Source organism: Heterodontus francisci, chromosome 17 (genome assembly GCF_036365525.1).
Source record: "Heterodontus francisci isolate sHetFra1 chromosome 17, sHetFra1.hap1, whole genome shotgun sequence".
Taxonomy (NCBI): Eukaryota; Metazoa; Chordata; class Chondrichthyes; order Heterodontiformes; family Heterodontidae; genus Heterodontus; species Heterodontus francisci.
In genome coordinates this window covers 32,012,398-32,065,102 of record NC_090387.1, presented here as the reverse complement: position 1 = coordinate 32,065,102, position 52,705 = coordinate 32,012,398, and the positions used below count along the sequence as shown (strand labels likewise).

Genomic DNA, 52,705 nt, shown 5'->3' with positions numbered 1-52,705 from the left:
TCATTCTCAACGCCGCCAGAACATAGGGCGGCGCAGTGGTTAGCACCGCAGCCTCACAGCTCCAGGGACCCGGGTTCGATTCTGGGTACTGCCTGTGCGGAGTTTGCAAGTTCTCCCTGTGTCTGCGTGGGTTTTCGCCGGGTGCTCCGGTTTCCTCCCACATCCAAAAGACTTGCAGGTTGATAGGTAAATTGGCCATTGTAAATTGCTCCTAGTATAGTAGGTGATAGGGAATATGGGATTACTGTAGGGTTAGTATAAATGGGTGGTTGTTGATCGGCACAGACTCGGTGGGCCGAAGGGCCTGTTTCAGTGCTGTATCTCTAAATAAAAATTTAAAAAATAAAAATACGAATTAGGAGCAGGAGTAGGCCACTTGACCCCTCGAACCTGCTCTGCCATTCAGTAAGTTCATGACTGAACTTATAACTCACATTTCCACCTACCCCCGATAACCTTCCACCCCCTTGCTATCAAGAATCTATCTACCTCTGCCTTAAAAACATTCAAAGACTCTGCTTCCACTGCCTTTTGAGGAAGAGAATTCCAAAGACTCATGATCCTCTGAGAGAGAAAAATTCTCCTCATCTCTGTCTTAAATGGGCGACCCCTTATTTTTAAACAGCGACCCCTAGTTCTAGATTCTCCCACAAGAGGAAACATCCTTTCCACATCCACCCTGTCATGACCCCTCAGGATCTTATATGTTTCAATCAAGTCGCCTCTTACTCTTCTAAATTCCAGCGGATACAAGCCTAGCCTGTTCAATCTTTCCTCGTAAGACAGGCCATCCATTCCAGGTATTAGTCTAGTAAACCTTTTCTGTACTGCCTCCAACGCATTTACATCCTTCCTCAAATAAGAAGACCAGTACTGTACACAGAACTCCAGATGTGGTCTCACCAATGCCCTGTATAGCTGAAGCATAACCTCCCTACTTTTGTATTCAATTCCCCTTGTGATAAATGATAACATTCTATTAGCTTTCCTAATTACGTGCTGTACCTACATACTAACCAAACTGTTCTAAAGATTTCAGTGACCTGTCTGCGTGTGATCTGACATTAGATTGTATGCCAGTTTGGAACAACATATCTCACATGCAGTTTCCTTCAAAAAGGAGCAAGTATTTAATGCAAATGCCTGTAACAGAGGTCTGATCTAAAAATCTTTTTTTTTGGTTAACCGGTGTATATATGTGTGTGTGTGTGAGTTTGAAGGGACTCAGGTAAAAAGGGACATTAAAATTTCATTAAAGTAGAAAGTGGACTTTTAAAAATTTAATGTTGGATTTTTAAAAAATTTGATCTGTGTGATATTGTTTTACTTCATTGCTAGTTAAGACTTGTTTTGTAATAAACTGTTAATTTTGTTGCTCAGTAAAGAAACCTGGTTCATGTGTTCTATTCTGGAGGGAAATAGTGTATCTGATTGACTGTTTCAGCAAGTGGGAAAACTTTAAAGAATATGTTGTGACCTATGGAGAAGTGGGACTGAATTAACAGTGCAGTCCTCCCGACTCAGTCATACAACAGTCTAACTCCAATGGGAATTCCATCACACAAACATAGACTCAAGGAAGGAGCAGTTATGATGTTTCTATGAAAGCTGAATCCTAAACAAGGACTTTGTTATGGAACATGACTGGTGGTTAGGAAGCTCTTTTCTTTGATGAGAGATGCTGAAATAGTAACAAGCAGATTTCAAGGAAATAGAGTGTTTATTCCTCGAATAATATTGAGTTTACCAGATGTAAACCTGCCTTTTCAAATTCAGGAGAAAACAGTTCCCAATTAGACTTTCATATTCTATTACAGACTTGCGACAAAATTTGTATTTATATTCCTAGGCCTGTTTTTACACATGGACAGCATTGCAAAGCTTCTTCCAGAATGAGAAGGTTAAATAACAAAGCTGTCCTGGGACAAAGGCAAAGAAAGTGTTAATGCTTGTGGTGAAAGACAAAGTCCAGAGAGAGTGTTAATGGCAGAGTAATGAATAATGCTGTCCACATGAAAAAACAGGCACATGGGTAAAAAATAAAACAAAATAGTAAAAAATAGAAAAATAAAAAAAGGCCAATCATGCTCTGAAATTGTTGAACTCAAGATTGAGTCTGCGAAGCTGTAGACTGCCTAATCGAAAGACCAAGTGCTGCTCCTCAAGTTTGCGTTGATGTTCACTGGAACATTGCAGTAGGCCAAGGACAGAAATATGGGCATGAAAGCAGGGGGGTGTGTTGAAATAGCAAGCAATCGGAAGCTCAGGGTCATACTTTCGGACTGAGCGGAGGTGTTCCGCAAAGCGGTCTCCCAATCTGCGTTTGGTCTCCCCAGTGTAGAGGCTGCTGCATTGTGAGCAGCGAATACAGTATACTAAATTGAAGGAAATACAAGTAAATCGTTACTTCACCTGGAAGGTTTGGGACCTTGGATGGTGAGGAAAGAGGAGGTAAAAGGGCAGGTATTACACCTCCTGCGATTGCATGGGAAGGTGCTGTGAGAAGGGGACGAGGTGTTGAGGGTGATGGAGGAGTGGACCAGGGTGTCACGGAGGGAACAATCCCTTCGGAATGCTGACAGAGGAGGGGATGGAAAGATGTGTTTAGTGGTGGCATCATGCTGGAGGTGGCGGAAATGGCAGAGGATGATCCTTTGTTGGATGTGTAGGTTGGCGGGGTGGAAAATGAGGACAAGGGGACCCTGTCGCGGTTTTGGGAGGGAGGGGAAGGGGTGAGGGCAGAAGTGCGGCCAATAGGTCGGACACGGTTGAGGGCCCTGTCAACCACAGTGCGGGGGGGAATCCTTGGTTGTTGAACAAGGAAGACATGTCAGAAGTGCTGTTGTGGAAGGTTGCATCATCAGAACAGATGCATCGGAGACGGAGAAATGGAGAGAATGGGATGGAGTCCTTACAGGAAACAGGGTGTGAGGAAGTGTAGTCAAGGTAGCAGTTGGAGTCAGTGGGCTTATAATGAATATTAGTAGACAGCCTATCCTCAGAGATGGAGACAGAGAAGTCAAGGAAAGGAAGGGAAGTTCTGATGAAAGGTCACAGACCTGAAACATTAACTCTGCTTCTCTCTCCACAGATGCTGCCTGACCTGCTGAGTATTTCCAGCGCTGTCTGTTTTTATTTCAGATTTCCAGCATCTGCCGGATTTTGCTTTTATTTCAGCATTAATTCCAGTTGGGCAAAGCCTGCCAAATTGATACTCTTGCTTCTGAGTCAAAGAGCCCCACTTCAGGCCTTGAATTAACGTCTGAATTAATGTTTATTAACGTCTTGAATTAACATTTAGAAATGAACATTGAAGAATTGGTGTTTTGTGAAAAAATGCAAACTGAAACTGCATTCTAAATGTATGGAACATAAATGAATAGATTCATTTTACATACCTAAAAAGCAGGATTGTCAAGTATTTTGTACAGTGTCAGCTATGGTTTTACTAAGCAAGATACATTTGCCAGAAATATATTGGGATGCAAAAAACAAAATGAGGCATTTTTAATGAAATGTAAAGTACTTACGTAGACTGAACTAAAAAGCGAGACAACATTCCATTGTCTGCTGGCTGGATTCCTGGAAGAAATCTTCAGAAATTTGATCATTCTGAAATTTGTTTGGAATAGATGATATCCTATCTACAATTTGACTTTTAAAAAATCAATAACACATGTATAATGAATGGCCAATTATTGCACTTCCCATTTTGTAGCATTTTAATGTTGCCACTATCATAAAGCCTAGTCTTTGCCACTTTGACATACTTGTCCAGCAAATTAGGCATCAAGGATATTATTTATATGGCCTCCCTGAGCTGTAGACAATTTTATATCACTACCTAGTAGGAAGGGAATTGAGGTTCATCAGACTCATTTTACTTAGGACCATACGATTAGAGAGACTTTTATCCAATGATCTGATTGTATTCCAATCTCAGAGGTGAAATTAGAATGTGTCAAGTCATCGCATCATCCGGTTTCCTACCTTTATTTTTATTTTTAAACATTTGTTTTATTCAATTTTCACCTTCGACGCAAATCTTCATTTTTGTATCGATGTAGTCACAACAGCCCCACTATTCATACAGACGGTAACTTGTCATGCCAGCTGATTTCACAAGCGAACAATGAGCCAAGAAAATAGATCTCATGTGTGCATGAAAGCACGGTCCAAAATGGCAGGCTTAAACTGAGCATAACATTGCGGGAAATAGAATGGAAACAAAATTTATCTGCTTAAAGGAAATAACATGACTGCAACAAAAGGATTCGCTGAGCTGAAAAGAAACCCATCACCTTGCATTTGGACAAATAACTGCTGATCTGGTTTTATAACATTGGGTCCAGCTCTATAGTTTTTTAAGTTAGTTATAATGCATTACATTGAAGAGTGTGCACATTCTATTCAACTTGCATCCATGCTGTTGATCCCAGTTGCAAAGTCAAGGCTACTGTGGGGGAGTCGCTCTGGCTATCTGCCTCTTTTCCGTGGCAATGGCCATGCCCGGTTAGCCCTGGAGAAGGAGCATGCACTTTCTGCCGGTACACTTGGGGCCTTCTGCAAATGGTGGGCATCACAGCGTACAGATTACATCCTGGATGTTCACAATAGGATTATGACTGAATTATTGTTACTGATTTTGTTAATTGTATTTATGGAACTCGACGGCACTTGCCTTAATGTGTTTTGTTTACGTGTGGTGACATTGGGACAACTGAATGTCATTCTTACAGATGTACTAAAAAAGACCTAGTGGGAAAGCTATTGAAGGAAACCACACACCGCCCTATGGGAGATGGGTGCTTAATCATACAGTCATAGAGTAAATATGGCACACATGAGGCCATTTGGCCCATTGAATATATGCCAGCTTTCCATACAGCAATCCAGTCAGTCCCATCCCCCCGCTCTATCCCCATAGCCCTGCAAGTTTATTTCCTTCAAGTGCCCATCCAATTTCCTTTTGAAATCATCGATCATCTCCGTTTCCGAACCCTCGTAGGCAATGCATTCCAGTCACTACCACTCACTACATAAAAAACTTATTCCTCATACCACCACCCCCCACCCCGCATCTCTTGCCCAAAACCTTAAATCTGTGCCCTCTATTCCTTGTACTATTAAATAATGGGAACCATTTTTCCTTCTCTACCTTATCTTTTTTTTATTCTTTCATGGAATGTGAGCGTTGCTGATAAGGCCAACATTTATTGTCCATCACAGATTGCTCTTAAGAAGGCAGTGATGAGCGACCTTCTTGAACCACTGCAGTCCATCTGGCATAGGTACTACCACAGTGCTGTTAGGGTTGGAGTTCCAGGTTTTTGACCTAGTGACAGTGAAGGAACAGTGATATCATTCCAAGTCAGGATAGTGTGTGGCTTGGAGGGGAACTTGCAGGTGGTGGTGTTCCCAGGCATCTGCTGCCCTTGTCCTTCTAGGTGGTAAAGATTGCAGGTTTGGAAGATGCTGTCGAAAGAGGCTTGGGGAGTTGATGCAATGCATCTTGTAGATGGTACACACTGCTGCCATTGTGTGTCAGTGGTGGAGGGAGTGAATGTTTAAGGTGGTGGATGGGTTGCCAATCAAGCGGGCTACTTTGTCCTGGATGGTGTCGAGCTTCTTGAGTGTTGTTGGAGCTGCACTCATCCAGGAAAGTGGAGAGAATTTCATCACACTCTTGATTTGTGCCTTGTAGATGGTGGACAGGCTTTGGGGAGTCAGCAAGTGAGTTACTCACCACAGAATTCCCAGCCTCTAACCTGCTCTTGTAGCCACAGTATTTATATGGCTGATCCAGTTAAGTTTCTGGTCAATGGCAACCCCAGGATGTTGAAGGTGGGGAATTCAGCGATGGTAATGCCGCTGAATGTCAAGAGGAGATGTTTAGATTCTCTTCTCTTGGAGATGGTCATTGCCTGGCACTTGGGTCACATAAATGTCACTTGCCACTTATCAGCCCAAGTATGAATATTAACCAGGTCTTGCCGCATCTGAACATGGGCTGCTTCAGTATCTGAGCAGTTACAGAAGTTACTGAACACTGAGCAATCATTAACAAACATCCCCACTGCTGACCTTAACATGGAGGACAGGTCATTGATGAAGCAGCTGAAGATGGTTGGGCCTAGGATACTACCCTGAGGAACTGCTGCACCAATGCCCTGGAGTGTAGATGTTTAGCCTCAACAATCAGAACCTTCTTCCTTTGTACTGGATATGACTCCAACCAGTGGAGAGTTTTCCATCGATTCCCATTGACAAATTTTGCTTGGGTTCCTCGATCTAAACCTGTCATAATCTTGGACACCACTATCAAATTTCCCCTTTGCTCCAGGGAGAACAACCCGAGCTTCCCCAACCTAACCTTGTAACTAAAATCCCTCATCACTGGAAACACTCTGTAAATCTCCTCTGCACCCTCTCAAAGACCCTCACAAATTTCCTAAATGCGGTGACCAGAACTGGACACAATACTCTAGTTGGGGCCTAACCAGAGCTTTATAAAGGTTCAGCATAACTTCCATGCTTTTGCACTCAATACCCGTATTTACGAAACCCAAGATTCCATATGCTTTGCTAACCACTCTGTCAACATATCCTGCCACCTTCAAAGACTATTCACATGAATCTCCAGGTCCCTCTGTCCCTGCACACTCTTTAGAACGGTGCCATTAAGTCTATATTGCCTCACCCTATTCTTTCTGCCAAAATGCATCACCTCACACTTCTCTGTATTAAATTCCATTTGCCATTTGTATGCCCATTCTGCTAGGTTATATATGTCCTTTTGCAGTCAGTTTCCATCAGCCTCACAGTTTGCCATTCCTCCAAGACGGGTATCATCGAAAAATTTTGAAATTTTACTCTGTATTCCAATATCGAAGTCATTTATAGATATCAAAAATGGCACTGATCTTTGGGGAACACAACTGTCTACCATCCTCCAGTCTGAAAAACAACAATTTACCACAACTCGCTGTTTTCTGTCCTTAAGCCAATTTTTTATCCAAGCTGACACAGACGCTTGTATTCCATGAGCCTCAATTTTGTTAATCAACCTTTTATGTGGTATTTTGTCAAATGCTTTCTTAAAATCCATAACATCCACCGCATTCCCTTCATCAACATTCTCTGTTACGTCATCAAAAAATTCAGTTAGATTATTCAAGCATAATCTGCCTTTTATAAATCTGCACTGGCTCTCCTTATTTAACTTAAACTTCTCCAAGTGCCTGTTGATTTTTTTCCAATTATTGTTTCTAAAACCTTACCCACCACTGATGCTAAACTGACCAGCCTGTAGTTATGGGAATGTCCTTACACCCTTGCTTGAATAAGGATGTCACATTTGCCACTCTCCAATCCTTTGCCACCTCCCCCACATCTACGGAAGATTGGAAGATCATGGCAAGCCCTTCCACTACCTCCATCCCCACTTCCTTTAGCAACCTGGGATGCAAGCCATCTGGACTAGGTGACTTATTCACTCTAAGCATAGCCAGCCTTTCCAGTACATCCTGCCTCTCAATTTTCACCCCATCCATTACCTGTACCATCTCCGGTTCTACCGGTACTTTGTCAGCACCCATTCCTTAGTAAACGTCGATACAAAGTACTCTTTAAATATTCTAGCCTTGCCTTGTGCCTCGAAGCATATATTGCCTTCTTTGTCCCAAATAAACCCCACTCCACGTCTTACTATTTACATGCCATTCGAAGATTTTGGGTTCCCTTTTATGTTGACTGCCATTCTATTCTAATATTCTTTCTTTGCCAGTCTCATTTTCCTCTTCATCTCCCTTCTCAACTTATTGTGTTTGACTTGGTTCTCACTTGAAGAACTCACCTGGCATGCATCATACACCGTCTTTTTCTGTTTCATCATAATCTTTATCTCCCTCATCACCCAAGGAGCTCTGTTTTTGGTTCCCCTACTTTTTGCCCTTATCAGAATGCTCCTAGCCTGTACCTGAAGCATCTCTTCCTTAAAGATAATCCATTGTTCCATTACAGTTTTTTCTGTCAGTCTTTGGTTCCATTTTATCCTGGATAGATCCTTTCTCATCCGATTGAAATTATCCCTCTTCCAATCTAGCCATTCTACCTCATATCATTCTTTGCTTTCCTGCATTACGTGTCTAAATTTGATGATACAATGATAACTCTTACCCAAGTGCTCCCAGCACCAGATCCAGCAATGCCTCCTTTCTAGTTGGGCCGAGAACATACTGATCAAGGAAGTTCTCCTGAACACAATCTGAAAATTCCTCCCCCTCCTTTCCCTTTACTCTAAAATTCTACCGTTCGATATTTGGGTAATTGAAGTCCACCAATTTTACCACTCTAAAGTTTTTGCACAGTTCTGTGATTTCCCTGTACATTTGCTCCTCTATTTCTCTCTCACTATTTGGAAGCCTACAGAATACCCCAGCAGTGTGATCATACCCTTTTTGCTTCTTAACTCTTACCAAAAGGGTGCTGTCCTTGCCCCCTAAAGGACATTCCCTCTTTCAAACACTACAATGTCTTCTCTAATCAATACTGCCACCCCACCTCCCTTTTCTGTCTTTTCTGAACACTATATATTCTTGCATATTAAGTGCCCAGTCCTTGCCATTTTTAAGCTACATCTCCATTATTGCCGCGATGTCATATTTCTATACTGCTATTTGTGCTTGTAGATCACCAACCTTATTCACCACACTTTATGCGTTTACACACATGCATTGTAATCCTGTCTTTGTATTCTCAGTCCACTCTAATCTAATAAGGAACTATTTCTTTCTCTAGTACTGTCCAACACTCTCACTCCTTTATACACCTTATTCCTCTTTTCTACTTCTTTGTGCTGGTGCCCATCTCCCTGTCAAGTTAGGTTAAACCCTCCCCAACCACACTAGTGAACCTCCCCGTGGGGACATTAGTCCCAGTCCTGTTGAGCTGTAACCCTTTTGAATAGGTGCCTCCTGCCCCAGAACTGGTCCCAATGCCCCAAGAATCTGAAGCCCTCCCTCCTTCACCATGCTTCAAGCCACACAATGATCCTCCCGAGCTTCCTATTTCTACTCTTGCGAGCGCGTGGCACTGGAGTAATCCAGAGATTACTACCTTTGTGGTCCTCCCTTTTTACTTCCTCCCTAGCTCCTGAAAATCTGACCATAGGACCTCGACACCTGCCCTTGCTATGTCGTTGGTACTAACGTGTACCACAATTTCTTGGTCATTCTCTTCCCCTTGCAGAATATTCTGCAGCCTCTCCATGATGTCCTTCACCCTGGCACCAGGGAGGCAACACACCATGCGAGATTCACAATGGTGGTTACAGAAATACCCGTCTGTCCCCCGACTATAGAATCTCCTATAACAACTGCACTACTACACTTTGCTGCTCCCTCCTGTGCAGTCAATTGCCCACTGGTGCCATGGCCTGGACTGCACTCCTTCAGGGTATCGTCACTCCCAGCAGTCTCTAATGCTGAGTGCCAATTTGAGAGTGGCACACACCTCAAAGACTCCTGCACATCCTGTCTCTTCCTGGTCTTCCAGGTGGCCACTCACCTAGTATCCTGTTGCCTGTGAGGTGACCACCTCCTGGAAAGTACAATCCAGGAAACTTTCCTGCTCCCTCATGCACTGCAGTGACTCCAGCTGCCCCTCAAGCTTGGAAATCCTGAGCTCGAACTGAAGCAACTGGAGACACTTCCCACACACGTAGTCGCCCAAGACACATGAAGTGTCCTGGACTTCCCACATGACACAGGAATTGCAAGCAACAGGTCACAGCTGCCTATTCATGATCGAAAAAAGACCCTATTCCCTCTTTTAGAATCTATTTGGTACTTGCCCTGCGCCTCTAAGCATATATCACCCATACTTTCCCAATAGGACCCACTCCTGCCTTACTGCCCACTTACTATTTACATGCCGATAGAAGATTTTTGGGTTCCCTTTTATGTTAATTCTATTCCATTTGATTCTAATATTCTCTCTTTGACAGTCTTATTTTCCTCTTCACTTTCCCTCTCAACTTACTGCATCTGACCTGGTTCTCGCTTGAAGAATTCACCTGACATGCATCATACACCCTCTTTTTTTGTTTCATCATGTTCTCTATGTCCCTTGTCATCCAAGGAGCCCTGGGTTTCATTCCCCTATCTTTTACCCTTGCTAGAATATACATAGCCTGTGCTGAAGCATCTCCTCCTTAAACATAGAAACATAGAAAATAGGAGCAGGAGTAGGCCATTAGGCCCTTTGGGCCTGCTCCGCCATTCAAAAAAGATCATGGCTGATGTTCAAATTCAGTACCCTGTTCCCACTTTCACCCCATATCCCTTGATCCCTTTGGCATTAAGAAATATATCTATCTCCTTCTTGAATATATTTAATGACTTGACCTTCACTGCCTGCTGCGGTTGAGAATTCCACAGGTTCACCCGCTCTGAGTGAAGAAATTTCTCCTCATCTCGATGGCATACCCCATATCCTGAGACTGTGACCCCTGGTTCTGGACTCCCCAGCCATCGGGAACATCCTCCCTGCATCTAGCCTGTCTAGACCTATTAGAATTTTATAGGTTTCTATGAGATCCACTCTTATTCTCCTAAACTCTAGTGAATATAGGCCTAGTCGACCCAATGTCTGCTCATACGCCAGTTCTGCCATCCCATGAATCAGCCTAGTAGATCTTCTTTGCACTCCCTCCTTGGCAAGAACATCCTTCCTCAGATAAAGAGACCAAAACTGCACACAATACTCCAGATGTGGTCTCACCAAGGCCCTGTATAACTGCAGTAAGACATCCATGCTCCTGTACTCAAATCCTCTTGTAATGAAGGCCAATGTACCATTCGCCTTCCTAACTGCTTGCTGCACCTGAATGCTTGCTTTCAGCGACTGGTGTACAAGGACACCCAGGTCTCGTTGCACCTCCCCTTTTCCCAATCTATCACCATTCAGATAATAATCTGCCTTTCCGTTTTTACAACCAAAGTGCATAACCTCACATTTATCCATGTTATACTGCATCTGCCATGCATTTGCCCACTCACCCAATTTGTCCAAAACAAATTACATTGCATCCTCCTCACAGCTCACATTCCACCCCCGCTCCCCCCCCCCACCCCCCCACCCACTTTGTGTCATCTGCAAACTTGGAAATGTTACATTTAGTTCCCTCACCCAAGTCATTAATATATATTGTGAATAGCTGGGGCCCAAGCACTGATCCCTGCGGTACCCTACTAGTCACTGCCTGCCACCTGGAAAAAGACCCGTTTATTCCTACTCTCTGTTTCCCGTCTGTCAACCAATTCTCAATCCATGCCAGTAGATTACCCCCATTACCATGTGCTTTACTTTTGCACACTAACCTCTTATGTGGGACCTTATCAAAAGCCTTCTGAAAATCCAAATACCACATCCAATGGTTCACCCTTATCTATTCTACTAGTTACATCCTCAAAAAACTCCAGTAGATTTGTTAAGCATGATTTCCCTTTCGTAAACCCATGCTGACTTTGTCCAATCCCGTTTATGCTTTCCAGGTGTTCTGCTATCATATCCTTTGTAATAGACTCTAGCATTTTCCCCACCACTGATGTAAGGCTGACTGGTCTGTAATTCCCTATTTTTTCTCTCACTCCTTTTTTAAATAGTGGAACAAACATTGTTTTGTCACAGTGTTTCCTATCAGTCTTTAGTTCCATTTTACCCTGGCTAGATCCCTTCTCATCCCATTGAAATTAGGCCTCTTCCAATTTAGAAGTTCTACCTTAGATTGTTCCTTGCTCTTCTCCATTGCTAGTCTAAACCTAATAATATAATGATCACTCTTACCCAAGTCTTCCCCCACAGATATTTGCTCCACTTTGCCCACCTCATTCCCCAGCACCAGATCCAGTAATGCCTCCTTCCTAGTTGAACCAAGAACAAACTGGTGAAGGAAATTCTCCTGAACATATTTCAGAAATTCCTCCTCCTCCTTTAGCCTAACATTATCCCAATTGATATTTGGGTAACTAAAGTCCCCCAATATCACCACTCTATTGTTCTTGCACATCTCTGTTATTTCCCTGCAGATTTGCTCATCTACCTCCCTTTCACTATTTGGAGGCCTATAGAATACCTGCAGTAGCGTGACCATACCCTTGAGCTTCTCAACTCTAACCAAATGTATTCTGTCCTTGTCCCCTCAAGGGCATCCTCTCTTTCCAACACTACAATGCCTTCCCTAATCAGTACTGCCACTCGACCTCCCTTTTTTCCCTCCCTATCTTTTGTGTCTAGATTTTATTCCAGTGTAGAGGGTCCTGGCGATGGGCCAAAAGGCGGGGTGAGAATCCGCCTCGGCCCTCCCTCAGACCCCCATCGGAATTCCACAGTGGGCAGGCAATTAACTGCCCACCGTTGAGGATGCTGTTCCTTTAAGGGACGAGCTCCCGCCTCCTAGAGCCGCAGGCCAATCAGAAGGGCAGCAGCTTGGCAGTACTGGCAGGGCCATCGCTGCAGGAGGCCACGCAGTACTGAAGGCTGGAGAGGTAAGTGGGGTCGAAATCGCTGGGGCCAGTTAGACAGGCCCCAGTGATGGATGGAGGAAGTTGGTGAGGGTTGGGTGGGGGGGGAGCATGGCGATTGCTGTGTGGGGGGGGGGCAGCGATCGCATGAGTGGGCCCTCCGGGATCCCTCGATTGCCCTCAAAGGAGGGACCCCATGGACCCCGCTAGGAGGACACCAGGCTTTACCTAGCAGCGCCTTCCTGCGTTGGCGAGCCCTTCCACCTTCAACAAATTCAAGTTGGAGATGGGATGAGGCCCTTAACTGGCCATTAATCTCATAAAGCTCGAGTCGCGCTGAACAGGCTCCAGAAGCTGGCCGAGCGCGTCTACCCTGAGGCACAGTGTGGCTTTCGTGCAGAGAGATCGACCGTTGACATACTGTTCTCCCTTCGTCAGACACAGGAGAAATGCCATGAATAACAGATGCCCCTCTACATTGCTTTCATTGATCTCACCAAAGCCTTTGACCTCGTCAGCAGACGTGGTCTCTTCAGACTACTAGAAAAGATCGGATGCCCACCAAAGCTACTAAGTATCATCACCTCATTCCATGACAATATGAAAGGCACAATTCAACATGGTGGCTCCTCATCAGAGCCCTTTCCTATCCTGAGTGGCGTGAAACAGGGCTGTGTTCTCGCACCCACACTGTTTGGGATTTTCTTCTCCCTGCTGCTTTCACATGTGTTCAAGTCCTCTGAAGAAGGAATTTTCCTCCACACAAGATCAGGGGGCAGGTTGTTCAACCTTGCCCGTCTAAGAGCGAAGTCCAAAGTACGGAAAGTCCTCATCAGGGAACTCCTCTTTGCTGACGATGCTGCTTTAACATCTCACACTGAAGAGTGCCTGCAGAGTCTCATCGACAGGTTTGCGGCTGCCTGCAATGAATTTGGCCTAACCATCAGCCTCAAGAAAACGAAGATCATGGGACAGGACGTCAGAAATGCTCCATCCATCAATTTTGGCGACCACGCTATGGAAGTGGTTCAAGAGTTCACCTACCTAGGCTCAACTATCACCAGTAACCTGTCTCTAGATGCAGAAATCAACAAGTGCATGGGTAAGGCTTCCACTGCTATGTCCAGACTGGCCAAGAGAGTGTGGGAAAATGGCGCACTGACACGGAACACAAAAGTCCGAGTGTATCAGGCCTGCGTCCTCAGTACCTTGCTCTATGGCAGCGAGGCCTGGACAACGTATGCCAGCCAAGAGCGACGTCTCAATTCATTCCATCTTCGCTGCCTCCAGAGAATACTTGGCATCAGGTGGCAGGACCGTATCTCCAACACAGAAGTCCTCGAGGCGGCCAACATCCCCAGCTTGTACACACTACTGAGTCAGCGGCGCTTGAGATGGCTTGGCCATATGAGCCGCATGGAAGATGGCAGGATCCCCAAAGACACATTGTACAGCGCGCTCGCCACTGGTATCAGACCCACCGGCCGTCCACGTCTCCGCTTTAAAGACGTCTGCAAACGCGACATGAAATCCTGTGACATTGATCACAAGTCGTGGGAGTCAGTTGCCAGCGTTCGCCAGAGCTGGCGGGCAGCCATAAAGACAGGGCTAAAATGTGGCGAGTCGAAGAGACTTAGTAGTTGGCAGGAAAAAAGACAGAGGCGCAAGGGGAGAGCCAACTGTGCAACAGCCCCGACAAACAAATTTCTCTGCAGCACCTGTGGAAGAGCCTGTCACTCTAGAATTGGCCTTTATAGCCATTCCAGGCGCTGCTTCACAAACCACTGACCACCTCCAGGCGCGTATCCATTGTCTCTCGAGATAAGGAGGCCCAAAAGAATTGGCCACTTAAAGGCTTCAAATGGCCTGGGGCGGGAAGGCTGTCCTCAGCCTTCCCTGTCCTGGACAAATTGCGGGTGCCCAGGCAATGACGGGAATGGTGTCCCCTGCCATTTTGTTTGCCCCTACTCTGTGCCTGTCTCCAAGGGCAGAACAAAATTCTGCCCTTTATATTCTTGAATATTAAGTGCCCAGTTCTCACCATTTTTAAGCCATATTTCCATTATTGCCACTACATCATATTCCTACACAGCTAGTTGCACTCGTAGCTCACCAAACGTATTCACCACACTTTTTGAGCTTACATCCATACATTCTAAACATTTCTTTGTATTCCTCATAGTCCTTCTTACTCTGCTCCGATCTAATATGGTACTGAATGCTAATGAATATGGAGTGAATTGGATTGGCTGAAGACTGGCATCTGTGATGCTGGGAACCTCGGGAGGAGGCCAAGATGGATCATCCACTTGGCACTTCTGGCTGAAGATGGGTACAAGTGCTTCAGCCTTGTCTTTTGCACTGGTGTGCTGGGCTCCCTCATCATTGAGGATGGGGATATCTGTGGAGCCACCCCCTCCTGTCAGTTGTTTAATTGTCCACCACCATTCATGACTGGATGTGGCAGGACTGCAGAACTTAGATATGATCCGTTGGTTGTGGGATCGCTTATCTCTGTCTATTGCATGCTGCTTATGCTGTTTGGCATGCAAGTAGTCCTGGGTTGTAGCTTCACCACGTTGACACCTTATTTTGAAGTATGCCTGGTGCTGCTCCTGGCATGCCCTCCTGCACTTTTCATTGAACGAGGGTTGATTCTCCAGCTTGATGGTAATGGTAGAGCGGGGGATATGCCGGGCCATGAGGTTACAAATTGTGGTTGAGTACAATTCTGCTGCTGCTGATGGCCCACAGTGCCTCATGGATGCCCAGTTTTGCATTGCTAGATCTGTTCAAAATCTATCCCTTTTTTTATGCATTCATGGGATGTGGGCATCGCTGGCTAGCCAGCATTTATTGCCCATCCTTAATTGCCCCAGAGAAGATGATAGTGAGCTGCCTTCTTGAACCGCTGCAGTCCATGTTTGGTAGGTATACCCATAATGCTGTTAGGGAGTTCCAGGATTTTGATTTAGCACAGTGGTAGTGCCACACAACACATTGGTGTATACCCTCAGTGTGAAGACAGATTTCGTCTCCACAAGGACTGTGTGGTGGTCACTCCTACCAATACTGTCATGGTCAGATGCATCTGCGACAGGTAGATTGGTGAGGACAAAGTCAAGCAGTGTTTTCCCTCTTGTTGGTTCTCTCACCACCAGCTGCTGACCCAGTCTAGCAGCTATGTCTTTTAGGACTCGGCCAAATCGGTCAGTAGTGGTGCTACGGAGCCAATCTTGGTGATGGACATTGAAGTCCCCCACCCAAAGTACATTTTGTGCTCTTGCTACCCTCACTGCTTCTTCCAATTGGTGTTCAACATGGAGAAGCACTGATTCATCAGCCGAGGGGGTGGGGGGGGAGGTGTGGTAGTGGTAATCAGCAGGGGTTTTCCTTGCCCATATTTGACCTGATGTCATGAGACTTTATGGGGTCCGGAGTCAATGTTGAGGACTCCCAGGGCAACTCCCTCCCGACTGTTTACCACTGTGCCGCCATCACTGGTGTGTCTGACCTGCCGCTGGGACAGGACATACCCAGGGATGGTGATGGTAGTTTCTGGGACATTGTCTTCAAGGTATGATTCCCATGAGTATGACTATGTGAGGCTGTTGTTTGACTAGTCTGTGGGACAGCTCTCCCAATTTTGTCACAAGCATCCAGATGTTAGTCAGGAGGATTTTGCAGGGTCGACAAGTCTTTTCAAAGACACAGGCCTGGATGTTTACAGTCATGAATTTTCTGAGGTGTTGTCGATTCCTGGTGGTTAAAACCTCAGGCAGTAGTTGCTTTTTCAGTTCTCTCCTGCAGCAAGTTAAAGTACAGTATCAGCAGCAGGGCCTCTTCCTTAGCTAGACTGATTTCACAGCCTTTGATGGGAACTGGCTTTCTGCGGTCTTTGGTTGCTCTCCTTTCTGTCTCCAGAGGACTACCTTTTAAGGTAAAAATCTGTCACATTTGAGTCTCTGTCAGGTGACACAGAACCCTCTCCCATGGTGTGACCACACAATGGTCCAGGATATGGAAACCACTGCTATTTGTTGGTGTCTGAATGGGGACCATTCTGTTACAATGTTGCTACTTTACACCTGTTCATCTTGGTTTGGCCTGTGGAGTCAGTCTGTCTTACAGAACCTTTGCTAGTTCATTCCTGTGATTAGGAGTCATCAACATGTAATGGAACTGCACTCACCTGTTCCATTTTTATTTTTCTAATCCTAGCCAGAGAATCACCATCAATGGCTTCTCTTCCCATTCCTGCATCGTTACCTCTGGTGTCCCCCAAGGATGTATCCTTGGCTCCCTCCTACTTCTCATCTACATGCTGCCCCTCAGTGACATCATCCAAAAATATGATGTCAATTTCCACATGTACACTGATGACACCCAGCTCTTCCTCACCACCACCTCTCTCGACCATGCCACTATCTCTAAATTATCAGACTGCTTATCTGACATCCAGTACTGGATGAGCAGAAATTTCCTCCATTTGTATATTGGGAAGATCAAAGCTATTGTCTTCGGTCCCTGACACAAACTCCACTCCCTTGCCACTGATTCCGTTCATCTCTGTAGCAACCATTTGAGGCTGAGCAAGACTGTTAGCAACCTTGGCATCATATCTGACCCCAAGATGAGCTTCGAACCACTTATCCATGGCGTCACTACGACCATCTATTTCCACCTCCGTAACATTACCCATTTCTGACCCTACCTCAGCTCTTCTGCTGCTGAAACCCTCGTCCATGCCTGTGTTACCTCCATACGACTATTCTAATGCAGTTCTGGCTGGCCTCCCACTTTCTACCCTCCGTAAACTTGAGGTCATCCAAAACTCTGCTGTTGACATCCCATCCCTTATTAAATGCTGTTCACCCATCACCCTTGTGTTCACTGACCTACACTGGCTCTTGGTTAAACAATGCCTCGATTTTAAAATTCACATCCTTCTTTTCAAATACTCCATGGCCTGGCCCCTCCCTGTCTCCGTAATCTCCTCCAGGCCAACAACCCTTTGAGATAGCCGCACTCCTCTAATTCCTCTTGAGCATCCCTGATCTTAATCTTGGAGGGGAACATGTGTGGCCGGCAAGTTCCCCTCCAAGCCACACACCATCCTGGCTTGGAACTATATCGCCGTTCCTTCACTGTCGCTGGGTCAAAATCCTGGAACTCCCTTCCTAACAGCACTGTGGGTGTACCTACCTCACATGGACTGCAGCAGTTCAAGAAGGCAGCTCACCACCACCTTCTCAAGGGCAATTAGGGATGGGCAATAAATGCTGGCCTGGCCAGCGGCGCCCACATCCAAAAATTACTTCATCTTTAGTGGCTGAGCCTTCAACTGCCTAGGGCCTAAACTCTGGAGTTCCTTCCCTAAATCTCTCTGCCTCGCTACCTCAAATTCCTCCCTTAAACCACTCCTTAAAACCTATCTCTTTGACCAAGACTTTGGTCATCTGCTCAAATATCTCCTTATGTGGCTTGTCATATTTTGTTGGCACCGCAGCCTCACAGCTCCAGTGACCCGGGTTCAATTCTAGGTACTGCCTGTGTGGAGTTTGCAAGTTCTCCCTGTGTCTGCGTGGGTTTCCTCCGGGTGCTCCAGTTTCCTCCCACATGCCAAAGACTTGCAGGTTGATAGGTTAATTGGCCATTATAAATTGCCCCTAGTATAGGTAGGTGGTAGGGGAATATGGGATTAGTGTAGGATTAGTATAAATGGGTGGTTGATGGTCGGCACAGACTTGGTGGACCAAAGGGCCTGTTTCACTGCTGTATCTCTATAAAAAAAAATAGAAAAATACCTCTATAATACGCGTTGGGACATTTTATGATGCTATAGGCACTATATAAATGTAAGTGGTTGTTGCCCTTACCCCGCCTGGCCTATATGCGACTCCAATACCACACAAATGTGATTAACATCTAATTGCCCTCAGCAATGGCAGAGTGGGCAACTGAGCTGCATCAAGCCACGACAAAGAACACCAACTGCTCATCACCACCTTCTCTGGGCAACTGGGGATGGGTAATAAATGTCAACTCCAGAAAGAGTACACAAGGGACAGTTGCTAAAGTGTACCCTTCCAGCTGTGGTGCTTACACTTTCCCTCAATCTGGAACCTATGTTGGGTAAGGGGGAAAAAATAGAAAATGTGTCAAAATATTTCCTCTGTAAAGTGATGCAATTTGATGGCGGAACTAATCTTCCAGAACAAACCATATCATTATAAGGGATACATTAATCCTTTGTTATTATTAATATAAGATTCTTTTAAAAGGATCTAGCATGCAAGAGTACAAATCAAAGACTACGGACCAAAATACTTTAATCTACAAGATGTATTCTGGGTGTTAGAATTCTCTGGCATTCTCACTTGAAGCACTGTCCTTCCTCACCTCCCCCCGCCTTTCAACAAGGAATAGTTGAGACCGAGAGGACATTCCCTGAGCTTGATACAGTGCAGTGCTGAGGGTTACGTTGTAGCAGCGTTTTGTTTCTTTTTAGAAAATAGAGACTTTTATATAGCGGGCAACATGAAATGGATGTTTAAAGAAGACCATTCATTAGGTGAGTTCAGTCTGTCGCCTCGGTATCAGTGGCACTGAATCCATTCTGCTGGGCTGCCTTGTCCGTCTTCATGGCCTAGTCCTGACCTGCGCAGTTTGCCTCTGGCCTCTTGTTTGTTTTTCTTTAGGGTGTGTAAATTGTTGCGTCTATTTAAGGTTTTTTTTTTAAGAGTTCGAGGAATGGTTTAACCAGTGTTCGAGTATTGCATCCCCTGTACCTGTATAACCAGGGTTGCGTTGAAACAGCCACAAATTAAAACCTGTTTTGTACTGTAATTTTTTATATTTAGAATCAATACTGTACATTATTTATGCATGTATAGTTTGTACCAGCTTACACAACCGTTCCCTGTTAATTTCAACAAGCCCTCACCCTCGTTGGTTTCCTCATGTTTATCAGCAGCATACTACTCTGAGGGATAGGCCCTACATCACATCAGCTTCAAACTGCAAATAATTTATATACTGACTTCCATCACCTAAGAATATTGCTATAAACTTATGAAGTAGTTTTGGAGCGTAGTTATTGTTGTAACATAGGGAACGGATTTGCACACAGCAAGGTCCCACAAAATGCAATATGGTAACCAGTTAATCTGTTTTTGGTGGTTTTGATTAATTTGGTTTTGGTAAGTGTTGGCAAGGACACCAAGGAAATTTCTTGCGCCCACAAGCGGGATCTTTTACATCCACGTTGGTTCTGTGTTTAAGCTCAATTTAAACTTAGCATCCTATAGGACCCTGAGTTGTGTTTCAGATTCCAAATCCTATCACCAAGACCACTAATATTGCCAACAATAATTTTCAGACTTTTTCTCAAAGTAAGTTGTTGACAGTTTATATTTACACTTCTGCCACATCTTCCACCTTTATCCTTACCTCACCCCACTGCCACTGAAATTCCCATCCGTGCCTTCATCAGGTCCAGACTTGGTTTCTCTAATAGTTTCCTTGCTGACTCCTAACTCTAGCCTACTCCACTACCTGAACCATACCTACATAGTGTTCTGCTGAAAGGTCATTGACCTGAAACGTTAACTTTGTTTCTTTCTCCACAGATGCTACCTGTTCTGCTGAGTATTTCCAGCATTTTCTGTTTTATTTCAGATTTCCAGCATCGACAGTATTTTGCTTTTGTCATATCCACATTAAATTGTGCAATCATGTCATTGCTACCTCTCACTGGCTCTCCATTCGCCAACACATTGAATTCAAACTTTCTGACACTTGTTTACAAGTGTCCAGCAGTCGATATAAAACTGCTATTCAGGAAAGGAGGGAGAGAGAAAACTGGAAACTACAGATTAGCTTGACATCAGTCATTGGGAAAATGCTGGAACCTATTAAGGAAGTCTTAACAATAGTATGATCAGACAGAATCAACACGGTTTTACAAAAGGGAAATCGTGTTTGACAAATTTATTAAAGTTTTATGAGCATGCAATTAGAAGGGCAGATAAAGGGGAACCAGGAGATGTAGTATACTTGGATTTCCAAAAGACATTCAATAAGGTGTCACACAAAAAGTTAACATGCAAGATAAGGGCTCATGGAGTTGCAAGTAATATATTAGCATGGCTGGAGGATTTGTTAACTGATGGGAAGCAAAGAATAGGTATAAACAAGGCATTTTCAAGTTCACAGGCTGTAACTAGTAGAGTTTGTCAAGGGTCAGTGCTGGGCTTTCAGCTATTTACAATCTATATTAATGCCTTAAACGAAGAGACTAGGAGTAATGTATTCAAGTTTGCTGACGATACAGAGTTAGGTGGGAATGTAAGCTGGGAGGGGGGCACAAAAAGGCTGTAAAGAGATAGAGACAGGTTATGTGAATGGGCAACAAGGTGGTAGATGTAGTATAATATGGGGAAGTGTGAGGTTATTCACTTTGGTGGTAAGAATAGAAAAGTAGAATATTTTTTAAAAGGCATGAAACTTGTAAATGTTTATGTTCAGAGAGACTTGGGTGTACTTGTACAAGGATAGCAGAAAGTTAGCATGCAGCTGCAGAAAGCAATTAGGAAGGCAGATGGCATGTTGGCCTTTATTGCAAGGGAGTTGGAGTACAAGAATAAGAAAGTCTTGCTGCAATTATATAGGGCTTTGGTGAGATGAGACCTGGAATACTGTTTGCAGTTTTGGTCTCCATATTTAAGGAAGGATATACTTGCATTGAGGCGATACAGCGAAGGTTCACTAGATTGGCCCCTGTTATGAGAAGGTTGTTTTATGATGAGAGGCTGAGTAAATTGGGTTTATTCTGTCTGGAGTTTAGAAGAATGAGAGGTGGTCTTATTGAAACATACAAGATTCTGAAGGGGCTTGACAAGGTAGATACTGAGAGGTTGTTTCCCCTAGTCGGGTAATCTAGAACACAAGCACTGTCTCAGGATAAGGGACCGATCATTTGGATTGAGATGAGGAGGAATTTCTTCACTCAGAAGGTTGTGAATCTTTGGAATTGTCTACTACAGAGGGTTTTGGATGCTCCATCGTTCAGTATATTTCAGGCTGAGATAGACAGATTTTTGGTCTCTTAGGGATATGGGGAGCGGGTGGGAAAGTATTGAGGCAGAAGATCAGCCATGATTGTGTTGAATGGCAGAGCAGGCTTGAAGGGCTATATGGTCAATCCTACTAGTGTTTCTTGTGTTCGAACCCTTCCCCATTACTGCAGTCTCCTCCACTGGTATGAAGCTGTATGTGCAACATTGGTTTCCCATACATCCCCACATCCCTCCACTCCACCTTTGGTGGCAGAGTTTTCAATATTTTTTTTTTCCGTGTGATTGGTAAAAACTTTTCGTTCCTTTTTCATTTATCTAAGTTAAGACTAAGTTAAGCTTAAGATTAAAAATGGCAGGAGATCTCAGACCCGTGTTATGCTCCTCTTGCTCAATATGGGAGCTCAGGGACACGGCTGATGTCCCTAACTCCTTCACGTGCTGGAAGTGTGTCCAGCTGCAGCTCTTGTTAGACCGCATGACGGCTCTGGAGCTGCGGATGGACTCACTTTGGAGCATCCGCGATGCTGAGGAGGTCGTGGATAGCACGTTTAGCGAATTGGTCACACCGCAGATTAGGATTGCTGAGGGAGAAAGGAAATGGGTGACCAAAAGGCAGAGAAAGAGCAGGAAGGCAGCGCAGGTGTCCCCCGCTTTCATCTCCCTCCAAAACAGATATACCGTTTTGGATACTGTTGGGGCAGATGGCTCACCAGGGGAAGGCAGCAGTAGCCAGGTTCATGGCACCGTGGCTGGCTCTGCTGTTCAGAAGGGCGAGAAAAAGAGTGGAAGGGCTATAGTCATAGGGGATTCGATTGTAAGGGGAGTAGATAGGCGGTTCTGTGGTCGAAAACGAGACTCCCGAATGGTATGTTGCCTCCCAGGTGCACGGGTCAGGGATGTCTCAGATCGGCTGCAGAACATTCTGAAGGGGGAGGGTGAACAGCCAGTTGTCATTGTGCACATAGGCACCAATGATATAGGTAAAAAAACGGGATGAGGTCCTACAAGCAGAATTTAGGGAGCTAGGAGCCAAGTTAAAAAGTAGGATCTCAGAGGTAGTAATCTCAGGATTGCTACCAGTGCCACGTGCTAGTCAGAGTAGAAATGAAAAAATAGTCAGGATGAATGCGTGGCTTGAGAGATGGTGCAGGAGGGAGGGGTTCAGATTTTTGGGACATTGGGACCGGTTCTGGGGGAGGTGGGACTATTACAAATTGGACGGTCTACACCTGGGCCGGACTGGAACCAATGTCCTTGGGGGTGCTTTTGCTAACGCTGTTGGGGAGGGTTTAAACTAATGTGGCAGGGGGATGGGAACCAAATGAGGAGGTCAGTGGACAGTAAGGAGGTAGTAACTAAAGCCTGTAAGGAACTAGATAATGAAGTCAGTGTGACTAAGGGGAAGAGTAGGCAGGGAGCAGATGATGAACGCAAAGGGACTGGTGGTCTGAGGTGCATTTGTTTTAATGCAAGAAGTGTCGTAGATAAGGCAGATGAACTTAGGGCTTGGATTAGTACCTGGGAGTATGATGTTATTGCTATTACTGAGACTTGGTTGAAGGAAGGGCACGATTGGCAACTAAATATCCCAGGATATCGATGCTTCAGGCAGGATAGAGAGGGAGGTAAAAGGGGTGGAGGAGTTGCATTACTGGTCAAAGAGGATATCACAGCTGTGCTGAAGGAGGGCACGATGGAGGACTCGAGCTGTGAGGCAATATGGGCAGAACTCAGAAATAGGAAGGGTGCGGTAACAATGTTGGGGCTGTACTACAGGCCTCCCAACAGCGAGCGTGAGATAGAGGTACAAATATATAAACAGATTATGGAAAGATGTAGGAGCAACAGGGTGGTGGTGATAGGAGATTTTAATTTTCCCAACATTGACTGGGATTCACTTAGTGTTAGAGGTCTAGATGGAGCAGAATTTGTAAGGAGCATCCAGGAGGGTTTTCTAGAGCAGTATGTAAATAGTCCAACTCGGGAAGGGACCATACTGGACCTGGTGTTGGGGAATGAGCCCGGCCAGGTGGTTGAAGTTTCAGTAGGGGACTACTTTGGGAATAGTGATCACAATTCCGTAAGTTTTAGAATACTCATGGACAAAGACGAGAGTGGTCCTAAAGGAAGAGTGCTAAATTGGGGGAAGGCCAACTATACAAAAATTCGGCAGGAGCTGGGGAATGTAGATTGGGAGCAGCTGTTTGAAGATAAATCCACATTTGATATGTGGGAGGCTTTTAAAGAGAGGTTGATTAGCGTGCAGGAGAGACATGTTCCTGCGAAAATGAGGGATAGAAATGGCAAGATTAGGGAACCATTGTTGACAGGTGAAATTGTGAAACTAGCTAAGAGGAAAAAGGAAGCATACATAAGGTCTAGGCGGCTGAAGAAAGACGAAGCTTTGGAAGAATATCGGGAATGAAGGACCAATCTGAAGCGAGGAATTAAGAGGGCTAAAAGGGGTCATGAAATATCTTTAGCAAACAGGGTTAAGGAAAATCCCAAAGCCTTTTATTCATATATAAGGAGCAAGAGGGTAACCAGAGAAAGGATTGGCCCACTCAAGGACAAAGGAGGAAAATTATGCGTGGAGTCAGAGAAAATGGGTGAGATTCTAAACGAGTACTTTGCATCGGTATTCACCGAGGAGAGGGACATGACGGATGTTGAGGTTAGGGACAGATGTTTGATTACTCTAGGTCAAGTCGGCATAAGGAGGGAGGAAGTGTTGGGTATTCTAAAAGGCATTAAGGTGGACAAGTCCCCAGGTCCGGATGGGATCTATCCCAGGTTACTGAGGGAAGCGAGAGAGGAAATAGCTGGGGCCTTAACAGATATCTTTGCAGCATCCTTAAACACGGGTGAGGTCCCAGAGGACTGGAGAATTGCTAATGTTGTCCCCTTGTTTAAGAAGGGTAGCAGGGATAATCCAGGTAATTATAGACCGGTGAGCCTGACGTCAGTGGTAGGGAAGCTGCTGGAAAAGATACTGAGGGATAGGATCTATTCCCATTTGGAAGAAAATGGGCTTATCAGTGATAGGCAACATGGTTTTGTGCAGGGAAGGTCATGTCTTACCAACTTAATAGAATTCTTTGAGGAAGTGACAAAGTTGATTGATGAGGGAAGGGCTGTAGATGTCATATACATGGACTTCAATAAGGCGTTTGATAAGGTTCCCCATGGTAGGTTGATGGAGAAAGTGAAGTCGCATGGGATCCAGGGTGTACTAGCTAGATGGATAAAGAACTGGCTGGGCAACAGGAAACAGAGAGTAGCAGTGGAAGGGAGTTTCTCAAAATGGAGACATGTGACCAGTGGTGTTCCACAGGGATCCGTGCTGGGACCACTGTTGTTTGTGATATACATAAATGATTTGGAGGAAAGTATAGGTGGTCTGATTAGCAAGTTTGCAGACGACATTAAGATTGGTGGAGTAGCAGATAGTTAAAGGGACTGTCAGAGAATACAGCAGAATATAGATAGATTGGAGAGTTGGGCAGAGAAATGGCAGATGGAGTTCAATCCGGGCAAATGCGAGGTGATGCATTTTGGAAGATCCAATTCAAGAGTGAACTATACAATAAATGGAAAAGTCCTGGGGAAAATTGATGTACAGAGAGATTTGGGTGTTCAGGTCCATTGTTCCCTGAAGGTGCAACGCAGGTCAATAGAGTGGTCAAGAAGGCATACGGCATGCTTTCCTTCATCGAACGGGGTATTGAGTACAAGGGTTGGCAGGTCATGTTACAGTTGTATAAGACTTTGGTTCGGCCACATTTGGAATACTGCGCGCAGTTCTGGTCGCCACATTACCAAAAGGATGTAGATGCTTTGGAGAGGGTGCAGAGGAGGTTCACCAGGATGTTGCCTGGTATGGAGGGCGCTAGCTATGAAGAGAAGTTGAGTAGATTAGGATTATTTTCATTAGAAAGACGGAGGTTGAGGGGGGACCTGATTGAGGTGTACAAAATCATGAGAGGGATAGACAAGGTGGATAGCAAGAAGCTTTTTCCCAGAGTGGGGGATTCAATTACTAGGGGTCACGAGTTCAAAGTGAGAGGGGAAAAGTTTAGGGGGGATATGCGTGGAAAGTTCTGTACGCAGAGGGTGGTGGGTGCCTGGAACGCGTTGCCAGCGGAGGTGGTAGACGCGGGCACGATAGCGTCTTTTAAGATGTATCTAGACAGATACATGAATGGGCAGCAAGCAAAGAGATACAGACCCTTAGAAAATAGGCGACAGGTTTAGATAGAGGATCTGGATCGGCGCAGGCTTGGAGGGCCGAAGGGCCTGTTCCTGTGCTGTAATTTTCTTTGTTCTTTTGTTCTTTGACCCTTGACTTTGCCACACCTTACCTAAATCTGTCTACCTTTCTTCCTTTCTCACCACGTTCAAAATCCTCCACAAAGCTTTTGACTATGCCTTCAATCACATTTCCTAACACTTCCACAACTACTCCGCATTCATTTTCCTTTGTTCTGTTAAAAGCCATGGACTGTGTACTACATTAGAGGCACAATATAAACACAAGTTGTTATTTTTTCCTGTATCTCTTTTTTGAGTCGAGGAATTAGTAGTGACAGTATTAGCATAAGAACAGTTAACTGTTATGATGATCTCTGGTTGTTTATTTTAATATAGGTATTAAGGTATTTATTTTTAGAGACAGTGCTGCTGTTGATATTGCAGAGAAAGAAAAGCCATGAGAATGTGTTAAATGCTCATCTGCTAATAGTGCCACAGTAATTTTCAGCCTGACAATATCGTAGTACATTCCATAAAAATAGCTCTCCATTACACTGACTGCAACAAAGTCTTATGGGCTTCATCAGAAGATGGCTGCCTGCATTGCCTTGACCTTGTGTCATTCACTGTTCTGTTCTTTTGCAGTCTGAATCTGGTATCCAAGGAAGAAGTGGTCCATTGAAGCTTGTAACTAGAGACTTAGCGTGTTTGACTGGGAGTACTGTTTGATTTGTCATTTCTCTTTATCCTTTGTCATACCATATTTATTCTGCATCATCATTAATGTATAGATCAAAGGAGCAATATTAATCTGAGAACATCTGAATTTAGAATTTGCCTTTTAATGAGCTCTGAACTTAAATCAGATCATAGGTTTAGGCAACAGGTGAGAAATCAATTTATGGGCACAAACCATTCATTATTGTCTATTTAATAGTTGATCTGTATTTTCCCATTAGCGTGCATTAATAATTAGTTACATTTCTGAAGGAAACAAGAATTTCTCACGAAAATAGATTTTTTAAAAATTCGTTCATGGGATGTGAGTGTCGCTGGCTAGGCCAGCATTTATTGTCCATCCCTAATTGCCCTTGAGAAGGTGGTGGTGAGTTGCATTCTTGAACCCATGAAGTCCATGTGGTGTAGGTACACCCAGAGTGCTGTTAGGGAGAGAGTTCCAGGATTTTGACCCAGCAACAGTGAAGGAATGGTGATATAGTTCTAAGTCAGGGAATGCACGTGAATGCCGATTCTATGCAATGTATTTTATAGTGAGGGTAATATCTGAGGATTAAATATGGGAAGTTTTATGGGGCCTGAAAGAGCAGGTTTCATAGCAAGCGGGGTGAACGTAATTAGGCAGGAGTTGACATTTTGATTTCCTGACGGTGGGTTCAAAGTTAGAGATTAAGTCAGTGGCGTTTTTGTGGCAGGTCGGGCCTCCTGTCATCTTGTGGCGGGTTTGCATACCATGAATACTTACTACCATATAATTAATTGAAATTAAGTGCTACCTGCCAGATTCAGTCAGTGGCGCACATCAATCTTGTGGCACCCGGATCCTGGTCGTTTAAAGGTGGCGTGTACCAGTCGGCGTTGTGCCTGAGGTCAGTCGTTTTCTTTCTTGAACTCTTTGGTACAAGGAAGGGCAACATTAAAATGGATGTTTGGCTTCAGGCTCGGGACCTGCAAGGGCGAATCATGTTGGGGGAGGTGGTCTAAGAGGGTGGGGTTCGTGTGCCTGGAGGTGTGGAAGAGGGAAGGCAGAGGGTGGGGTTTGGGTGCCTGGAAGTGCAGAGGAGGGAAGGCCTAGTGTTCTGGGTGAGGTGATGGTGTTGGGGGACGGCGGGGCAGGGGCGGAAGTTGGAGCAGATAATGAAGATGAGATGCATGATGGCCCGAAAAGGAGAGGGCAAGATGGAAGGTGGCAGGAGGAGGGTGGAAGATGGAGGATCTTGCCTTGAACCAGATGTGCACCGTTTTGCAAAAGGAGATGAAAACACATGGGGTTTGCAAGGAGGGCAGATCAAAGTGGGAGGAGGCTAGTGCTGGGTGGGTGCAGTTGCTGCTGTGCACAATGAGAGATTCATAGATCCTATCTGTTCATGCGTTCAGTGTTTGAACTTCATGGTCAAGCAAGGATTCATTTGAATGTCTGCCTCATTCAAACAGTTATAAAGCTGCAATGACATGGGTCCCATACACCCAATATTTTTGCAAACTTGGGAGCAAGAGGAGAGGATGTGACAGAGGAGGACGCACTGCCAGCAGCAGGCAGCACAAGAAGGGGTGGGCATCATAGAAGACGGGCGCTGGCATGTCCACATGTTGGAGAAGCAATGCCAGAGGTGTCTGAGGATGTCACGTGAAATGGTCACTGAGATTTGTGGGATCATTCAGCAAGACCTGCAGCCATGTGGTTTTGGTGGGAACATACGAATTAGGAGCAGGAGTAGACCACTCGACCCCTCAAGTCTGCTCCGCCATTCAACAAGATCATGGCTGATCTGATTGTAACCTCAACTCCACATTCGCGTCTACCCCAATAACCTTTTTACCCCCTTGATGATCAAGAATCTATCTACCACTGCCTTAAAAATATGCAAAGACTCTGCTTCCGCCACTTTTGAGGTAGAGACTTCCAAAGACTCACAACCTTCTGAGAGAAAAAAATTCTCCTCGTCTCTGTCTTAACTGATTTTTAAAGGGGAAACATCCTTTCCACATCCACCCTGTCAAGACCCCTCAGGATTTATATGTTTCAGTCAAGTCACCTCTTACTCTTCTAAACTCCGGCGATACAAGCCCAGCCTGTCCAACCTTTCCTCATAAGACAATGCAATGCTTTCCACGCATTTACATCTTTCCTTAAATAAGGAGACCAGAACTGTACACAGTTTCCAGATATGGTCTCACTAATGCCCTGTATAATTGATGCACAACCTCACTACTTTTGTATTCAATTCCCCTCGCAATAAACAATTACATTCTATTAGCTTTTCTAATTACATTCACATTGATTCATGCACTAGGATAGCCAGATCCCTCTGAAACTCCAAGCTCTGCAATCTCTCACCATTTAGATAATTATTTTTTTTTGTCTTCCTGCTAAAGTGAACAATTTCACATTCTCCCACATTATACTCCATTTGCCAGATCTTTGCCCACTCACTTAACCTTCTATATTCCTTTGTAGCCTCCTTATGTCCTCTTCACAGCTTATTTTCCTACCTACCTTTGTGTCATCAGAAACGTTAGCAACCATACCTTCAGTCCCTTCATCAAAGTCATTTCTAGAAATTGTAAAAGGTTGAGGCCCAGCACTGATTTCCTGTGGCACACCATTCATTACATCTTGCCAATCAGAAAATTACCCATTTATGCCTACTCTGTTTCCTGTTAGCTAGCCAATATTCTATTCATGCCAATATGTTACCCCCTACACCATGAGCTTTTATTTTCCACAAGAGCCTTTGATTTGGCACCTTATCAAATGCCTTCTGGAAATCTCAGTACAGTACATTCACCATTTTCCCTTTATCCACAGCACATGTTACGACCGACCACTCCAGTCAAAGCCCCCAATCAAAATATATGACTCTGATTGTGGTGGGAGAAACGCACTGACAATTCAATCCTGTCGCTCCACAGATCGCCTAACATATTTAAAACTTTCCAAATTAAAGAAAGACCCAGCCAAATTGTACCTTCTATTAACCCCTGAATGAGGTTAACCAGACCAGGTGTCTTTAAATCAATAAATTAACTCTTTAATTAGAAGAACTAAATTCTTAAAACTAAATTCTCCAATTATGAAGATATAAACAACATTTAAAATAGAAAAAATTAGAGTCCTTGCAAATTTACAGTCCAATGTTGCTTGAAGTCCTTGCAGAATGTTGCTTGAAGTCCTCACAGTCACCCGATGTGGGAAAAAAGGTTCTTCCAGAGTAGAACAGTCCGTAGTCGTAACTCCAGCAGTAGGTGATTTTTTTCTTCTCCAGCAAATTTCAACAATTAATGACTTGCAAACACTTTCAATAGAATCAATCTGACTTTAGAGTTTTTGAGGGATAAAAGATTGTCACAGTCTAACTTCTCTTCCTTCAGATTAAATGGTCAAGAGCTCTTCTTTCAGGTGCTAACACCAGCTGTCTGTGTTCTGTTAGAACGAACTCTTCAATTAAAAAGCCAGTTCAGAATTGAATTGTAACAAATGTATCGCTTAATACTCACTCCCAGTGGCTGTATCTATGGTAATGAGAATGCACCCTTTGGATCGCAGTCTCCAAATGGCTGTTTCTAAGGCAACGAAAATGCACCTTCCTATAACTCCTGAGGCTTGCCAATTCTTAAAGCAATACTGATCCTTTGCAAGCCTTAAAGGCAAACCGCATATTCCCGGAAAAAAAACTACAGGACCATGACACCTCCGTCCCTAGTGGAATGAAGCGCCATTCCTGAAATGCTTTTCATTACAATGGTTAAAAAATACAAATTGAAAAAACGCCAACTTGTTTTTTCCAAGCATTTACAGATATACACATTTCTAAAAAAAATGTTTAAACTACAGCAACATGTTCCACTCGAACATTTTGACTTAAAGCTTTCAAAAAGGTTGTTCCACTTAACTCATTTTAAATTTACAAGCATAGTCTTCTGATTGTTTCATGTTTTCCTTCCAAGTGTCACTATTGTCCATCACCTCAGCCAGGTGAGCTGCACAGCTAGGAGCACTGACCACTATTGGGTTCACTATTCTCTGAGAATTTTCTAGAGTACCCCTTAACCATCACTTGACACTGGAAAACCCTGTCAGGTGTAACTGAAGCTGATTTTTTTCTTATCCTGGGGTGTCAAAGGAATTTGACAGTATCCAACACATCTGTCCATTAAAGACATATTGGGTTGCTCACTCTGTCCATACAGTCCTTTAATTGAGAATTTGGGTAGGAGTCTGCCTTCTTTACCACAGTGACTTTTCTAGCGTCTATTCAAGTTTGAGCTGTCCCACCAGGTTTAGTCAACAAGACCGTCTGCGAATTCCAGCTGTCCTGACTAGGTTCATCCAAGCTGCTCCTCAGGATGCATTGTACCTTTGCTTCCACTTGGGCCTGTCTGTCTGGACCTAAGCAACAAGGATGTCATTTTAAAGGAATGGGCAGCGCAGTGGTTAGCACCGCAGCCTCACGGCTCCAGGGACACAGGTTGCGGAGTTTGCAAGTTCTCCCTGTGACCGCATTGGTTTTCGCCGGGTGCTCCGGTTTCCTCCCGCAGCCAAAGACTTGCCGGTTGATAGGTAAATTGGCCATTGTGAATTGCCCCTAGTGTAGGTAGGTGATAGGAGAATTGAGGGAAGGTGGGGATGTATTCGGGAATGTGGGATTACTGTAAGGTTAGTATAAATGGGTGGTTGTTGGTCGGCACAGACTCGGTGGGTCGAAGGGCCTGTTTCAGTGCTGTATCTCTAAATAAAATAAAATATACCCAAATCATGTGTAGCTAAGGTTGTACATCCTGGCTTTTCCCTACAAACTTTTTGAAACATTGTGCAAACCCAGGTTAGGACTTCACCCTGTTTTGCCTCGAAGTGTAAAAGCCTATTGTTTAATTTTCCGAGCCATTCTGCATTCGCTGATTGGATAGTTGGAGGTTCAATCTGAGAATTTCCCAGGCTTACTTCTGCCTCATCCTCACTATCCTTTTCCTTCTCCACGGTCCCGATTAACTGACATACCTGTACTGGCTTATCCTCCTCCCTGTGGTAATATGGTTTGAGCAAATTAATGTGACACAGCCGGTTCTTCATCCAGCGATCAGGGGTGTCAATCAAGTAATCTACCTTACCCACTCTTTTGATCACTCTATATGGGCTACTGAACCGTGCTGGTTCTCCCTGTGATAGTAACAACACTAATACGCTAACACTGGTTTTATGGTAGGTTGTGGTTTTCCCACTGTTTGATAGGTGTGGCATGCCCTACAAAATTGTCTCACATCCTTTGTAAGACCTGACCAGTAATAATGTTTGATTATGTGTGATTTGGTCTTCCGAATTCCCCTTTGTCCTGAAAAGGGAATGTCATGTGCTAACCTTAATAATCCTTGTTGATATTTAGGTGGTGCCACTATCTGTTCAACAACTTTCCAGTCTTCGTCGGCAGGTCTATGAGGTGGTCTCCATTTCCTCCTCAAAACCCCGTTTGCCATATAATAGCCTTCCGAAACTCCTTTCACCTCAGCTTCTGACAGAGCCGTCTGTGCTATTTGATAGATCTCTGGATCAGCTTTGCTGTGCTGCAATGATAGACGATCTGTTAAACATCTCATTTGGATTATCTAAATCCCCAAATAAGCTTTCAGATACTTGACTATCTATTTGTGGTATCCCTTTTCCCTCCGACAATGGATCCCATTTAGCCATTGCTCGGGTAACTACACACGCAGGAAATATTCCCGGAACTTGCTCCTGTAATTGCTCCATTTCCTTAATTTCACATGGTTCCTCTGTAACTATCAGGGAAACTGATACTTTTGATCCAGCCAAATTGTTTCCTAGGAGTAGATCAATTCCTTTTACTGGTAAACTGTGGACAACACCTACAGTTACGATCCCAGATATTAAGTCACGCTCTAGGCATATTTTATACAAAGGTACGGGTATACACTCCCTGCTAATTCCATTTACTAAAACTTTAGCGTTCAAGGCGCTCTCTGGTGGAAACCTCATATCTTTCCCCAGTAAGTGTGTTTGGGTCGCTCCTGTGTCCCTGAGTATAATGATAGGTTTTCCTGCTTCACTTACAGGATACGGAGTTACTCTCCCCTTTAACAAAAAATTATTATAACTCAGGTATTTTATTCTTAACCTCTACACTCCTCTTAGTTTTAGTATCTGGTTTCACATTCACAGCTGTCGTTAAAGCTATAGCCTGGTCTGCTATACTCTCAGTCAGAGTCTTTTCCTCTGCACTAACTTTGCGTACCCCAACAAGTCCTATGGGTTTACCTTGCAATTTCCAGCACTCTGAACGAAGATGACCCATTTTGTGGCAATGATAACACTTTGGCTTGCGAACCTCACTTCTACCCTTAGCACCTTCCTTTCTTACCTGAGGAGGTGATCCTGGGGCATTCCCAGCTGTTCATTTTTGTCCCCGGCTACTTACCTTCCTTTCACTCTCCCACTTCCTATCCTTCTCGGGTTTATGGGGGTGATGGACAGAATAGATTGGCTTATTCACAAGCTCAAAATCATCAGCAATCTCTGCTGCTTGCCTAGCTTTCAAAACTTGCTGGTTATCTATGAGTTCTCACTACTGAAGGAATGGAGTTTTTAAACTCTTCTAAGAGAATCAATTCTCGAAGGTGCTCATATGTGGTTTCTATCTTTAATGCCCGTATCCAACAGTCAAAATTCATTTGCTTGACCCCCTCAAATTCTAAATATGTCTGCCCAGTCAATCGCCGTATGTTCCTAAACTTCTGACGGTAAGCTTCAGGGACTAACTCATACGCAGAGAGAATAGTTTTTTTTGCCATCTCATAATCTGCAGAAGCCTCTTCAGAAAGCATGGCATAAGCTTCATGAGCTCTGCCTACCAGCCTGCCCTGCATCAGCAATGTCTAACTTTCTTTCGGCCATTTCACCTGTTTGGCTATTTTTTTCAAAAGATATGAAAAATGCCTCTAAGTCCCTTTCCTCGACCTTAGGAAGAGCCTGTATAAATTTAAACACCTTCTCGCTGGGTCCTGATCTAAATTCAGAATCTTCCTGAACCGAATTTTCCCTGGATTTAAGACTACCCCTTTGTCTTAGTTCCATCTCTTTTAATTTAAATTCCCTCTCTTCTCTTTCACTCGCTCTCTGAAGTTCAAGTTTTCTTACTGCTTTTTCCCTTTTTTTTCCAATTCAGGTTTTCTTAATTTTTTTTCTGCCTCAAGTTTTTTTGTTTCTAACTGAATCCTAGCCAATACAACTGCATCACTCTCGGACCTACTACCTTCATATCTCTCGTATTCCCTTTCTTGTTCCTCGTATTGCCCTTCATCTGTATCATCAACAACATCATCTGGAATTAGTAGATGATGATGTTCGGCTACTATGTCAATTATCCCTTCTTTTTTGGCTCCTGATTTCAATTCCAACCCCAATTTCACTTCCAATTCTTTTAATTTACACTTAGTTAAAATTATCAAGTCACTCAGGCAAATATTCTGCTTTTCCAAAAACTCTGCTTTAACGATTAATGCCATTACAATGGTATAGACTGTACTTTATTGTACAAGAGACCTGGTTCTTTTAATTTCTTTGTAATTGGTGTCAGATTTAGATCCCAACAATCGAGTTTCCAATTGATAAGATCCCAGACTCGAGAGCAATTAATCTGATGCCTAACTCAGGACCCCAATTTAAATATGTTATCCCAGAGAAGAGTAATTACTTTGATTCCAAATGTAAGCCCTCCAAATTTGTCTGATTCCAGATGCGAGCCACCGAATTAAATATGATTCAACTGCAAGTGAGCCCCCAATTAAGATATGATTCAAATCCAGAGACCCAATTAATATGTGATTCAAATCTTGAGCGAGCTCCCCAATTAATATGATTCAAATCACAGACGAGAAACCCAATAAATATGTTACGACTGACTGCTTCAGTCAAAGCCCCCAATTAAAATATACGATTCTGATTGTGGTGGGAGAAACGCACTGATAATTCAATCCCGTCGCGCCACAGATCGCCTAACATATCATTTAAAACTTTCCAAATTAAAGAAAAACCCAGCCAAATTGTACCATCTATTAACCCCTGAATGAGGCTAACCAAACCAGGTGTCTTTAAATCAATAAATTAACTCTTTAATTAGAAGAACTAACTCCATAGACTCAATGAAGATATAAACAACATTTAAAATAGAAAAACTGACAGTCCTTGCAAGTTTAGAGTCCAGTGTTGCTTGAAGTCCTTGCAGAATGTTGCTTGATGTCCTCACAGTCGTCCGATGCGGAAAAAAGGTTCTTCCACAGTAGAACAGTCTGTTGTCTATCTCCAGCAGTAGGTGATGCTTTTCATCGCCAGTGAATTTCAACAATTAACGACTTGCAAACACTTTCAGTAGAATCAATCTGACTTAAGTTTTTGAGGGATAAAAAATTGTCACAGTCTAACTTCTCTTCCTTCAATTTAAATTACCAGAGATGTCCGTTTTGGCTTGACTTTTTTAGAATTTTGAGAGATAATAATTAAACAGACTAAATTTCTATTCCTTCAGTTTAAATGGTCAAGAGCTCTTTTTTCAGGTGTTAACACTAGCTGTCTATGTCTGTGTTCTGTTAGAACAAACTGTTTTCAACTAAAAAGCCAGTTCAAAATTGAATTGTAACAAATGTATCACTTAATACTCACTCCCAGTGGCTGTATCTTTGGTAACGAGAATGCACCCTTTGAATCGCAGTCTCCAAATAGTTGTTTCTAAGGCAACGAAAATGCACCTTCCTATAACTCCTGAGGCTTGCTGGCTCTTAAAGCAATACTGATCCCTTGCAAGCTTTAAAGGCAAACCGCATATTCCCCCCAAAAAAACGACAGGACCATGACAATGTTACTACTTCAGAGAACTCCAATAAGTTGGTTAAACCTGATTTCCCTTTCACAAAACCATGTTGACTCTGCCTGATTACTTGAATTTTTCTAAGTGCCCTTCTTATAATGTCTTTAATAATAACTTCTGACATTTGCCCTATGACAGATGTTAAGCCAACGGGCCTGTAGTTTCCTGCTTTCTGTCTCCCTCCTTTTTTGAATAAAGGAGTTACATTCGCTCTTTTCCAATCTAAAAGATCCTTCCCCCGAATCTAGGGAATTTTGGGAAATTAAAACCAACGTATCAACTATCTCACTAGCCACTTCTTTTAAGACCCTAGGATGAAGACCACCAGCACCTGGAGACTTGCCAGCTCACACTCCAACAATTTGCTCAGTACTACCTCTCTTGTGATTGTAATTTTCTTGAGTTCCTCCCTCCCTTCCATTTCCTGATTTACATCTATTTCTGGGATGTTACTTGTATCCTCTATAGTGAAGACTAATGCAAAATACCTATTCAGTTTATCTGCCATCTTTTTATTTTCCATTATTAATTCCCCAGACTCACTTTCTATAGGACCAACACTCACTTTTTGTTAACTTATCATTTTTAAGTATCGATAAAATCTCTTACTATTCGTTTTTATTTTTCTAGCTAGCTTTCTCTCGTACTCTAATTTTCCCTCCTTTATTAATCTTGTATTCATTCTTTGCTGTTTTTTATATTCTGTCCAATCTTCTGACCTGCCACCCATCTTTGCACTATTATAGGCTTTTTCTTTAATTTTTGGTACTATCTTTAATTCATTGCGCTGCCCCGTTGCCCTGGATGACCGTGGCCGATGAGCTCTGGAGGAATGGGGCCTTGAGGTCTCCATCCTACTGGGGGTCTCCTGCGCTGGCGCAGGGGAATTCCCTTGACCTCGCCTGCTGGAGATAAGGGAGTCAGTGTCAGGGGGGAAGAGCACATGCCACTCACCCTGGGGATGTCCTCCGAGGAAGACCCCGGGGCAGCTGACACATTCTCCTCCTCCATCTGAGTGCTTGGTGACATCTGCCTGTCTCCCTAAGGGGAAGGGGCACCCAGAGGGAGGTCCAGTTGCCTCGTCCCCCTCTCGCTTAGCCGCTGCTGTACAGAGCCCACAGCTACAGCGGTGGAATGCAGGTCAGAGTGCATATGGGTCAATTGTTCAACCTGGCCCTCCATGGTAGTCGCCATGCTCTTCGTGGAGGAAGCCATATGCTCACATGCCTGGGATATGGCAGATGTCATGGCTTGCATGGACTCCTCCATCACGTGCAAAGCTGTGCATAACCTCTGGCATTTCTGACATATGTTCCCCAAACAGTCACTGCATTTCCAGCAGCCTACTTGTGGCCTCGACCAGAGGACCATCATCAGCGTGAGGCTCAGCAGGGTCCTGGTCCCCTGCAGACCTCTGCATGTCAGGGACCTGGCTGTAACATTCTCCCTCAGCTGCTGAGAGGTGTCTGTGCCATGCCCACCAGATTGTAACTCGGAATCGATGTGCAAATCCCCTGTGGATTGTGTGGACGTAACTGCGCTGGTGGAGGTTGCAGAAGATGCAGGTAACGGTGCACCCTCTGGGGCATTGTTATCATCGTCCCCAGAGGCAGAGTCAACAGCTCGCTGGCTTGTCATCATGTGATTGTGGGCATTGCAGTGGGGAACAAACAGAAGCACGTGAAGCATCATCACAGCATGCACACATCACTTTTTTGCACAGTTCTCCTGATTGCCCTTATGGCATCAACAGTAAGGTTGGCTCTTCATTCTTCAGTCTAGATGATCCAGCCTCGCCGTCCTCCCTCTGCCACTATCTGAACTGCTTCCCTCCTCTGCTGGGGTCAGGAGTCTAATATGTGGAACAAAACCCGCTATCTTGTAGCGCTCTGTAGATTGTGGATCTGTTTCTCCTGCACAAGAAAGTGCTGATTTAATGGCATGTCAAATGACGCCCAACACCCCTAGTCTGAAGGCATTCCCATCATTCGTTCTGGCCTGTCAGTTGCACACTGCATCAAAGCGCAACCCGACTCCAGACTTCCACAAACAATTAGAACTAAAGGCTGACAAGTCCCCAGGACCTGATCGCCTGCATCCTAGGGTTGTAAAATAGTGGCCGCAGAGTAGATGCATTAGTTGTCATCTTCCAAAATTCCCTAAGTTCTGTAAGGTCCCAGTGGAGACGTGTAAAGACGAGTGAGGGTGAGTAAAATTATTGTACGAATTTAAGGGGAAAAACCTAGAATACCCTGCCTAAAGAAAAACAGCCAGACTGATTAACCTCCATGATTGTACTGACGGATTATTTATAGCCCTGCTGTACGTGCTGCTTCGCTGAATAATGTTGGGTTCCACCAATGAAAAGCATTTCCCGCCGTCTGATCGCACGTGTCTTCTGTGCCCGCTGGAACTTTGATTTTAAATTATAATTCGTGGGAACCAACATAAAGGGAGAGAGCGGAGTTGCTTCCCACTTCTGGTTCTGTCATCAGAAATATCGCAAGATGGATAAAATCTCACCCATGGGCCAGAATTTCACCCTTGGCGAATGGGAGTCATCCACCGATTGAAAAGTCGGTGGCGCATCTGCCTCTGCCTGGCCTGGGGATCCGGACTACATTTTGCAGTCCCCAGGCCTTTAATTGGTCTGAGGCGGGACTTCCACCTCATTGAGGCAGGAAGTCCTGCCTAATGGAGCTTCCGGCCAGTTAGCGATTCGGCAGCTCTCTGTCCTAGCAACGCCACCGAGAGCGGTGGCCACTGCTGGGACTGCAACCCAGCCTCAGGAGGAAGATGTTTGGGTGCCCCAGAGAACTGGTAAGTTTTGGGGGTCTTGCCGGGTGCAATCGGCGAGGCAAGGGTGCTCGATTGGGGGCCAAGAGTGCATGTTGGGTGTTGGGGGTCGTTGGACATCAGGGTGCTTGATCAGGAGGGCCCACCAACCCCTGCCTCCAAGGCTGTTGGAAAGCCATCTTTTAACAGGCAACTTTTCACGGGCCTGAGCCGCCCGCCAGCCAAGGGTAAAATCCCCATGGCGGCTGGTGGAGGCCCTTAAGTGGCCATTATTTGGCCACTTAACGGCCTTGATTGGCCTGGAGTGGGCGGGCTACCCTGCGCAACATGGAGACAGGAGCAGGTCGGGAAGGGCCCCCCGAGCCTCCCGCTCCATTTTATGCCCTCCCCCACCACCACTTTGGGAGGGTGTAAAATTCTGGCCATGGTATCTATACATATGTTGATGAGGACTAAACACAAAACACTGTTCAATTCTTATTCATACTTTAGCCTTGAAAAATATGTGTATATATTCAGTATACCTTTCCTGATACGCTGCCAAAAAATGAGCATACTCACCTCTTTATAAAAAGAGATGGTGTGTTACCTCATACTACACCCCCCATAGAAAATAAATGTCTGCTAAGGATTGTAACAGCAGCATAATTACATCTGGTAATATATTTATAATATATGGAAAGCCTCTTTATTGTAATTTATTTCTTTAATTCATGTATTCAATGATGTCACCATTCCTTTGATGCACTTTCCTGTGATGAGTGAATTGTAGTCGGTCTGCTTTGTCATGTTGCTCTATTATTCATGACCTGCTCAAGCACTTTGTTGCGATGCCAGGTAAGAGGCAAGGAGAAAGAACATTTTAGTGCATTATCTCTCCATTGCCTCACCCATCTTATCTCTGTACTTTCTGAAATCTTTGCGCTCTCCCAAATCTGGCCTCTTGTGCATCCTGATTTTTAATCGCTCCACCATTGGGTGCTGTGCCTTCAGCTGCCAAGGCTCTAAGCTCTGGAATTCCCTCCCTCAACTTCGCCACCTATCTATCTGTCTCACGTCCTTTAAGATGCTCCTTAAAACCTACCTCTTTTCATCTGTCCTAGTATCTCCTGACGTAGCTCAGTGTGAAATTTTGTTTGATAATGCTCTGGTGAAGTGCCTTGGGTCATCTCACTATGTCAAAGGCACTATATAACTGAAGTAGTAGTTGTTGTATTATATTAAAATGTCATGGCAAGGACACACATTACTGCTCCATTTGAGGTTCCTAGTTGGTTTGAGGCACATACATACAATTTATGTTTTTAGATACCCCTATAGCAAGGCAAGCTTGGAACCTTTTTAAACTTCAAGATTGGTTTTGTACCAGATGCAGTTATACGACACCTAATTTGAACCAAAACCAATATGAGACTACCACCTCAATGTGGTCTCTTTATTTGTCAAAATTTGGAATAGAATATGGTGATTGGATGAGGAGAGGTGGGAGGAGGCTCATGTGGAGCATTAACACTGGCATGGACCAAAAGGCCTATAACGTTTGCGTCATCCAAGTACCAGGCCATGACCATCTCCAATAAGAGAGACTCTTAACACCTCTCCATGACATTCAACAGCATTACCATCATCGGATCTCTCCCACCATTAAAATCCTGGGGGTTACCATTAACCAGAAACTTAATTGGATGACCCACATAAATGCTGTGACTACAAGAGCAGGTCAGAGCCTGGGTATTCTGCGGTGAGTGACTTGTTTCCTAGCTCCCCAAAGCCTTTCCACCACCTACAAGGCATAAGTACGGAGTGTGATGGGATACTCTCCACTTGCCTGGACATGTGCAGCTCCACCAACATGGAAGGAGCTCAACACTATCCAGGCAAAGCAACCCGCTTGATCGGCATCCAATCCACCACCTAAAACACTAAAAATCTGAAATTGAAAGCTAGTCTCTAATGATGCCATGAAACTATTAACAATTGTCATAAATACCCATCTGGTTCACTAATGTCCTTCAGGGAAGGAAATCTGCTGTACTTACCTGGTCTGGCCTACATGTGACTCCAGACCCAGAATATTGTCGTTGAATCCTAACTGCCCTCTGAAATGGCCTAGCAAGCCACTCAGTTCAAGGGCAATTGGGGATGGGCAACAAATGCTGGCCTGATTGCGACGCCCACTTCTCATGAAAGAATTAAAAAAATTCACGCCCTCCAGCACCAGTGCAATGTAGCTGCTGCGTGACCATCTACAATAGGGTTGTCCAACCTTTTGGCTTTGGGGGTGGGGGGGTGCCACATTACAATTATTGTCTTGCAATGGTGGCCGGTGAAACAATTTTGAAACAATAAAGGCATTAAAAATCTATTTTGCTATTAATCAAAGCAGCAACAAATGCACATTTTTGTGAAGAAGCTTTAAATGAGGAGACTAATTTATTCACTTACTTTCTCTTCACTGTGTTGGACACTAATTTAATGAGATACCTGGCATTATTTTGCTTGCACAAGTAGTCAATGTTTTCCCGCACACTTGGAGCAATGTGGCGTATTCTGGTCAGATGTCCAACTGTCAGACTGATCTTGATCACCCTGTATCCACACCCCTCCTTTCTCTCTCTATCCCCCTCTTCTCTCTCTCTATCCCCCTCTTCTCTCTCTCTATCCCCCTCTTCTCTCTCTCTATCCCCCCAGTCCTTCCTCTCCCTGTCCCCCCAGTCCTTCCTCTCCCTGTCCCCCCAGTCCTTCCTCTCCCTGTCCCCCCAGTCCTTCCTCTCCCTGGCCCCCCAGTCCTTCCTCTCTCTGGCCCCCCAGTCCTTCCTCTCTCTGTCCCCCCAGTCCTTCCTCTCTCTGGCCCCCCAGTCCTTCCTCTCTCTGGCCCCCCAGTCCTTCCTCTCTCTGGCCCCCCAGTCCTTCCTCTCTCTGGCCCCCCAGTCCTTCCTCTCTCTGGCCCCCCAGTCCTTCCTCTCTCTGGCCCCCCAGTCCTTCCTCTCTCTGGCCCCCCAGTCCTTCCTCTCTCTGGCCCCCCAGTCCTTCCTCTCTCTGGCCCCCCAGTCCTTCCTCTCTCTGGCCCCCCAGTCCTTCCTCTCTCTGGCCCCCCAGTCCTTCCTCTCTCTGGCCCCCCCGTCCTTCCTCTCTCTGGCCCCCCCGTCCTTCCTCTCTCTGGCCCCCCCGTCCTTCCTCTCTCTGTCCCCCCCCGTCCTTCCTCTCTCTGTCCCCCCCCCCGTCCTTCCTCTCTCTGTCCCCCCCCCCGTCCTTCCTCTCTCTGTCCCCCCCCCGTCCTTCCTCTCTCTGTCCCCCCCCCCGTCCTTCGTCTCTCTGTCCCCCCCCCTGTCCTTCGTCTCTCTGTCCCCCCCCCGTCCTTCCTCTCTCTGTCCCCCCCCCGTCCTTCCTCTCTCTGTCCCCCCCCCGTCCTTCCTCTCTCTGTCCCCCCCCCCGTCCTTCCTCTCTCTGTCCCCCCCCCCGTCCTTCCTCTCTCTGTCCCCCCCCCCGTCCTTCCTCTCTCTGTCCCCCCCCCCGTCCTTCCTCTCTCTGTCCCCCCCCCCGTCCTTCCTCTCTCTGTCCCCCCCCCGTCCTTCCTCTCTCTGTCCCCCCCCCCGTCCTTCCTCTCTCTGTCCCCCCCCCGTCCTTCCTCTCTCTGTCCCCCCCCCCCCGTCCTTCCTCTCTCTGTCCCCCCCCGTCCTTCCTCTCTCTGTCCCCCCCCGTCCTTCCTCTCTCTGTCCCCCCCCCCGTCCTTCCTCTCTCTGTCCCCCCCCCCCGTCCTTCCTCTCTCTGTCCCCCCCCCCGTCCTTCCTCTCTCTGTCCCCCCCCCCCCGTCCTTCCTCTCTCTGTCCCCCCCCCCCCGTCCTTCGTCTCTCTGTCCCCCCCCCCCCGTCCTTCGTCTCTCTGTCCCCCCCCGTCCTTCGTCTCTCTGTCCCCCCCCGTCCTTCCTCTCTCTGTCCCCCCCCCCCGTCCTTCCTCTCTCTGTCCCTCCCCCCGTCCTTCCTCTCTCTGTCCCCCCCCCCGTCCTTCCTCTCTCTGTCCCCCCCCCCGTCCTTCCTCTCTCTGTCCCCCCCCCCCCCGTCCTTCCTCTCTCTGTCCCCCCCCCCGTCCTTCCTCTCTCTGTCCCCCCCCCGTCCTTCCTCTCTCTGTCCCCTCCCCCCCCCCGTCCTTCCTCTCTCTGTCCCCCCCCCCCCCCCCCCGTCCTTCCTCTCTCTGTCCCCCCCCCCGTCCTTCCTCTCTCTGTCCCCCCCCCCGTCCTTCCTCTCTCTGTCCCCCCCCCGTCCTTCCTCTCTCTGTCCCCCCCCCCCCGTCCTTCCTCTCTCTGTCCCCCCCCGTCCTTCCTCTCTCTGTCCCCCCCCGTCCTTCCTCTCTCTGTCCCCCCCCGTCCTTCCTCTCTCTGTCCCCCCCCGTCCTTCCTCTCTCTGTCCCCCCCCGTCCTTCCTCTCTCTGTCCCCCCCCGTCCTTCCTCTCTCTGCCCCCCCCCCCGTCCTTCCTCTCTCTGTCCACCCCCCGTCCTTCCTCTCTCTGTCCCCCCCCCGTCCTTCCTCTCTCTGTCCCCCCCCCCCGTCCTTCCTCTCTCTGTCCCCCCCCCGTCCTTCCTCTCTCTGTCCCCCCCCCGTCCTTCCTCTCTCTGTCCCCCCCCCCGGTCCTTCCTCTCTCTGTTCCCCCCCCCCCGTCCTTCCTCTCTCTGTCCCCCCCCCGTCCTTCCTCTCTCTGTCCCCCCCCCGTCCTTCCTCTCTCTGTCCCCCCCCCGTCCTTCCTCTCTCTGTCCCCCCCCCGTCCTTCCTCTCTCTGTCCCCCCCCCGTCCTTCCTCTCTCTGTCCCCCCCCCCGTCCTTCCTCTCTCTGTCCCCCCCCCGTCCTTCCTCTCTCTGTCCCCCCCCCCCGTCCTTCCTCTCTCTGTCCCCCCCCCCGTCCTTCCTCTCTCTGTCCCCCCCCCGTCCTTCCTCTCTCTGTCCCCCCCCCCGGTCCTTCCTCTCTCTGTTCCCCCCCCCCCGTCCTTCCTCTCTCTGTCCCCCCCCCCCGTCCTTCCTCTCTCTGTCCCCCCCCCCGTCCTTCCTCTCTCTGTCCCCCCCCCGTCCTTCCTCTCTCTGTCCCCCCCCCGTCCTTCCTCTCTCTGTCCCCCCCCCGTCCTTCCTCTCTCTGTCCCCCCCCCGTCCTTCCTCTCTCTGTCCCCCCCCCGTCCTTCCTCTCTCTGTCCCCCCCCCGTCCTTCCTCTCTCTGTCCCCCCCCCCCGTCCTTCCTCTCTCTGTCCCCCCCCCGTCCTTCCTCTCTCTGTCCCCCCCCCCCGTCCTTCCTCTCTCTGTCCCCCCCCCCCGTCCTTCCTCTCTCTGTCCCCCCCCCGTCCTTCCTCTCTCTGCCCCCCACCCCCGTCCTTCCTCTCCTTTCTCTCTCTCTCATGCAGGTACTTCATAAGAGTTGTGCTGCTTAGACACTTAGTCACATTTGTGTACTTAAGTTTTTATGGTTGACAACTTTGAGCAGGTTATCATGAATTTAAAGGTCATTGTACCATCAGAACCACTGTGTCAATGACACCAAGGTGTAGGCATGCATTCTTTCACTCAAAGTACTAGTATAATTTAGCATCATGAGTAACATTTGTCATTTACAGTTTATTGCTTTCAAAGAAAAATTGAACCATCAGTGCCCCTCTCAGTTCATTTGGAATTTATTGAGAGAAACAAATTATAACTAATCACTAGTTATCTAAAATATATTCTTATTTGTCTATCCTTCCACAATGAGCTAATGAAAGAGGGAGGTCATATGTAAACATTTTCTTAAGTGTGGATATGTTTGAGCAAATATTCTCCACCTCTCCACCCCGTGCGCTAAGACAGCCGGTAAGCAAATAATACCTAGGCCTCCGTTGATGACGCTAGGGTAAACACAGTAAATCTGCGCCACATGAATACAAAGGTCCCAGGTTCAAACCCCATTCTGGGTTGACTTAGCTCCTGTTATTTAGGGGAGCAGTAGGAATGATTATGGCATTCCTGGATTAGAGAAAGGAATATTGGGCTGGCTCTCCGCTGTTGATCACTATTAAGCAACTCCAGCTGGAAGATCACATGGATGTCTGGCTTAGATGTCACCCACAGAAAAATGGCCTGTTGTGGGTCACACTTGAATAGTTGTGACTCGGACAAGGTACTGGAGGTCAGCAGCCGTATGTGGTATCTTAAACCAACAAGGGAGTCAGCAGTATCAGGGAGGAGGTGAGAAAAATGTGTGAGGAAAAAATGTATATTGTTAAATATGTATAGTAAATTTCTTTCTATTAATACTGACCTTTACTTTACAGAACATAGGTGTATCGAATCTGCCAAAATTAGAGCAAAATATCCAGACAGAGTACCAGTGAGTATCATTCCAGTAAAATGGTATAAAAAGAGCTTGATGAGAATTCTTTTCGCATCCTGTTTTGACAAAAGAAAAAGAGAAATCATTTAAACTTATTCTCTTACAAAAACACTTTCTAACATTCAAATAGTCCTCCTATATTTTGTATACTTGACAACAGTCATAGAGTTATTTACAGCACAGAAGAAGGCCATTCAGCCCATCAAGTCCATGCCGGCCTCTCCATGGAGCTATCCAATCAGTCCCACTCCCCGGCTTGATCCCTATAGCCCTGCAAGTCTATTTTTCTCAGATGGCGATCCAACTTCCTCTTGAAGTTATTGATCGAGAGTTCCAGGTCATTACCACCTGCTGCATTTAAAAAAAAGTGCTTCCTCATATTCCCCCTGTATCTTTTGCCCAAAATTTTCAATCTGTGTCCTCTAGTCCTTGTACCATTTGTCAATGGGAACAGTTTTGCCTTGTCTAACTTATCTACCCCCTTCATAATCATGTACAGTTCTATTAAATCTCCTTTCAATCTCCTTTGTTCTAAGGAGAATAAACCCAATTTTTCCAGATTAACCTTGTAACTAAAATCCTCTAGCCCTGGAACCATTCTGGTAAATCTCCTCTGTACCCTCTCAAGGGTCCTCACATCATTCCGAAAGAGTGGTGACCAGAACTGGGTGCAATACGCCAGCTGGGGCCTAACCAGAGCTTTATAAACGTCCAGCATAGCTTCCCTGCTTTTGTGCTCAATGCCTCTATTTATAAAGCCCAAGATTCCATATGCTTTACTAACCACTCTCTCAATATGACCTGCCACCTTCAAAGATGGATGCACATGCACTCCCAGGTCCCTCTGTTCCTGCACACTCTTTAGAACTGTGCCATTAAGTATATATTGCCACTCCCTATTTCTTCTGCCAAAATGCATCACCTCACACTTGTCAGTATTAGGTTCCATCTGCCACCTGTCTGCGCATTCTGCTAACTTATCTATGTTCTGTTGCAAGCAGTTCATATCATCCTCACTATTTGACTCACCTCCAAGTTTGGTGTCACCAGTAAATCTTGAGATTCTACTCTGTATTTCAGGATCTAAGTCATTTACATATAACAAAGCAATGATCCCAGTACTGAACCTTGGGGAACAGCACTGTCTGCCATCTTCCAGTCTGAAAAGCAACCATTTACTACGACTCGCTGTTTTCTGTCCTTCAGCCATTTTTTAAAAATCCAATTGGACACTGACCCTCTTATTCCATGAGCCTTAATTTTGTTAATCAGCCATTTATATGGTACCTTATCATATGCTTTCTTCAAACCCATATAAACAACATCCACTGCATTCCTTTCACCAGCCTTCTCTGATACCTCATCAAAAATTTCAATTAGATTAGCCTTTTACAAATCCATGTTGGTTATCCTTAATTAACTCAAACCTCTCCAAGTGTTCATTGATATTTTCCCTGCTTATTGTTTCTAAAACTTTACCCACCACTGATGTTAAACTAACTGGACTGTCGTTCCTAGGACTGACCTTACACCCTTTCTTTCTTGAATAAGGATGTCACGTTTGCCACTCTCCAATCCTCGGCACCTCCCCCATATCCAGGGAAGATTGAAAGATTATGACAAGCCCTTCCACTATCTCCATTCCCACTTCCTTTAACAACCTGGGATGCAAACCATCCGGACAAGGTGACTTATCAACCCTAAGCATAGCCGACCTTTGTAGTCCCTCCCCACTGTCGATTTTTATCCTATCCGTTGCCTCTACTGTCTCTGCTTCTACAGATATTTTGTCAGCCTCCATTTCCTTAGTGAACACTGATATAAAAGTGCTCATTAAGTATATTAGCCTTGCCCTGTGCCTCTAAGCATATATTTCCCTCTCTGTCCCTGTAGATCGTGGTCAAAGCTTCAAATAGCTACACAAACAGTAGCAAGAATAAATAATAGTTTTTAAAAGGAAAATGGATAGATATTTGGAAAAGACAAATTTAAAATGTTTATATGGAAAGAACGTGGAATGGTATAGTTATAGTTGGCTGAATGGCCTACTTCAATTAAATCTGTATAAAATCATTGCGTTTTACAGAAGTCACTTATTTGGAACGCATTTAATGCTTCAAACTGGCATTTCTTTAGCTCAAACTTTAAAAAATCTCAACCAATTACAGTAGAAGTTTAAATTGGTAGAATTTAAAGAGCAGTGGGTTGGGTTTACAACAAGCAGGCTATGCACTTGGATCCAGGCTAAGGTTGTGACAGGTGTGGATTAAGAAGGAAATAATTGCAGTGTTCTTCATAGGTCTGGGTTACTAGGAAAATTAATTGATTGATGAAGAAAAGGACTTTTAACTTGTATATTTTGTAATATTATCTGATTTACTATGCACTAGCTAACAAGTGGGGCATTTACATGTAAACACATATAGAACATACATTATGACTTTTTTAATGACAGGAAATAGGGATATGTGTACACTTTTGACAATTATTACATATATGAGCACATGGTTTTTTTTTAAAGTATGTCAGAATTGTATTGCGTAAACTCACTCAAGTTAACCCTTTTGATATTTTATGATAACTTTTAGAATGTGTACATGGTTTTAACAATTAGCCATAAAAAATTTCAGTAATTCTGAAACTAGAATTAAAAGAGGACGTTGAGGACTTCTGCGTTCTCAGGTTCTATTAAAGCAGTAAGAATGTCTAGGAGTAAGTTTTGTGATCATTAAGTATCTGCCCAACGTTTGTTACAATTAAAAATAGAGAATGCTGGAAGCACCTGGCAGGCCAGGCAACATCTGTGGAGAGAGGAAGGCATGGTTAACATTTCAAGTAAAAGACACCTCTTTTGTCTCAAGTTATGTTATAGTGCTTTAAATGAGCTAGTTACAGCACTATATATGGAGATTTTCTACGAGTGCCTGTAGTCACTCATTTCACAAGATCAGAAACACTGAAAAGTAGGGCGTGCAGTCCCTTGTGGTGTGCCTGCCACATGATATGACAATCCGTATTTGTGACATATTTGTAAAATATTTGTCAATTGGAGGTATCTGCAAAACATTTGTAAAATCTATTCAAAATGTCAAGATATTAAATTTATTTGTAATTGTTTTGTGGTTTCAATAGGTGATAGTGGAGAAGGTATCTGGCTCACAGATAGTGGATATAGACAAAAGAAAGTACCTGGTGCCCTCTGATATCACAGTGGCACAGTTCATGTGGATTATTAGGAAACGGATCCAGCTGCCATCTGAGAAAGCGATCTTCCTTTTTGTAGATAAGACAGTCCCTCAATCCAGGTCAGTGGTTTAATAACTTGCAATTGGCTTATTTAGCCAAGTTTTCGAGATATAAATCTGCACTGATGTTGTAAATGACAAACTTCACATGCAGTGAAGTAAATATTAAAATAACTTTCATTAAAGTGGGAAATGGAATATTTAAAATGGGATTATTCTTGGTATAAAGCAGATGGCTTCAATTTTTGATTAACTTTTGATTCATGGAACTATAAGTTATGTTTCCAGCTGTGAATATGGTTTTATAGCTGTTGCATCATTATGGCAGTTAAACAGTGAAGTGAGGGTTATGATTACGATTAATGGAACAAATAAAATTTAAAGCACAGAAGGGGACCATTCGTCCCTCCTCATGTTTCTCTTTGTTACAGTTCTCTCCATTTATTCCTTTATTCTTAATATCTATAACCATTGGACATTCTTGTCTATTGGCTTCATGTTGCCTTCTGACTGCCAGAAATTTTTACTTACTTAATGAACAACAATAGAATGTCCAGATAATGAGGATAACCTTCATAATTGATTTGGGATTTCTTGCATTTAGTTGTTGTTCCAGTTTCATCGAAGTAAACAATGTTAACTCTGATTTAGTTGCTCCACTTTTAACAGTACCAATCACACAATTGTTACAGCATAGAAGGAGGCCCTTCGGCCTGTCGTGTCTGCGCTGGCTCTCCGAAGGAGCAATTTGCCAAGTGTCACTCACCTCCTCCCTGTAGCACTGCACAATCGGAGAATAAACGTGCCGGTATTGTGGATAGCACATTTCTATTGCTTCCTCCCAAGTGGAAATGGCAAATATATTAAGAACAGCATATGCACAGCAGCAAATGGGTTATGATATGCTTCTTTGAAATTACTGAACAATTAGAGCACTATTCACCATCCCCCATGTGGTGATGTGTTCTATGGGCATTGTTAAATTTGGGTTTAGCATCATTTCAGAACAGTGTATGTATTTAGATCATATTCCATGTGTTTAATACATTCAGTTTCACTGTTGTGAAATATTCCTGTTACTCATTGACATTAAGATTTCCACAATCATTGATATCATCTATTTTTCACTAAAAGAGTAAAAATTACAAAAGCATTGCAAAGCTTCTTCCCTTTTACATATTTACATTGTCGTGTCCCAGAAAGGTGTAATATTTTTTAATGTGGGTGATATCAGCATTTATTATTCATCCCTAATTTTCTTGAGGATATTGAGTCAACCAATTGTGTGGGACTCGGGTCACTTGAAAACCAGTTTGGGGCAGCAGGTTCCTTTTCTGGAAGAACGTTAATGACCTAGTTGAGTTTTTACAAAAATCTATTGGCTTTCAATGGCATTTTTTTTCTGGTGCCTGCCCACCATTTACCAGCCTTATTGAATTCAGTTTTACAACTTGCTGTGGTGGGATTTTAACTCGTGCCCTTGGGTTGTTAGTCTAGTCCCATAACCACCAAGGTTCTGTACCCTTGCTGGAAATATGTGTGTCACAATTGGAGATTTTCTTCCACAGAAAAGATTGGAAAAAAGTGTTACTGTTGTGCTTTTAAAAAGCATTGTGTATCCAGATAAGTTGGTTTTTAAAAAAAGGCTGAGGTGACGTGATTTTTTAAGATGCTGTTGAGTTGGCTGTGAAGTTGTTTTCTCATAGACTGTAAATAATCATCTCATTAACCTATCTTGGCAATTAACAAACACTTCACATCCATTGTGTTACAAGGTACTTGAAACCATCTTGTGTAAATTTGGTGAAACATCCCACTGGGTTAATATGGCATGTTCTTAATCTGTATTATTGCACAAAGATGAGTTATCCAGATAGAATTAACTCCAGTCATAACAGCTGTTGTGTATATTCATTTGCTTGAAATAAAGCACCTTAAAGATTCAAATGTGGCCTCATCTCACCAAGTGCTAGTTCAGTGTGCAATTGAAGAAGCACACATGCAAAAGATGCCAGATCTCCAGTGCAGACCATAAGGGGATAGCATTGTTACATCTGTGGGTTATGCTATTGTAAGATAGATTTTAGGGCAATGTGAGTTAACTCCCATAAAAGTAAGATGCTCTTAATGCTTACAGAAACAACTGAAGCCACTGAAGTTTCAAAGGTATCTACAGCAGATCTGACTCGGTAATGGTGGTAAATTCCCTACATGATTAGTTCCCTTTCTCAGGCAGACCACTGGAGAAAGTCACTAAATCAATTGTCGTCATACTGTGGTGAACCACTTCTCAATCTGTACCTATCAGTGTGTCACTGAGCCTCGATCCACAGCCCATCAGCTCTGGAATTCTGCTGGAGCTGAGATACATAATATAAAGGGACAGATAGATATTGGGAATGTGGCCTTTGGGGAAAAAAAATTGTCAAGAAACCCTGCAGTAAACCAAGATGATGTGCTTTATTAGACATAGGTAGGTTGTTTTGCTCATGTTCACCTATTAACAGCATAGATAAATGCCTGGGAATAGATAACTTTGAGGTGCACTCATTCTGAAAATGTGAAGAGACATGGAGGTAGATTTTAATGTTCACTACCAGCTGGAAAATTGGTGGTAGTGGATTGTACTCCCTTTATACACCCTGTCCGAATATCTTTGCACAGGAAGGTGCAGCGGGTTAATTAATGGTCGGCCGTAATGCTATGTTGACTTTACTGCTTGGTGTGAAAGTTAACCCATGGAGATTTTAACGATAGAGTGGATATGAATAAAATAAATACCTAGTCCATTTGACTCTGAGCTAAGCCGCACATCCTATCCATCACCAAGAGTGTTTACGTCCAACTTAGTCGCATTGTTTGCCTCCACACATACCTCAGCCTCTCTGCTTCGAGAACTCTGATATATGGCTTTGTCACCTCCAGTATTTACAGCTCTAGCTCTTTCCTTCCTTGCCTCCCAATCTCTATCTTCCATAATCTCCAATGCTGCTACACCTATATTATCCAGCATTAAATTATACTTGCTAGGATCTCCCCCAGCCTCCCCATTCTCGCTGACCTGCAATCGTATCCTGTTCCATAATGCTGGTATTTATCTATAAATTCCTCCATGAATTTTCTCCATCCTATCTCTGTATCCTCCTCCAGCTCTATGTTCCCTTCCCATATATTCAGTTCCTCTTCTTTTGACCTTCTGTACACCCCCACCTCCCTTACTCCCACCTTTGGTGGCAGAAATTTGCAAGTCCCTCTGTAAACCTCTCTCCCTTTTTAATAAACAAAAAACCTCTCTCTTTTCTTGAAGTATGTTTTCCTGATGTCTGTTTGTGAGGCACCTTAGGATATTTCTTTATATTAAAGGAACTATATAGTTTACTTCATTTCCCACATTGATAGTTCAGCAGCTCTAATAACCTTCAAAATTTAAAAGAACACTGCTTTACTATTATGCTCACTGTTTGTTTCTTGTTATAGTTTGACCATGGGCCAACTGTATGAGAAGGAAAAAGATGAAGATGGATTTTTGTATGTGGCTTATAGTGGAGAAAATACATTTGGCTTCTAAATGAATGTGCTTCAGCTCACAGCCACAGTTAATGCTCACCAATGGAAAGCCTCCTTGTACTGTAGATACACTATCTTTTTGGAATATGATCTTGTGTGGAACATTAATCATTATGAATGCATTTATTACTTGTTTCACGCTATATTCAGTTTATTGTGTTTAAATTAAATTATATAAACAGATTAGTTTTCTTTGTTGCAGCTCAGTATTGTAACATGCCTGCTGTTTTGAGATTTTTAATTAGTTGAGACCCATATTTAAGAGAAATTGTGTAAATATTGAATGATAAGGTGGCTGGAACAACCTAACCAACAATAAAAGACATTAGAATTTAGAAATCGGTGTTCTTTTAAATTGTGGCCTTATTTTCTTTATTTGGGACATTTAAATAATATATTAGATATCTAAAATGTCTTACTCTGTCAATAAAAAAGGAAGAGAAAACCTACATTATCTTAAATGCACAGTAATGATTATTCAGTGATGCTGTGGTAGGTTACAACAGTGTAAAGATACTGGGTGAGGAAAAGGAGATTGGATTCCACTCCACTGGATTAATACATTGCCCCTTCTTTCAGCTTCATATCCAGTTCATATTCATTGGATGGAAGTGTCTTATCCTTGCTGACTGTAATCATATTATGTGAAATGTGATTTCAGTTAATAGTGGGTATAGACCGAGAACACAAAACTACCCCAGTTCAGCAGAAATTGGCAGTCTTCTTCAGAAAGCACGTAGGGATGGCTGGTGTGAGAAATGGTAAAAACCACATTGGTGCAATAAGGGATACTGGTCTGAGATTAAAGAACATTGTTGTGGCAAAATAAAGGGAACATTTCTCTGCATCTGGCCATGTCATACCTGACCTGCGAATGGTAGATGCTGACAGTAAGGCCTGGATTTTAACTTAGGGGGTGGTAGGAGAGGGAAGAGTCAGGATTGCCTAAGTACTGTGCAATTTTAACTACATGGTGTGCACGTGATGCCAGTAATGGTTTTCTGCCTGGAAGCCAGCCTGACGACAGGCTTGGCCCTCAGTCAGACAGGGAACAGATTGGTGGAGGCCACGGGACAATGTAGGTACGTGTGCCAGTGTGTTGGGGGTGGGGGGCAAGTGGGTTTTGATCCTGGGATGGAGGGTCAATCAGGGGTGGGTGGGCGATCTCAGCCAAAAGTCAGGAGCGCTGCCATTCCTGGAGTTGGGGGGAGGTCAGATGCCTTAGTAAAGGGGAAGGAATCCTGGGACACAAGCAAAATATTGCAGATGCTGGAAATTTAAAAC

General features: G+C 44.6%; 1 protein-coding gene across 1 annotated transcript; it reads left to right on the top strand.

The window, feature by feature from the left end:
• Positions 1-18,935: 18,935 nt before the first annotated feature.
• Positions 18,936-51,760, top strand: gabarapl2 (GABA(A) receptor-associated protein like 2). Its single transcript, XM_068049219.1, has 4 exons — positions 18,936-19,098; positions 44,551-44,606; positions 47,742-47,914; positions 51,332-51,760. Exons 1-4 carry the CDS (start codon positions 19,065-19,067, stop codon positions 51,420-51,422), a joined length of 354 nt encoding a protein of 117 aa, XP_067905320.1. The 5' UTR covers positions 18,936-19,064; the 3' UTR covers positions 51,423-51,760.
• Positions 51,761-52,705: the final 945 nt, after the last annotated feature.

What these genes read in the sequence shown, in the direction of transcription:
- gabarapl2 (XM_068049219.1), top strand. Translation starts at nt 19,065, where the DNA reads ATGAAATGGATGTTTAAAGAAGACCATTCATTAG. An exon ending in TAAAGAAGACCATTCATTAG is followed by an intron (nt 19,099 to 44,550) that starts GTGAGTTCAGTC and finishes TTTACTTTACAG; the next exon opens with AACATAGGTGTATCGAATCT. An exon ending in AATATCCAGACAGAGTACCA is followed by an intron (nt 44,607 to 47,741) that starts GTGAGTATCATT and finishes TGGTTTCAATAG; the next exon opens with GTGATAGTGGAGAAGGTATC.